The 70,709-nt window shown below is 49.2% G+C and overlaps 5 protein-coding genes across 6 annotated transcripts in view; 3 read left to right on the top strand and 2 right to left on the bottom strand.

Moving 5' to 3' along the window:
• Positions 1-5,148, top strand: part of LOC149335982 (uncharacterized) — an 8,141-nt gene extending 2,993 nt beyond the window's left edge. Inside the window, exons 3-6 of the mRNA XM_089554620.1 lie at positions 463-546; positions 1,584-1,622; positions 1,747-1,797; positions 5,011-5,148. Coding sequence (XP_089410746.1) covers positions 463-546; positions 1,584-1,622; positions 1,747-1,797; positions 5,011-5,049 — 213 coding nt within the window. The 3' untranslated portion in view covers positions 5,050-5,148. The remainder of the gene's footprint in view (positions 1-462; positions 547-1,583; positions 1,623-1,746; positions 1,798-5,010) is intronic.
• Positions 5,149-29,675: 24,527 nt separating this feature from the next.
• On the bottom strand, positions 29,676-32,005 carry LOC149335981 (uncharacterized). The gene has a single exon (XM_089552500.1). It carries the CDS (start codon positions 31,860-31,862, stop codon positions 30,696-30,698), a length of 1,167 nt encoding a protein of 388 aa, XP_089408626.1. The 5' UTR covers positions 31,863-32,005; the 3' UTR covers positions 29,676-30,695.
• Positions 32,006-41,181: 9,176 nt separating this feature from the next.
• On the top strand, positions 41,182-53,880 carry LOC149335980 (uncharacterized). 2 transcript variants are annotated; one of them, XM_089552498.1, is made up of 6 exons: positions 41,182-41,427; positions 43,595-43,737; positions 51,209-51,292; positions 51,916-51,954; positions 52,894-52,944; positions 53,728-53,880. In XM_089552498.1, exons 1-6 carry the CDS (start codon positions 41,364-41,366, stop codon positions 53,764-53,766), a joined length of 420 nt encoding a protein of 139 aa, XP_089408624.1. In that variant the 5' UTR covers positions 41,182-41,363; the 3' UTR covers positions 53,767-53,880. The 2 variants fall into 2 exon arrangements, with proteins under 2 accessions (XP_089408624.1, XP_089408625.1); XM_089552499.1 differs by lacking the exons at positions 41,182-41,427; positions 43,595-43,737 and adding exons at positions 43,766-46,438; positions 46,493-46,685.
• A 1,266-nt stretch (positions 53,881-55,146) lies between these two features.
• On the bottom strand, positions 55,147-59,310 carry LOC149335979 (uncharacterized). Its single transcript, XM_089554052.1, has 2 exons — positions 59,228-59,310; positions 55,147-56,005 (listed from the first exon to the last, which is right to left on the bottom strand). The coding sequence occupies exons 1-2, from the start codon at positions 59,308-59,310 to the stop codon at positions 55,147-55,149; spliced, it is 942 nt and encodes a 313-aa protein (XP_089410178.1).
• LOC149335978 (uncharacterized) lies at positions 59,154-60,556 on the top strand. The gene has a single exon (XM_089554618.1). It carries the CDS (start codon positions 59,315-59,317, stop codon positions 60,395-60,397), a length of 1,083 nt encoding a protein of 360 aa, XP_089410744.1. The 5' UTR covers positions 59,154-59,314; the 3' UTR covers positions 60,398-60,556.
• The last annotated feature ends 10,153 nt before the right edge of the window (positions 60,557-70,709 follow it).

Genomic DNA, 70,709 nt, shown 5'->3' with positions numbered 1-70,709 from the left:
ATGTCAATGAGTAATTACTCCCTTATTAGAAATCTAATACACATTGGGGGATTCCCCTAAATATTTGACTAAAACGGCTGATTGTTATTTCACATGAAATCACTGCGTAAATTTGAGCAGCCTGATTTCTATTTTTTCCACAGCATGACCCCAAGGCTAGCCAGGAAGGTGACGGGCCCACATGATGAACATATATATTTTTGTTTTTGCTTTAAAGAAAAAACATTTTGCATGTATTTGATAGAAATAATCAGCAATTGTGAAGTCTAATTAACCGATCTATTATGAAGTAAAAAATGCACACATCAGTGCTGAGAGGCCACCGCAATAGATTTCACTTTCGATCTTGCTGCATTTATTACTCTGTTTTTAAGCTTTGGCTTGTTTTGCTCAAATTCACGTGCACCCTTGAACAAAGAAGACGAGAAAACCTCTGATCTCACTTCCTGACTGCTGTCGCAGATGATTCTGCCCATCATATCGGAGGCGACGCCATGCGCATCGGGGAAATCCGGAATTCCCGATCCCGTTGAGAGAGACTTGGCCGTAAGGGTGAAGTATATGCGTTGTGTGCGGCGACTGATTTGCTCTTTCTGTGCTTAATTTATTTGAATTTCTACTTGCGCTTTTACTCTCTTCAGCGTGATTTTTTGAATAGTAGCCCGTGTGGCTCAGTCGTTACGGCGCTCGGCTGCTGACCCGAAAGACGCGGGTTCGATCCCGGTCGCGACGGTCGCATTTCGATGCAGTCCAAATTCTAGAGGCCCGTGTACTGTGCGATATCAGAGACGTTAAAGAACCATAGGTGGCCAAAATTATCCGGGACCCTTCACTACGGCGTCCCTCATAGCCTGAGTCGCTTTGGTCGTTACGCCCAATAAACAACATCAAATTTGGTCCCCTCAGCTAAAACTAAAACTGCAGCGCATTTAGAATTACTAGGATTCTTTACAACTTTCGGCTAAAATTACAACTTGGCTCCATATCGCATTGGACTCTTATTAATTCGAGCTTCGAATTTATTCCTAATTAAGGTGCCGTTCCATTAAAAACAGCAGTGTTTAATACTCTTAGTTTATTCAAATCCTGGATAATTCCAACAAAGTTTATGTTGCTTCAAGTTGGAACGTTGAGAGTCAACTGCAGTTCCAAATAAAAATGTCTTTCAGAGCGGTTATCACTGCATGTGTAACGCGACACTGGGAGACAGCTCGTTGTGCTGTCTTCGAATGTATTATCGTATATTGCTTACGCATCATTAATAGTCTCCTTCACCGCTATAGTGCGCATGGCGTCACTACACCGTCACTGGTGACCTCAATGTGTCGGAACAATCTTCCTCGCGTGTTGCCACCACACGCTGTAGTGCTGTCATACGTGACGTCCCTGCATGCTGAACAATCATCGTTGCGTGGTGTTACACCAACAACGCCAATGCCGATGCCGCAGAACCGGAAGACGTGCCATTAACAGCGTAATATGAAATTATACGTCTCCTAGCCGCCGGTTTACAGTGTAGTTCTGCTCCTAAAGGTCCATTTGCGGTGTTTTCTCGCCTTCAGCCGTATTCTTATTTATTTCAGGAGAAGCAGTGCTTTAAAGAGGTAGCCATGCGGAAGCAGGTACGATACGTGTTCCCGATGAACCTTGTACTCCTCTCCCTATACCGGCACCTTTTGGGTTTTCCAAAATAAAGAAAAGGTAGCCGTGATGCAATTCATTCTTGTCTGGCTATTCTCTCCCTAGGCCACCGTTGGGCTTACAGATGATGAATCCACCGCCTTTGAGGTGATCGCGGTGAGTGCCGCACTGATCGTATTATGCCATCATCGTCATTTGTCATCTTCACTCTATCCGCGCTTCTATCTCTCTCTCTCTCGTCCAGTGCGTAGTAGCAAGGCAGATACCCTTCCCCACGCTGAAGATTTCTCTCTTCTCTTGCTACATCATCGCACCTATCTATATTATCTGCTATGGAAAAATTGTTTCAGATACATACTATTGAATACTATGCAGCAAAATTACTATGCATTCGTTTGGGTTGTAGAATATGAATAATATGCGCTCCATAAATACCTAAAAAATTTCAGGCACGCACATGCTATTCAAAAAGCTTTGCAATAACCCTTTCACCTGGTTACCCCATTTTGAGCGTTTTTTTTTCTCCTAAAACATTTATTCTTTCTCCTCGGAGAACATGGTAGAGACGACATCAGTGTTTAGAAATAATTGCTCTTGTGGCATCACCGGCAGGGTGCAAATGTGTATGGAAAGCGCCGAGGCTGCCGCTAGGCGGCATACGTGTCTGTACAGGTCCGCTTACGCACTTGCAATTTCACTCTGAAAATGTTTTCTGGACAGAGTTTGTACAACACAATGACGGTTATAGGACCACTCATTCAGTTTTAGTCTTTCTTTTTATTTCGTATGGGTTCTACATAGAGTATCGGAAAAAGCCACATCGAAACACAGCAAATGAAAATGCCCTTCGCCCTTCCATGAATAAAGCCTCTAGACTGGCATCAAAGAAACACACTTAGCGACGCAGAAATTTTTTACAGCGAAGACAGTGGCCTACGCCGGTATTCTTTCCAGAATCTCAAAGTGGTTCACCGGCCCTAGTATCAATAGACAGCGACAATGACGTACCATAGGAAGCCACCACTTCCGAAGAGGATAGCCGAAGCGCGAAGAATTTGTTCGCACTAAGCGATAGTTCTCTTTGCAGACTTTAGGCCCGTGCAGTGCATTGCTTCATCATATGCATCCTCTGCTTGCCTAATGTGTAGCCTTAGGCATAGCTATCGAAGCTTAAGCTGCGGCATCTTTAGTGATATCGTCGAGTCAAGAAGGCTGAAACAGATCGATAAAAAAACTGCTGAATACGATCCGTTCGCAGATATTTCGCTTTAGGTCACTTGAGAAAATTACGTCACAAACTTCTTCGGCTGGAGGTCGGCAACTAGTCCATGAGGCTTGCTCTGATATTTAATGAAAATCGAATGCAGGTAGTCTACAGTAACTGAAGCCAAAGAAAGCGTAGCGATTTGTTCTGTTTTTCACTCCGTTCGAAGTATAGCCCTGTTCCGCCCCAAAATTCGTGGTGTGTTTGTGTGGAGCTTCCTTCCTCCGGTGAAAACCCCTCCAGTAGGTGCATCTCACAGTGCTCTGTTAAAAATGGTCTATAGACAGTCTACAGACTTCTTATAGACTCCATTGCCTTCGTATAGATATTTCTTTTTGTCTATTCATAGTCTCTAGACTGTTTATAGATAAAAGTCTACTATAAGTGTATGATCATAAATCTGTAGATTGTCTATAGAGTGTTCTCTAATATTTATCTATACAGAGTCTATAGATATTGTAGACAAAAGTCTATGGACAGTCTATAGACTGTCTGAATTTTTTTTAAAGGATACCCATCAGTAAACACGCATATCTCGCTGGGAGGCTGCGACAATTTAAATACCTATATCCATGATCCACCTGCCCCCTCCAGAGGCTCCACCCACCCGCTTCCACCCTAAGAAAAAACTTATCAACCGAAATAGCACTGTTAATAAGAAGGAATTATATCACATAAAACTGAACGCAAAGTACTGATCATTGGTGTATTCGTAGATTATTCAAAAGCCTTCGACACGATACACCAAATAGCTCTTGTTAGGAAACTATCAATATTTAGTGTCCCTGGAGTACCACCTAACCTGCTTTCCAGCTATATTACTCACCATACTTAACCGGTTCTCCTAGGAGATTACCACTTGCAGTGTAAATCAACTAGTCACAGGGTCCCACAGGGGAGCGAATTGGGTCCCCTACTATTTAACATGTACATAAACGATTTTGGCACAAATATATAAGATAGCTGCGATGAGAGCCATAACGAAAGCATATGTTACATCATACTTTAGCTCCCACTTTTCAGCATGCCGTATGGTGGAAGCCAAAAAAACGATGTCGATTCCGCATAATGAATTCCTGTATATTTCAGGTACAACAAAGCAATATGTTGCTTAGAGGCACCGTTTATTTACATGGATATCAAGAAAATTACACAACAGGATGCCCTGAACACTGGCATGTTCAAGCATTGCGCACAGATCATAGATTTCAAACACTTACGCTTTATCGCATACTTAAAAGAAGTTTCGCGCATGGAGAAAGAAAATGGTTTTGTAACAAAATATAACTACGTCTTTTTTTTCTTTCAAAGCATAAAAGAACTCTTTTTCTGATGCACCTGTAGTATTGCTCGCGACAGTATCAGTTTACCAAAGCTAGGAGTGTACATAATAAATTCCTCGTGCTTTTGTATTTGCACTATTGTTACCACGGTGTGCTGCTTCTGACTGCTGTTTCTGTCCCACCATAACCGTCTGCTATCTAATTAGTGTAATCTGTTTTCTGCATTGCAAAGTCAAGTATAGAAGGGATATGGGAGTTTGGTAAGCTTCTCCTGAGCGGCTTTTACTCCCATGTACTATCGGGGACAAAAGTGGTATACGTACTCCACGCGGCGGGAGCCGGAGCAACGGAAAACTGCGGCATTTTGGCGAGCTACAGCACGAAACATTGAAACGAACCAAGCGACATGCCTGCTGATAATAAAGGTCATGCATTGGCTGTCTCGATCTCGAATGGCGCCAGTTACCAGTAGATAGCGTTGCAACGCAGTTTTCCGATGCTCCGGCTCCGGCTCCGGCTGCGTAGAATATATACCACTGTTGTCCTCGATAGTACCTCAAACATGCATGTAAGCTTGCTTATTTGAAATGAATACTATTCAATTCAACCAATGAATTTAAAAAACGTTCCTCTATGCTGTCCTTGCTTTTGGCGACCGTCTGCTTCCTGCATACACCCTTAACACGAATACACCTATATGGGAGTAAAAATAAAGTAAGCGGTCCTCTAGTGCACAGCCCTTCTAGGAGCAGGGTATGCTGCAAAAGTTCCACTCGTTCTGCTGCGTCCCATTAACTAATATGTCTGTAACTCTTGTTTCAGCCGTGTATTTTTTCTCAGTTGCCAGTAGTCAAGGCTTGAGCTGAAGAAAGGAGAGAAGCGGCATACGACAACAGCTTCAACGGCAATCGGGGCTTGGAGAGCTTTTAAAGAAAATGAGCCGTATCCATTGCCCTGTAATAAACTTCAAAATGCCGTCTCTGCTCACACCTGTGTATTTGGCACTACGATACTCTTGCGTAATTTTACATCCAATCTCTGTTTCATGATCCCGTTTCATGATCACGGCCTTCCGAACAACGTTGCCATCATCACTTGCCCAAGTCTTTTCACTGATAACGTAGAAACTTTCCTGTCATTGTGAATTTGTGCTTTTATACTGGTGTGGCACCACAGGGACAGGGACAGAGACAGAGTGACAACAGCACAAGTGCTCACTAACAACTGACAAAATTTATTGAAAGCACAAAAAATATATAGACGAAACCTATGGTTACATGCACCAGTATGAATTCGTACCAACTCGCCCAATTTTCAACCCTTTTGTGCTTTTACTCTTGCCACCCCTTATGTAACACCCCTTTTAAGGGGCCTTTAAGGTAATAAAATGAAATGAAAATGAAATGAATAGAGTAAACAGGCCAGCTCAGATTCTCAACGACGACAATCTTCACCACCAACAAACAAACAGACCAATTAGCACTGGAACAAATAATATAGAACCACCAAGTTGATGAACAAGTTTGCAAACGCTATTAAAAAAACAGCAGCAAATTGTGGCCAATAACGGAAGCGCTATTAAAAAAAACAGCAGAAAATTCTGGCCAATAACGCTAATGTTTTGCCTCGTTTAGTGGCGCTTAGAAAGATGTGGCTGTGTAGTTCTTGCGACATCGTGTGTCCCTTGAGGAAAAACTGTTACCGCTTGGGGGTCAGCGCTGCGCCGTAAAATACACCCTCCACGCGCATGAGCCGTCACCTGGCTGAAGACAAGTGCCGCTCTGTCGACAGAGGCAGTGTCGCAGCCGTAGCCCTCTGTGCGATTTCACGAGACCGACACAAGAACGTTTCTGTGCTCTTGCAGTACCTCCACATGCTCCATCTTAAGTAGGTGCCTCTAGTACTCCACCAGGAGCACTGCAGCAAGCCCACATTAATAATCATCTCAGCACGGACAACACACATCAGAGGGATCGGAATGCGTCTCTATACTTCCCCCCCTCTCCCCCACTTCCTGCCCTGTGTCCTTAGGTGTGAAAAAAATGGAGCTCTTAAAGACCTCGAACAACATAACAGCTTTTGAAACCTTATTACACTTTCACGACTCTAAAATGTGGCCTCCAAAACTCCATCGTAACCGCTCACGACACAGCCACATCTTTGGGGTCGAGATCTATCACGTGACCGCAAGGATTAAATGTGGAGAACGCACCTCTCTGGGTCATGTGACCCACGCACAGTCAAAGACAGAATAGTATAGATCACGCTTCAACGCTCCCACTATATAAGAATAACATTTAAGACTGGCAGGCAGACTGGATAGGCAATGCCACGGGCAATGTTTTGAGCCTGTCACTGTTCTAATGTATCCATTTCGCCTGCACGCTCTAATGTGCAAGTGATAAGTCACCCGGAAGTCCTCCACCCCACTGTGATAGCTACCTCGCACGCGTCCTCGCTTTCCCACCCCTATCTGTTCTCTTTTTTTCTTCACAAAAGCAAGGAGCGGAGGAAGGAGGGTCACAGAAGGCGATCTGTTTCCAGGTTTTGCTTAATTGTCTTCCCAAGAAAGTGGACAGGATACTTAAAATACGAGCACCATTCAGCACCCTCTAACTGCAGGGATAATTACTGGCAAAATGAAAGCACCGTGATGGTGCTTTCCCCACCGTTGCGAGGCGCCGTGCCACATGCGTGATACTCCGCTGCGTATTTCCCTGCCCTGTCAAGTGCAGCGTACTGTATATATGCGTGGTTAGCACAGATATACGTACTTATCATTTATTGGTGCCACCCTCGAGAGGACGCGGTCAACTCGCCCGATAGGATTAACCGTGGGAAGTACCGCAGAGAGCTCCCGCGTTGCAAACGCTAAGAGCCGTGCAAGTGTCACCAACCACCCCGACCAAGCCTGCACGTATCCAACCTGGGCTCGTTAATAGAGCAGGGTGCTTGTGGCACCCACCGGTGGGAATCGGATACGCTTGCCACTAGGCTACAGGCGTGGCACTAGCTGCAGGGTTTCCGGGAACCTTTATGTTTACGACATTCGCTGTACTCGACAGAACAAGGCTGCCTACAGGATCACTGAACCACCTCCTCGAATCGGCGATGGGTTGTAACCAGACTATCTCCCACCCGCTGATATCTCATAGCCGCTGTGTATATTAATTGACGTCAGCACATTTCAGCGCCACATGACCAATTGTGATCGGTCACATACTTGGCATACTGCCATACTTAACCGTGGCATACTTAACAGTCACCGGTGACGACGAATAATAGGTGTAACGTTAAGAGATCGGAAGCGGGCGGAGTGGGTGAGGGAACAAACGCGGGTTATAGACATCCTAGTCGAAATCAAGAGGAAGAAATGGGCTTGGCAGGGCATGTAATGCGAAGGCAAGATAACCGCTGGTCCTTAAGGGCAACGGAGTGGATTCCAAGAGAAGGCAAGCGTAGCAGGAGGTGGCAGAAAGTTACGTGGGCGGATGACATTAAGAAGTTTGCGGGGATATGGTGGCCGCAAATGGCAAAGGACAGGGTTAATTGGAGAGACATGGGAGAGGCCTTTGCCCTGCAGTGGACGTAGTCAGTCTGATGGTGATGATGATGATGATGGTACAGAGCCCGCGAACACATTCACTCGAGACATTCCAAATACTTACCGCGAATATGGTAAAAAGATCCGCCTGTGCTTTAATTCGGCAGTAAGTGGAGTGGTCCTACGGGCCCCTGAAATCAAACAAACTCAATCTTGTGGCCTCCAAGAGAAGTCTGGAAAGGTGATCGTAAGTTAAAAATAATAAAAACTTATTTCGCTTAACTCCAGGGTGCGGCAAGTATTCAGCGCTCGCTGGGTCGCTAATGATTAACGAAATGATCTCACCGCGTACAAGTGCCGCTGCCAGTGAACTACTTTTTTCACTGCCAAAATACTGCTAGTGAGAAAAGAGAAATACATGCAACAACCATTAGTAGCTCAGGATAAGTATACTCTGCACCAAGGACAGGGTTAGGAACTCCGCTTCGAATTCCGTCACTCAAGGTGGCCTGAGCCAAAGTGTGGTTCCCGAGTCGGGGGCTTTGTGCATGAATATATATTTGTCCATCGGTTTGCAGCAACTTGGGGCATGCCGACGGGATCAGAACGCCACCAAGGGCTACGCGAAATCCGGGAAAAATTAGCTAACGCAGCCAGCGCTGTAAAACACTTCCACAGCTAGTGTAGTGAGGAGTGGTGCGTTAACACCGTGGAGAATCCCTGCAGTGTCGATCTTACAAACCAGGAACACAGCTCTCAACTTTCTTCTTTAGAAAATAACGAAGGTACCGGTAACTTATTAATCAGCGGTGTGTCACAGTCATGTATACAGTTTTACAGAAAGATTTATGCAGGGTGTAAATGGACAGTTAGCAATGATTTTCGTCTTATTTTTCTGATAGCATTTAGATTGTTATCGCAGAAAAAAATTGCATCTCCTCTGCCTCAAAACTCCCGGATTGGTCGAAAGAGGTCACGTGCCCGTGTGACGTCACCACCACGTCCCTACAGTGGCAGCGGGCGCCTGCCCGCCACATCATGAGGAAACAGCCAAATGTTGCCAAATTCAATGCAGTTACGGCCCGCCCACCGTGGCGCTGCACACGAGCCAAGCGAGAGCTCAGGAAAAGGAACCAGGGTGTCACATGCTGCAACGTAGCCGTGTTTTAAGGCCCGTTCACACTTGCCCGAAAATCCGGCGAGCGAAGCGGAATTGGCCGCTTTCGACGCCGAGCGAGGCGGAAAGCGGCGCGGCGAAGGCAATCGGGCTGGACCGATTTCCGCCACGCGGCGACAAACATGGCGGCGCCCTTCGAAGCCTGACTCGTCGCTTTGGATTGAATTCTGGTTGTTGCTGCCTTTTTCAGTGCGTTCACTGGCCAGAAATTCGGCACAGGTCTTTCGCTTCGTCTCACCTCGCCTCTAAGAAAACGTATAAGAGATAAATTTGCTTCATTTTTTTTTATTCAGAGTGACGATTCTGCCGCTTCTAGGCTTAACAGCAGAGTCGGTTTGTTGACAGTAATGGTTCCCGTCCTGACAACCAGATGGCGCCACTATAAGCTGAGTATATTTTTGCGTCTGTGCTAGCATACGCTGAACTAAAAGTGAGAATGCGCCTGCGTTTAACGTACGTAAGCCTGCATACGATTATGGTACGTAGACAGCGTAAATTTATGCTCTTTTCTCACTACATCTGTGCATGCCGCTATCAGCGAAGCAGTGTGGAAAAGCAAGAAACAGCAGCTCGGCGGATCCGCCTCGTCCGCGCGTGAACAAGTGAGAACAGGCCCTTGCTTTTGCGGCGAGCGAATCCGCTTCGCTTTAAGCCTTTGAGCAGCCACCTGCCTGTGGCAGTGCAGGGAATGCATTTAGAGTGTCGTGACGCAAGCACCACGTGACCATCAGCATACCAATAACGGTGTAGGGCCAATTTCGAAAATGTATACAAGCCTAAAATTTCGAAGTTCGCCCACCCTGAAAATTCCAAATGTCCCCAAAAAGTTTGCATGTAGGCCCACCCCGAAAAACGTATGAAGGGAAATTAGCAGGTATTACAGGATGGAACAATGCGTATTAGTGGGTCGGAATTAGATAATCAGATATCGCAATCAAATGGGAGGTAATCGAACATGCTAGAAGGTTATGACTCACTCAAACCATAAGTGAATAGAACCGGTTCCAACCGAAGTTTTGGCTGGAGAATCACAAGAAGAGCATTAAGCGCTCATTATGGATACCAAAGCCGGTAAACCTAAAGGCTATCTATCGCATTTTCTTAGCACCCCGGGTGGTCGAAATTTCCGGAGCCCTTCACTACGGCATCCCTCATAGCCTGAGCCACTTTGCGACATCAAAGCCCCATAAACCCAAACCTTCTCGAAGAATGTGGTTGAAAATGCCCCCATGAGTTTTTTTTTTTTTTTTAAGCAATAACATTAAAAGCACCGCTCTCCGGTAAATGCGGCGTCGGCGTTGTGACCGAGAAATCACGGGCATGGCTCAGGCAGGCGGTCCCCAGAGAGCAATCTAAAAGCTAGGCGGGCCACCTGGGTCACGTGACCTTGCAGCGTCATCGCAACCTGCCCATCGGAAAGTGAGCAAACTGTCCACCTTGGCAAGTGGAAGTTAAATCAATGCTTGGTCACTCGGGAAGAGCAACTTGGGCCGCAAGAGACCCACCGCTAGGAGCACATGCTATCGCAGGGCAGTGGCGCATCGCTTAGTTTAGTTTATGGGGTTTAATGTCCCAAAGCGACTAAGGCTATGAGAGACGCCGTAGTGAAGGGCTCCGGAAATTTTGACCACCTGGGGTTCTTTAACGTGCACTGACATCGCACAGCACACGGGCCTCTAGAATTTCTCCTCCAAAGGAATTCTAGCCGCCGCGGCCGGGATCGAACCCGCGTCTTTTGGGTCAGCAGCCGAGCACCAAAGCCACTGAGCCACTGCGGCGGCGCATCGCTTAACCACTGCACCACTGCGCCAGCAAGGGTATGAGGGCTACCAGGGGTATGTGAATGTACAGAAAATCATCTTCAACGTATATGAGAATTACCTCATTACGATATCGCGTGATAACCTTATGGCGTGCCCCCTCCAATTTTTACTGCCCACGCATGCACCCAACTCCGTAAACGAAAGCAAAAAATATATGCCAAGTACTTTTATTTTCGAGGGCAACTCGATCCAGTCGAGCGTTTTCAATACACCTGCCAATTCCCCGCGGATGTGAATTACAGCAAGACTTTTTACGTCTTAGCCAATCTTTATGGGTTCTTCCTTGAATTCTAGAAGTGTGTGATGAGAGGCTAATTGGTAAGACATTCTGAAGACATAAAACTACGCAGGAGACACGACACAGAAAAGATGCAGACAGGACGAGCGTAGACTAACAACTGATTTATTGGACGAAAAAACGACCTTCCTTCAAGAGCAACGCAAGCGCAACCAAACTTAACTCCCAAAGCAAAAGCACACAATCTTATCAACACAAAAAGTCAAGTTCCTTCTGATACATGTGAATTGATGCCTCGCTAACACATTTTTCCGCACCGTATCTAGCAATATGCCAGGCTTCAAAAATCTCGCGTGCCATCCGGTCCTTCGCGCAGCCTATAATCTTCGTTTGCTTGAAAAGCGGCGCACAAAATACTTTTTTCTTCTTGTCATTGATCTTACAAGACTGGCAGTGCCTTGCTAAATGCTGCCCACCGTGCTGGCTCAAAGAGTTATTGTGCTCCTGAAGGCGTTTATTAATGCAGCGCCCCGTCTGCCCTACATAAACGGAACCACAGCTGAATGAGATCTCGTAGATAACTCCCATCTTACAGGCTACAAACTCAGATCTGTGGTTGACTGCGCACCCTACTTTCTTTTGCAGGTTATTGTTAGTTAATCGGCATAAACGAGACAGTTTACATGGGGCGGTAAAGAACACGTTGACACCAAATTTCCCTCTCATCTTACAGGCTAAGTTTGTAGCCTGTAAGATGGGAGTTATCTACGAGATCCCATTCAGCTGTGGTTCCCTTTATGTAGGGCAGACGGGGCGCTGCATTAATAAACGCCTTCAGGAGCACAATAACTCTTTGAGCCAGCACGGTGGGCAGCATTTAGCAAGGCACTGCCAGTCTTGTAAGATCAATGACAAGAAGAAAAAAGTATTGTGTACGCCGCTTTTCAAGCAAACGAAGATTATAGGCTGCGCGAAGGACCGGAAGGCACGCGAGATTTTTGAAGTCTGGCAAATTGCTAGATACGGTGCGGAAAAATGTGTTAGCGAGGCATCAATTCACCTGTATGAGAAGGAACTTGACTTTTTGGGTTGATAAGATTGTGTACTTTTGCTTTTGGCGTTAAGTTTGGTTGCGCATGCCTTGCTCTGGAAGGAAGGTCGTTTTTTCGTCCAATAAATCAGTTGTTAGTCTACGCTCGTCCTGTCTGCATCTTTTCTGTGTCCTGTCTCCTGCGTAGTTTTATGTCTTCAGAAAGTTCTTCCTTGAGTAGACCGCGACGGACTGAATTCCCAAGCAGCACATGCAATCGGCCCAGTATTGCAAATGGATGGTTTCACTCTGGGCGTTTGCAGGAGCGGCATTGCCGTAATGCTTCTAATACTGAGCTATTAATTGTACTGCTTGGGAATGAGCGAGACCGCTGAACAAAGATGCGCTGCGCGCCTCTCTAGAATCCCAGGTTCAGAAAAAGGTAACTGTTATGGACGAACCTACGCTCCTCGAACTTGTTCCACTTCATTTTCTCCGTCTTAAATCTCCTGTTAGCATCAACAGGGACAGGTCTACTCACAGTATAGTGATCGCCCCCGCTCAGTAGCCTCCTCACATCTATTTCCTCCTGCTTGGGGTGTGTGAGGATTAGCTTCACTCGTTCGGAGAAGGGCCACTCCATACAGCTGCCCCAGGTAGCCCAGCTATGATCGGGCACCAGATTCCGACCTAAGTGGAATAGCACGCAGACTTCCCCATGGGCTGGTGATGAGGCAGAAAAGGCGACGTCACGTGGTCAGGTGAGGAAGCGCAGTCCCTTGCTCCCATATTTAGGTGGCTGGCTAGGCCGTCAAATACTGTCACATCTTTATCGATGCCTGTAAATGCACTTTGTAAATACTTTCCATGATGTTTGATGATATCAAAAACGTTAATAGAAAAAAAATGCAACGCTATCATCGAGTGATCTGCCGATATATTGATTGTTACAGCGAAATCTTGTACTATGCGAGAAAACTCCGCAACCGGTCCTTGGACTGGTCCTCCATTTTTGGGAGTAATAAAAGAGATCACCACCACCCCCGCTCAGAAATTTTTTTGCCTAGAATTGTTGGGCATGGGACCACAGGACGCTCCAGAGGGCGCTGTGGCTGTTTCAATAAAAGAAAAACTTACAATTCTATCCTGTCGTTCTTTTGAAAAGAAAGGCACGTGATCAAGTAGAAACCGAGAAATGGATGTAATCGCTTAAGAGATAATTACTGGCAAAATGAAAGCACCATGGTGGTGCTTTCCCCACCGTAGCGAGGCGCCGTGCCACATGCGTGATACTCTGCTGCATATTTCCCTGTCCTCCCAAGTGCAGCGTACTGTATATATGCGTGATTAGCACAGATATAAGTACTTATCTTTTATTGGTGCCGCACTCGAGAAGACGCGTTTAACTCGCCCGATAGGGTTAACATGTGGGAAGTACTGCAGAGAGCTCCCGGGTTGCAAACGCCAAGAGCCGTGCAAGTGTCACCAACTACCCCCACCAAGCCTGCACGTATCCAACCTGGGCTCGATAGAGCAGGGTGCTTGTGACACCCACCGGTGGGAATCGGATACGCTTGCCACTAGGCTGCAGGCGTGGCACTAGCTGCAGGGTATCCGGGAGCCTTTATGTTTACGACATTCGCTGTACTCGACAGAACAAGGCGCTGGTCACATGTTCACGGCACGCCCTCCTTGAAACGGCAACTAGACTAACCTCCCCCAGAATAGATCATGTCAACATGGAAGACGAAGAAGTGTTTCTGTATCTGAACGCTGCATTCACGACTGCAGTTTATTGATATTTGTGCCATAACCAGGGGGCCGCCGCTCTCTTTTAGTCACGACGATGGAAGTGGAGGCTGCTGGGCCTTCTCTAGAACCCGGTGAGTCGGCAGCGGTCGTCCAGAGAAAGCGCCTCTGGCACATGAGTGACTCAAGCAGCTAGGATACTGTGGTGTACTCTGCGACAAGTGATGACTCCTCGACCTATGACGGGTTCGTACCGGTCGTTAACAGAAAGGCCAAGCGCAGGCTGCGCAGACGTGCGGAGTCGTCCTCATCAAGCCCGTAAACGGCCATCAGGGTTTGAAGTGCCCCAAGCCGTCTTGCTTGAACCACAGGAACCATCCGACATCCTGAACGTCCTGAACAGGCAAGCCGCGTCTATGTACCTGGAAAGCCTCGTACTGGGAGGGGCCAAAGACGTGAGCATAAACTTCTATAAAAACGTGAGTAGCAGTGTTGTCAAGGGGTAGAGCGCACGCTGGAAAGACTCACCCCCATCCCCAAACTCGACCATATCAGCGTACGCTCAGTTAGCCCTTAAGACAGCGGCACTACGGCTGGCGCAATTTATAAGGTCGACATCGTCATCTTTGACACCGATTGTCCCATGTTAATCAAGCCGCCCACAACAGCATTTCAATAATGCATGTCCGGCGCCTTAGCAGGTCTAAATGAATCAAGACGACCTTTGAGGGTGACTGTATACGATCATACGTGAAGGCTTGACATTTTCGACACTCAGTTCGACCTTTCGTCCCGAAGCCGCTACACTACAGGAAGTGCACGAAGATCGGTCACGTGAGCAGTGTCCACAACAAGGCCATCGTATGCCCGAGGTGCTCCCAGCCACAAAGCGGCGACTTTTGCCGAGCGACTGCCTTGAAGTGCGCAAACTGCCGTGGCCCTCAAACTTTTCATTAAAAGACTGCACCCGTCTTGAGACTGAACGGGCGTTACACAAGCAAATGGTGCGAGGCCATTCTACGCAGAGAGAGCCCGCTGCAAAGTTTCGATGGCGTCGTTCGCGTCGCTGAAGGTCTTCAGGGAAGACAACTACATTCGATGGGAAGGCCGCAAGCGCCACTACTGCATGGCCATCTCCTCCAGCAGCCACGCTAAATCAGGGGAACCCAGCGTCTGGGGAAGCCGGGCGTCTGGTATTACTTGGCCACCACTACGGAGCGTTGTACGCCCAATGGGTCAGGGATGTTGCCGAAACCGCAGTGTCCAACGCCTACGACGGCTCCAGACAAAACCACGATCTGGGTTATGGCCAAGATCTAAAGGTGATTGAAATACTAACGTCCTTCATTAATGTACTACGGGCTTTGCTTTCCAGCCTGCACCCGCCAGTAGCACACAACGCACTACAAGTACTAGACGCGCTACATCCAGCTCTTATGGCTTAGCCTGCAGTCCTTTGGGCTTCAGCTGAGTTCAGCAGCCAAGAACCTCCACATGAACGATTGGGACAGCCGACAGCCATCTGTGTTGTGCTCTGGACCGCCTGGATCATCACCCATTAACAGAAGCTAAGATCCTCGGACCGTGGCTACAGCAGGCCTGCAATGGAATGCGTTGCCACCGGTGGGTCTTGTGAGACCGAGGTCGCTCTATGCGAGCAACCTCTCGCGATGAATCGTCAATTGAACGGCCACCTGCCACAGTGGTTAGTTTGCACACAATCGGGTGGTCAGGTTGCGATGACGCCACAAGGTCACGTGACCTTGGTGGCCAACCTAGATTGCTTCTCCGGCTGGTGGCCACCTGGACTGCCCTACGCCACCCTATTTTTCGCTTACAACGCCGACAACGCCTACGCCGGATTTTCTGGATAACGCAGCCTTTAACGCTAGCGGTTTATAATGATGACGCCACACATGACTGCCTCAGAACTTCCACTCATGAAGCTCAAACAGTAGCAGCAGCAGCAGCTTAAGAATGGCTGGGCCCATTCCGTGCTGAACAGAAGTGTAATGTGCTTCAGTGTGTTGGTCAGTGCCACCAGCAAGAATTCGGTTGAGTAAGTTGGGTTATTTGCAGGGTATAGTGTAGGGTAGAGTGGCTGTGCTCCCTAATGAGCCCCAGATTGCCGAAATTTCCGGAGACCTTCACTATGGCGTCCCTCATAGCCTGAGCCGCTTTGGGACTTTTAACAATGAACCATTTTTGTACACGCTTATATTTTTGGCTACATTGTTTGCGAGCACCTTTTCTACATTTGTATGAGGCTACACTGACGGCAGCTTGGTGCACATCCTGTTCGTTGTTGCCTAAGGGCTTACAAATAACTTGCTCTGCCCGTAGCCTACCCTTCACAGGGCCCTGAATGTGGCCTTGTCTACAACGGGAGGAACAGCCGCCGGCTCAGTTGCTGCGACAACCGCCATGCGCGTAGCATTAATGCGCTCAGCCTACCATGTCGCTCCTTATCGCGTCCGGCTGAGCGTAGAGGGCCAAGGGTTTGGGTTAACGTTATCCTCTCTACGGGCAGCTGGTGAGGTTACTAAGCAGAGAGGCTGCTTGGGTGCAGGGCACTTCACTCTGTTATCCCGCTGGTCGGAGACAACCATGTCGTTTGCAAAATGATGGCATTAACAAGCAAACGCGATATGAAGTCACTGACTCCAAATTCGCTGAAATAGCGCACTCATGAATCATGGCTTGAAGTCATGACATCATCAACTTCCCAGCGAGAATAGGAGAGCTCTGAAAACCTCAGGTTGCACACCACCTGACGCTTTCAGCACTGATGTCATAGCATTGCCGGCGGTCACAGCGCACTGAGGAATCGTGAGTGCCGGACTTGACAAGAAGAGAGCAGCGCTTCGAGCAATTTGATCACATGATGTATCCAATTCTTCACACGCACCATATCTCAGAATCAGGTAGGCTGTTTATAATAAAATATTGGGTTTAGAAGGCTGTTACTCCGCTCCGACCTTTCCGATGAAGTTCTCATTAGTGGAGGAAAATTAATGTTATAGGCTGTCACTACTAGGTGCATTCGCGGCTCCTTTTTCTACTCGCCTCATAAAACATGGTCGCAGTACTTGTTCATACTGTGATTCAAAATTTCGCAACTAAATGACTGCTTAACTGTCTGTTATTAAACCCCAAAGAAACGATTTTTTCCTTCTCTTTCGTTAATCATGATCATCGATTACGTATTATGCGAGTTTCTTCCAATATTCTCCTCATTCTAAGCGCAGCAATACGCCCACAATCTACATATTGTATGATGTACTTAAGGGGATTTCACGGCTTCATGAGCACCTTTTATTGGTGTTTTTTTAATTAACCTCAATCGATCCTCGGAGCTTGGAGGGAACCATTCGTGGCCTAGTGGTTTGAGCGCCCGTCTCGGCTGCGGGAGGTGGGTGGTTCGAAACCAACCCACCGCCGGGCACCCACCGGTCAAAAGGGTACAAGCGTCCCCCGGCCTGGCGCTCGGCTTCCTTTAGGGGTGTACGTTTGGGAGAAGTGAAAAAAAAGGGCCACAAATTGGGCTTATGCCGCACGAGGCGGACTTATGGTTGCTTGGCGGGGGAACTTATCACTCATCCGCCAAGGCAACTGTTTGGTCTAAGACCCTTTTCCCACGCATTTCACCCTAGAAGAGCCGAGCACCAGGCCAGGGGAAATCTTGTACCCATTAAAGAAACCGGTGGGTACCCGGCGGCACTGGGGATCGAACCCAGCACCTCCCGAATGCGAGGCGGATGCTCTACCACAAGGCCACGCTTCGGTTGGGTGAGATGGAGATGAAGTTTTGTGCTGCATAAGTTCTCTGTCTCTTCAGCCGGGCTCGGTTGGCGTGAGCCTGTAAAGCAAGCCAAAGGCTGGCTGAGGTTGGGTTCCTAAGCGCATGGGTGAACTCTCACCCGAGGCGGCCCTATTAAAATAGGGCTAATCTGTGCTCCCTAAAGGGTGTACGGCGCCTCGGGGCTGGCGGTGCTCGGTGTGTGGTGAGCCGCAGCCCCACCCAAAACGTTAGCAGCCTCGTGTCAGGGCTGGATTGACTGGGGTGTTGTGTTTATCACAGCACCACCGCTTGCTGTCGGCTGTCAACCGGAGGGTTGGCTACCTGGCCGCAGTTGAAAAGCTGTGACTGGGGCTGTGGTGTACTAGGGTTGCTCTCAGGCCGGCTAACACTGGGAGGGATAGCGTCCTCCTGTTACCTAGCGGGGTGTGATGGCACTGGCGATGAAGGTCCTGAGGCGAAACGCTGGGAGTGGTTGCGTACTCCTGTAATCCAGTGAAATAGGAGGCGATGCTAATGCATCCCAGGACCTTGATCCTGGGAAGGGTCTGTGGTGATCCTATCCCAGTACTAAAGCGAGAGAGTTCATACGCTGCGGCAGTCTAGGGATAGGCTGCTGTGGCTAAGTCTCCAGCAGATTCGCTGCAGGGAAATCCCCGCTGACTAAAGTCATCAGGGGTAGGGGCATCCCTGTGTAACCCGTGTCCGAAGACCACTCGGGAGCGCTGCTGGGGTCTGCCCTCGTTCCCCCTCCGGGAAACCAGGGCCATCTCTGGGAAACGCTGAGGCCTTCGGGCGTCTCAGTAGGCTAAGAGAGCGAGGGCAAAGCGAAAGCAGAACTGGCGCTTGCGTCCCTTGAGAGTCTGTGAGTAGTACCGTCGTGAGACCGGACGGGTGTGGGATGAAGCCCACACTCGCACTGCGGGTACGTAGGCGGTAGGTCCTGCTTGCAGGGTCGGCGTCAAATCCAAGACGCTTAATAAAAGTTGGTAGAATCGGGCTCCCGCTTGCAGTGCGGCGCGAAGGGATTACCCGAAGTCGAGGGCGCTTCGGCGTCTGGCAGGGGTGCACATCACAGAGGTGCACCACGGGGAGTAGCGACCCCGCCTGTCCGAAGCTCGTGGGTTGGACCCACACACGACCATCGGGGTGGCAGTAGTACGCCAGTCCGCCAAGCTCGATGGGAGGGCTTTCGAGCCCGAGGAAGACCAAACCTAAATTGGTACAAGAGCAGTCTCTGGTGAGGGGGCGCACCAAGCACTTTGTGCAAGAGACTTGCACTTGGGAAGTGGCCTGTCCCTGGCCTAGTCTGTGTATGGCCGGGGGAGGCTGTTTTGGCAGGCCGAAAACTTCTTTGAAACCGAAGAGTGGCCTTGTGGTAGAGCATCCGCCTCGCATTCGGGAGGTGCTGGGTTCGATCCCCAGTGCCGCCGGGTACCCACCGGTTTCTTTAATGGGTACAAGATTTCCCCTGGCCTGGTGCTCGGCTCTTCTAGGGTGAAATGCTTGGGAAAAGGGTCTTAGACCGAACAGTTGCCTTGACGGATGAGTGATAAGTTCCCCCGCCAAGCAACCATAAGTCCGCCTCGTGCGGCATAAGCCCAATTTGTGGCCCTTTTTCTTCACTTCTCCCAAACGTACACCCCTAAAGGAAGCCGAGCGCCAGGCCGGGGGACGCTTGTACCCTTTTGACCGGTGGGTGCCCGGCGGTGGGTTGGTTTCGAACCACCCACCTCCCGCAGCCGAGACGGGCGCTCAAACCACTAGGCCACCGTGGCCTAGTGGTTTTTTTTGGGGGGGGCTTATGCCGCACGAGGCGGACTTATGGTTGCTTGGCGGGGGAACTTATCACTCATCCGTCAAGGCAACTGTTTGGTCTAAGACCCTTTTCCCAAGCATCTCACCCTAGAAGAGCCGAGCACCAGGCCAGGGGAAATCTTGTACCCATTAAAGAAACCGGTGGGTACCCGGCGGCACTGGGGATCGAACCCAGCACCTCCCGAATGCGAGGCGGATACCATTCCTCCTGCATGTTTAAAGAACGCTGTGTGTGTTTTGCATCTCGTGTCCCGTCTACGTTCAGCGCTGTTAGCATCAGCACGGAAAATGTGCATTTAGCTTTCTGCTGGAAAGCAAGGCCTATTTCCATGATAAAACACCATATTCCTCCCGCGGCACTCTAACAGAAGGATTGCCTAATTTCAGTTATGAGAAAGAGCTTGAAATCAACTAAACGAGAAAGAGGTAAAAAATGTTAAGAATTAAAGATTAGAATCTTTGCATCGCCTGTATACCGTAACCATAGTCGGCTACGAAGACAACTTGTAGATAAAAGGTCTGTTCCCTCGCGTTTGCCAGGCTCCGCAAGTAGCGCATAAGCTGAGCAATCAGCTCACATGTCAGCACAGTTAATTTCTCCGTGGGCATTTCAATTGTAGAAAGGAAATATAAAGCCTAAACATTTTCAATTTGGACGCGGCCGTCTCTCACAATAGACTTTTTGTCCAGTGCACCTCCTCGCGAATTAAACCAAGATGTATATCTAAGCCAGTTCGATATAAATTTGCTCTCGAGAATTCCTTGGCTTCCCTAACTTTACAAACGAAGTGCTTTTGATACAGAGGTAATTTCAGTGGACGAAGCCCTGTTATTTGCATGAACTTCCAGCTGACTCTCTTCTCATGAAAGCCTTCTTTTACCAAATGCAGCAACGTCTGCTTACCATATCATCGTCATTAGCACTATCTAGTCGTATTAACGGCATTTCGTGGGTCACTCGGGTGTGGGGATTATAGTGCCCTTTGAAAAAAATCTATGCGGAATGTCTGCTACATTCGAATCGGAGCGAAAGCACGGATTTGTGCTACGTAGAAGACGACGGTGAGCTGGCAGTGCCGCGGGACGGAGGAAATGGAAGTTGATGAAGACGTGCTCCCCACTGCACAGAGTGAGAGTGCAGTGCAGTTTAAATTCGTGATTTTTTTTCACAGAGTCCTCTATTTAAATTAAGAGCCGCTTGAGATAAACCTGGACGAGCTTTTTTCTGTTTGCATCTGCATCAAACCCTGGCCAATCCCCCATCGTGTGTGCCATCGTTTCTGAGGCAACAGCAACAACAACACGAGCAAAAAAATAACACGACGCGCGTTGGCTGCGGCGGAGGGAGAAAGACGAAGACGTTGTTCTTCTTCTTCTTCTTCACCATATAAAAATGGCACAGACGTTGTTCGACGTGTCCGCTTCTTCTTCTTCTTCTCCTTCCTTCTTCTTCTTCTTCTTCTTCTTCTTCTTCTTCTTCTTTTCTTCTTCTTCACCACGGTATGTGCCATGTTTACTGTGGAGAAGAAGAAGCGGACGCGTTCCTCGATGCTCTCCGCACAAAAGGTTCAATCGGCCTCTGGCCGAGGTACTGCTCAGGCTTTTGCCGGCAGTAATGAATACCGTATCGTTCTGCCCCGAATCCCAACCGGTAAGTTGGTGACCGACTCCGTTTTCCCGCATGCGGACCTTGCCGGGCGCCCGTACAGGGCACAAGATTTCAGAGAATCCCGGCGAAACATCATGGACCTAAAATAAATTAGCTCTGTCGGACAATTCTAGATATGTCTAACGTCTGGATGGTTACTTGCAAATCGGCGCAATCAAAATAAAATCTCGTGCCATTCGACGACTTCACGGTGAAGAGCCGCCGCTGTGTTGTTGTTGACCCGGAACCGACGGAGGTGAAGCTGAAGCTTTTGTGGCTTCCCGAGCGCTTGGAAGATTGCTTCATCCGTGAGGCACTCCAGGCGTACGAGAAGGTGACATCTACCTCGGCGGAAAATTCGAAATTTTCAGACATGGAGTACATGAGAGCTCTAAGTCGCGATGTAGTCCTGTCTCTTGCTGAAGGAATCGGGGTTAGTGGCATTCCACATCACATGACTGTGTGCGGCATACAGAGCCTTGTTCTGATTCCAGGCAGACCATCTCTCTGTCTTCGTTGCAACCGCGTTGGACACATTCGTCGGCACTGTCGTACGCCACTATGTGACGACTGCCGGCGTTAAGGCCACACAGCGGAGGAGTACGTCGTGACGTATGCCGACAAGCTGCGGCATCGCGTGCGGCCCCCTTACGACGCTCTACAGGAGCACATCATGGATGCTACGGAAGTTATTGACGCGACTGAGGGCTTGCCAGTCGCCTCTGCGGCTGAGCCTTCGAGTGTCAGTGAGCCGGACGTTGTTCCCCAAAGGACGTTGTTACCCGGTTAGTGTAAAGAACCAGCTGATGACCATACAGCGCCGCCTTGGTGTGAGGCGCCGAGTTCTGCTGCTGGTGGGGAACCAGTCGCCGTCCTTGAAGCCCCTACGGATACCACAGTGGACACTTTGCCTCCTCCTGTCATTGCTGGCCAGCAGCTTCCGTATCAGGGCCTTCTTCCAGCGGATAATGAACCTGGTTCCGCAGACGAGCCGCTTCAGAAGCGCCGTGCGTCCTGCGCTTCCGAAACGAGTGGCGATGAGGACCCAGTGAGCAGCACGCATCGCCGTCGGCATCGAGCGTCGAGGCACAAGGGGAAGGCCGACGTTCGCGGTCCAGGAGGCCTGGCGATGGTTCTAGGGCGCCACCGCAGTCTACCGACAGGCACATGGAACTGTAGGCATCATTTTTTGCAGTCATCATGGCCGCTTCCGTACAGTTCGTATTCGCAACACTGAATGTACGTGGCCTTAGGGCCGTTTCACATGCTGCGACTGGAACGAAAATAGTCGGCCAAGTCGGTGACGCCGCAGTGCGATTTTCGCACAGTGCTTTCACATGCAACGCGTACCCAGCGAATTCGGTCGGAGGGACACGCAAGGTTGCTCGATGTTCGCATAGGCAACCCACGATTAAACGCGACCGAAACGCTGCACGGAATGTGTTGTTGATGTTATGACCAGCGTGTTTTTAGATGCAAGCCAATATTTCGTATGTTTTGATTTGAATAAACAGTTTTGCTTACGCCGCGGGAACAGCTCCCACGTGACCCTACGCCGAGACGACGTGTGACGCGTCGTCACGTGGGAGGTGTCGCCGCGGCCGGTCTCGACGCGCGCGCTCTCTCACTCGCGCGGCTCGCGCCGTCTCGGCGCTGCCCATTGGTCAGTCACAGAACGAACACACCGACGCTGCGATTGAATTCCAACCGGACGTAACATGGTCGCAGGCCGTCTGCGGCTAGACCGAGGACCCTCCCCCAGTCGCAGACCGACAGAATTCGCAGCGTCGCAGGCGAGAATCGCATGCATGTGAAACGGCCCTTAGGTCTCGCCAGAGACAGGTGCAACTCCCGCGACGCTTCTGTAGCAGGCACCTTGACCTTATCGGCATCCAGGAGACGAAAACAGAAAGTGAGGAGGATACCGAGGTGGCCCTGCAAACCTTTTTATCAGAATATAATGTCCTCGCGACGCATGCTGTGGGCTTGTCGGCGGGTTGCTGATATCCTTCTGTACATAACCAAGTAGAATAAATACCATGAAAAAAAGCGTGTTGGCTGCGGCGATAGCCTAGTGGTCTCCCTCCCAAGTACTGACCGAGACAATAAAGAAAAAAAAAGCGATAGCCTAGTGCTAGCTGGTGAACCGTTTTTTGTTTTTTCGCGACGTCACAGACCCGTTCTTGCGCACCGTGTGCCAAGTGAAGCTGCGGCGATTGCTGCCGGAGTTTGTGGTATCCACATGTAGAAGAGCTCTCTGGTGGAACTTTTGGTTACTACAAAGAGATTGTAGCAAGCGTTCGGTTTCTTTCGGCACGTTTTTCCACCGATTATTTGTGGAAAAGTAAAAGGAAAAATTTGTACAATCATCTTTGTGATATTGTTTTCCCAGAGCCCATGTACAGGGCCTTGTACAGTGGAGGCCCGGGAGGGGATGTTTTAAAAAGGGTGAAGAAAATGCAGGTGCCACCAGGAGTAAAGACTTTCTTTTTTAAGTTACACACCGGGACGTTACCAATTAAAAAGTTTCTAGAGGGAAAGGATTTATTTTTACCGTGGGGATCGAACTGCTTAATTTGAAAACAGCCTGAAACAATAGACCATGTTTTTTTGCATTGCTGGGAAGGGGTTTACTTTTGGGACGTGTTACAAAGGACCATAAAGAAAGAGCTACCACTTGACGCGCACGGAATTCGCTATTTAAGCACTGATAATGAGGATGGGGCACCTTTTGATCTCATAATGCTCTTGGGCCTCCACTGTATATGGCGCTCCAGAATGGCAGGCTACCATTGTGACAAAGACGCACGACCGGCCCGAATTTATTTTCGGGAAAGCATGGACTGGTTTCTTGCAATCCAAAAAGCAGCTGCGGAGCCTCCCGAGTGGCTCTCAAGACTAGAGCCGTTGTGTATGTTGCGGGAATTTTAAGCTGACGAAGCCAGTCTCGTGCTGGCTGACCATGACAGTGTCGTATGAATATAGCGTTATGTGTATTTTTGTTGTGCAATTTCATGAGCCAAAGCCAGGCAATAAAGAAAAAAAAAAGCGATAGCCTAGTGCTCTCGCTGAGCGGCCCTTAAAGGAGATCTGTTCGCGCAGACACGGGTTCGACTCCCAGACATGGATATTGATTCAATTTCTTTTTTTCTCTTTTTCATGGTATGACCTCTAATTCAGCTCAACGTGAAATTTACACGGTCCGCGATTGAAGTGCGAGGTCCCGTAGTGAAGCTTTCGCTCCAAAGGAGTACTCGACCCAGTCGTCCCAGATACCCGTTCTAAGAGCCAGGGTGAGGGACACGAGGAGGAGGAAGAGGAGGAGGAAAAACGTTTATCAAACATAGTATTCTCGTCTTCCTGCGTGGAGCCGTCAGTCCAAGGCTCCATGTGCCGCCGGGATCCTGCAGACTCGCTAAAGCGGCTGTCGCTGGTCTTTGATTTGTGCTGGTCAGAGCGGTGTTAAGAACAACATGAACTGATGGGCACGTTAGACGAACATGCATTTTCGTGCAACAGCGCAACGGCACGAGCCCCAAGAAGAGAAGGGTAGAGACACAGCGCTTTCTTACGAACGGCTCTCACTGCATAGCCTTATTGGCATCCGCTATGTTCTCGGCACGTTTGATGAGCTGGCGCTGGTTTGTCGGCTCCGTGCTTGACAGAACATCTTCCTAAGAGGAAGAGGTGGGCAGGGTTATAGGTGGGACACCGCCGGGTGGTATTGCTCAGGTCCAAACGGGGTGGGGCAGTGTAACTCAATGTTATTGGCAGTTCAGGCATTTGTCTGGACCGTCTTCTTGCACGCTTCTGGCACTTCAGGTGCAGGTTGAACGGCTGGCCGGCCCAGACATGGATGCCGTCAGATTACTTGTGATCTTTCTTGTCGCCCTTTAGAGAGTTGCTTGCACCCTTCGTATTCACAAATACACAAAGCTCGACTAATGCGGCAACCTAGGCAGAACCGCTATATGGCCCCAGTGACTTCGTCACTTTCATCACAGCTGGAAGAAAAGAGACGCATTGTTCCTAACAGCCTTCTCCTCGACATCACGATCATCCCTGCGTGATTTAGGTAGCACGAAACCAGAGTGATGCTTTTGGTTTCCCAGTTGCTCCTCGTCATCTACCTGAAGTATGTGCATTACTTACTCTACGTGGAGTAGGTGCAGTACACTCAACATGGACACGTCACCATAAGTGGCACACACTGCATAGTACTGTGTATACATCAACGAACCCTATACCTCGCTTTGATTGCGAAAACACCTCACAGTACGATTACTATTTGGGAATTAGCCAATGGCACTAAAGAGGAAAGTATAACACCACGTAATGGTGACAGCAGTCATGCAGCCAAGAAAGTGTTGAAAGGGCTTCCTTGGCACGTAATCCTACCTCGCCACGTAATTCCATTCCCCTCTCGTAGCCCACATCTGTCACATGATGGAGAGCCGTAATATGAAATGGTACCTTCTCGTAGCAAAAGGGCCCACAAGAGGCCAAGTGTTCGTTGTAACGTTTCCGTCTCTAGCAATAGCACTAGCAATAGGATTTCTGGAAGCCATTATATTTAAGGCGTTCGCCGTACTCGCCAGACCAAGGCTGTTCACAGGATCATCGGACCGCCTCCTCGCATCGGCGATGAGTTGTAACCAGACTATCTCCTACCCGCAGCAATCTCATGGTCTCTGTTTATATTAATGGACGTCAGCACATAGCAACATTATGACCAATTGTGATTGGTCACATGAATCACGTGATATATTTAACAGTCATCGGTACAGAGCCTGCGAACACATTAACTCGAGTCATTCCAGTATCGTCGTTAACTATAAAACTCGGCACTGTAGAGACGGAACTCTAGTTTGTACCAGTTGGTTCATGATTCACAAAAAAAAAATGGCGCGAAGTGCGGGGACAAAATTCAAACATACACGACAGGACAAGCTCCATTTTTAGGTTCGGTGCGATAGCGTCTAAAAAGCAAAGGGCCCAAGAAGAACTCTAGTTATGACCAATTGTGATTGGCCGCATGAATCACGTGATATATTTAACAGTCATCGAATAAAAAAAAAGAACTCTAGTTAAGGCCAGTTGATTAAGGATTCATGAAGAAAATGGCGCGAAGTACGGGGACAAAATTGAAACATACACGATAGGACCCGCGCCATTTTTAGGTTCGGTGCGATAGCTTCTAAAATGTAAAGGGCCCAAGAAGAACTCTAGTTTGGGCCAGTTGGTTCACAAAGAAAACTGCTCGTATGCACACAGCTATTTAAACGTGAACAGAGAATGATACAGGCCAAACTTTTATTTTCGAGGACATCGTGTCATAATTCAGTGTTTCTAATCTAACTGCGTATTCCCACTGGTTGTGAATACAGCGAGGCCGCTTATGTCTGACTCTATTCGGTAGTAGTTCTCCCCTGAGCGGAAGGCACCACCTTGAACGAGCGAAGCCGCTTAAAAGGGATGGGATAAGAACTCCAGGATGAACCTTTGCTGTTCGAGGTTGCTCCAGTTCATTGTATCTGTCTTAAAACTTCTGTGAGTAACGTTGGGAACAGGTCATCTTGCCGTATCATGGGCAGAATACCGTGTAGTGACCGTATAGGCAGTGCTGCCGGTGAACTGCCGGTGAACTGCCGGCAATGTACACCGACAATGCGACCCATGAACCCCTGCGTTTCGCAAGCTTGATCTTATTACTGTCGCACTCGATCGAACAATCCTTTAGCTCCTAAATGTGTGTCACTACAGCTGCTCTTCAACCGGCGGCCGCGCAGAGAATTAGACGCTGTTACAAGTGTAACTGCTTGAATCTCATCGGGAATGTGTCATCTTCCGTGAACAGCCAGCCTGTCCTGGAGCAAGCATAGTTTTCGTCACTGGTAGCAATTTCTAGAAATCACACACAGCCCGAAATCAGGGCAAGAGATAAGAGCGGCTGGTTACCACACCACTAAAGACGCAGTTTGGAGTGCTGTTTAGCGGCTCGATAAAGGCGACGAGTCTGGGCTCCTGGAGGTCACAATCTGGTGAGGCTGTTTTATGTGTCAGCCACCCCAATGTTCAAAAGGTGTGGACTGCTTTCATCACTGGAGGAAGGGCGGCGAAGGATATACGTGTGACCTGAAAGGCAGCGAAGAAGCACTGGCCAAGGCAAACTAATAAAGGCGAAGAGTAGAAAAATTGTGGAACGCACTGAGCAAAATAAAGACGGACATTAGAATGTCAGGTGGTTATCAGCTGCCGCACTCATTAACTTCCGACCGACGCACCATTCCGTCAAAGGCGGAATGAGAGATAGTGTAAACATGCGGTTTCCACGTACCTTTATGTGCGAACTCTAGGCAGCTAGGTTAAAGTGGACAGCTTTCTTCGCCAGTGCGGATACAGCGACCGCTTATCGTTCTTTATCCGCTATCACTCTGTTTTATTCCGGACATGTCATAAGCAGACACATGAGCCATTATGTAGGGCATCATGCTCTAGGACAAGCTGTGTGTTCCGTCATACGACGTGCTAGAAAATAAACTAGAGACGAAAATTGTAATTAACACCGAGAACATTGTTTCCTGCATTCTTGCCGCCATTCCCTTCATTTCCTTTTGTATGCATGGGTACTGACCGTGTGCTTGTAAGGGCCCTTTATTTTCACATGCAGGCAAAGCAGAACATTTGGTGTAAAAATTAATATGCAGAAAACTAAAGTAATGTTCAATATTCCTTTATTAAAACAGCAGCTTACGACAGGCAGCGCCGCATTGGGGATGGCAGTGGAATACATCTATTTAGAGCAGATAGTGACTGCGGAACCAGACCGCGAAAGTTAAATAAGCAAGAAAATAAGAATGCGGTGAAGTGTATTTAGCAGGTCCACACAGATCGTCATTGATAGTCTACCACTAAAATTCAAGAGAAAAGTATATTATAGCTGTAATTTACAGGTACTCATCAATGGGGCATAAACTTGGAGGCCAACGAACACGTTCCAACTTAAACCCAGGATAACTCCCTGAGCTATGGAAAGTAAAATGTTAGGCGCAACGTTAACAGAGAGGAATCGGCGCCGTACAATGGCATGGCAGCTACGGTTGTGCAGGGAAGGTAAGCTTGCTGGCCGTATTACCTGCTCTCAGGTCCTCGCTGCGCTTTGCTTTGCGATGTCGAAGAGGGCTTGTCTGGCACTGACAGTGTACAGAAATACACTCAGCTCGTCGCTCTGAAGAGTGGGTACACGGTTACAATATGGTGCTATTGATCGCCTGCACTGAATGGAAGCATGCACACTATTGTAGGGGAAATTAGGACACCACTGAGTAGTGCGGCCTGCTGGTTTACGTGGGACGATTGCGGTGGAAAAACGCACCAGATACCTTCCACCTGAAGGCCCCACGTTTCCATCGACACGGCTAACTATCTAAACCTGCATGCGTTTCGAATGCGCTTTTTTCTTCTTTCGCGAAGTGCGTAGTGCAGATCCTTGTTGACTCATAGGCACCAACATGAACTTTTCCTGCCAATAAAAAAAAATTCAGCCAACTCGCTAGGATTCAGTGAAAAGTACACTTCTTGCTTTGTGCTGAAGAGCCTTTCTCTCGACTGACAATGGCCAGGATTCATTTTTTTTTTTAACTTCTGGGTAGATTTAGCAACATAATTCGGCCAAACGGGCAAACTAACTATTCCCTTCCATACCGGAACTACAAAACTCGCTGACGTCAAGGTATCAGCGGGCAAGATGGTAAGAAGGCAGCGAGTAAGAAGGTATCACCGGGTAAGATTCAACTTTGAATGCAAGCAACTATGAATAATGTTAAACGACAAAGGATTCCGACATGACTCTCCGTACTGCTACAATCCACTTCTCTGTCCTGTTCGTATAGTCCACCCGAAAACCATTTCGATGCCAGGCCCCCTTCGCGTATGTAGCTTAATCAACGGTTAAGACCGGCTTAATCAAAGGGACAACACGGCCGCAGCAGGCACAGGACCGGGGTTAATTTGAGGGCAGGCCTTTGTCCTGCAGTGGGCGTAGTTATGCTGATCATTTTCAAACAGCCGATTACCATTTGGCAATCACATCTGCAGCGAACGGGTATCCCGAGCGAGCCTTGTGGATCAAGACTTAACGCGTTCTTGTTCAAACTACTATATCCTCCTCTCCAACGCACGTGCACTCGCCAGCTTTGTAAGCATACACTGGCGCAGCCAGGCAGCACAGACCCAAGCGCTTATCCCCCACCGAAGCTCCCGTCGAAAGATAGACAAGCCGTGACGTTATCGGCGCGCTGCCACAGTCTGCGCTGCTAGTGCAGACGGCGCGAAATTGAAGATAAAGCTAAGAGCGGCTAAAGCTTCAAAATTGCTTTCGAACTATTGAATAGGAAAGGGAAAAAAACGGGACCAAAATTGCGCCCCTCAGGATGTTTCCGTCGCCTGCCGATCGCTGCCATAACCGCCAAGCAAGACATTTCGACTGACAAGAATGGTCTCAGCCGCTAAGCCGACTCGAGGGATAGTGAAGCTGGCATGTGATAAGCTCAAAAAAATATACAACTTAGCAATACTGCAGACTGGGCGAGTTGGTTAACATACATCTTGAAAAATTTAGCGCGACACACAAGGACAGAAAGAAGTAGACGACACGAGCGCTGACTAACAACTGGAAGTTTATTCGAAAACACGTAGAATTATAAAGGAAGAAAGTGCGATAAAATCGTTGGTCAAAAACCAAAAGAAGAAAACTAAACACAACAGTCACCGCCAGCTCCTGCTATCAAGGCGCAAAGCACTTGTCCAGATAAGCTACCTCTTTTTCCCGTATAGTAACGGACGGTTTGGCCACGCACGTGTTATGAGCCTTGGCGATACTATATGCCTCGTAAATTTCCCTACACAACACGTTGTCATTCTTGTACACAATCGTAGTGTTGTCAAGGTTCGGCGAGCACTTGCTGGTCCCGAGATCCTTGCACTCACGGCAGTGCAAAACAAGGTTCGAAGACACCGGTTTCCTGCAGTCCAGTGAATTCTTGTGCTCCTGCAGCCGCACATTGATGCACCTGCCCGTTTGGCCGTAATACACCTTCCCGCAGGCCAATGGCACCTTGTACACAACCCCCTTTTCGCAGGCGGTGAAATCGCTGGCATGACTGGCAGTACACTCCCGCGGGTATTTTCGAGGCAGTGTCTTGTCTAGCCTGTTCCGAACTGCCGCGCACACTCTCCCGACCTTGTTATCAGCTGAAAAGACCAGCTGCACATCATGCTTAGCTGCGATCTTCCGTAGTCGATGGTTTTTGACCAACGATTTTATCGCACTTTCTTCCTTTATAATTCTACGTGTTTTCGAATAAACTTCCAGTTGTTAGTCAGCGCTCGTGTCGTCTACTTCTTTCTGTCCTTGTGTGTCGCGCTAAATTTTTCAAGATATACAACTTAATTTGCCTCGTGCGCATTCATCCGATTAAGCGAATGGGAGCAATGAATAGACAGGCAATACAATTTAATTTGCTATGACTTCTCTAAAATGGTGCCTCGAGTCCAGTTGCAGGGAATTGTACCGGCTGTGAACTGCAATAAACTCTTTTGTGTATCGGGCGATCCGGTGCGAGTTCAGCCCCTAAGTTAGTCGCGACAGGGCAACGGCGAAGCACAGATACCTTAGACTCATCACTCGAGTTCCACGTTGACGTAGATGTTGTTGTTATGGATGAATCCCTGCAGTTCGAGGTCCCTCCAGTTGACTGACTCCGTCTGAAAGCCCCTGTTACCAACTCCAGGGACAGGTCTCCTCACCATATCCGGAGAGTTAGCGCTCACCAACATCTTGATGTCCTTCTCCTGGTCTTTGGGGTGTGTGAGGATTATCGTGACCTTCTTAGAAAAGGGCCACTCCTGCAAAGCATCCCAGATGCACTCGTGAAGGATCAATGTGAAGGATACGAGCACCTCGCCATCATCCTGCTTCCGGCACTGGAACTGTAACTCGAAGGCGTAGCCAGCCGAGATGTGGGTGCCGTGTGATTGCACGTGCTCCTTCTTGTCCCCCGTCAGGGAGTTGTACGCGCCGTATGCATCGACGAAAAGGTAGAACTCGATAAAAGCACCAAGCTTCGAAGCAGCACGGTACGGCCCTGGTGTGTACGTCACTTTCTTTGGAGCTGGAAGAACCGTGGCGTCTTGCTTCTCACTGGCCTTCTTTTCTGTGTCGGCCAACTGCCACGCAATGCTGGTCATGCACTCCACTATTGAGTTCGCTTCATTTATGAGAGCGTCGTGGTCGACGTTATTGCTCGAGGCCCACTCTCGTATCTTTTCCAGGTCTTTCTTCACTGCTTCCAGTTTATCGGCGGCACTTCCGACCGCACTTGAGCTCACCGTTGTACCTTGAACAGCCTCACCGGAACATTGGCGGCAGTGTTCGAAGAGGTCAATGCGAAGCATGTGCCGCTGGCACTTGACACACTTGACCTCATCGCTGTCACACTCCGTCAAATGATCCTTCAGCTCCGAAAGTTTGCCCGTGAACTCACATTTTTCGCCTCCGGCTACGCAGAGAACTCGGTGCTGCTCCAAATATGACAGCTTGAATGTCATCGAAAGGACGTCCTCCTCCGCGAACGTTCTCCCATCCAAAGGGCAGATGTCACTTTCGTCAGAGATGAAAGATTTGCAGGAATCGCATACAACGTGACAACATGGCAACAGAAAAGAGTGGCTGGCCACCATACCGCACACGCCGCAGACTCGATTCTTGGGCAGCGGCTCGACGAAGACTACACGTCTACGCTCCAGGAAGTCGCCGAATCCCGTGAGGACGTATTCCGTGCCGGGCATCCTGACGATGAAACGGTGCCAAGTGCTCTAAGAGCTGCAGGTCGCAATGCCGACCAAGAATATATGCACACACGTGTGAGGCAGCTGCTGACGGCTTGACAACAAAAGAAACAGCTGTATAGTATTGGAACGGTCCGCACGAAACGAGAGAGATGAGCCAACTGTGACACTGTTATCAGCTGCGGCGTTGATAATCTACAACACGCCGTACCAACAGGCGAAGGCGCAATGAAAGATAGTGTGTACTTACGTTTGCCGCACCGCCATTATGAGCGAATGCTGAGCTGCTATCTCGAAGCTGTTATCTTTTTACGCCTAGGCTGCTGACGCCGGTCCAAAACTGACTCGTAATTCTTGTGGGTTACGCAGCGTATCGCTGAGCAGTAGACTAAGTGACGTCACTAGGCTCTAGGAGAAGCTATCAGCGCCGACATACGACCCGCTATAAAGCAAAGGGCAAACGAGCTTTGGAAAACAGAAGGTGCCCGTTGCCTCCTCTCAGTTGTCGCTATAGCTCCCTTTACTTCGCTTTGCATGCCCGATGAACCGATAATACACTCGAAAGTACCGTTTATTAGCACAGAACAGATTAGATAATGGAGCGTCGATGAGCGATCACAAGTACGCTTTCACTCACCGTTGCTTATATGCTGCTCTTTATTGCGAATTATATCGGTTTCATTTCCTCCGAAACAATGGATACAGTGATAATTTGTTGCCTGCGAGGAAATCTACGGCGAGAAATAGCCAGCGCGCTAATCTAGCGCTCTTTGCTTACCTGTTTCAGTAAAGCCGTAACTTACCGAGCCAGCCTGCTGGCAAGCTTATATGATATAATTGCAAAGGAAATGTTCTGTTGTGTTCATTAGACATGATGTTTGGCGTATGATGGGCTTAGTTGTTCACGTACTACAAAAAAAAAAAACATTATATTCAGCAAGAAAGCATTCAGGGTACAAAATTAACTATCAGAGATGCCTTAAGGAATATTACTAGCTAGTAGTAGTCAAAACGCCTCTGTTTCTAAAAAAGCAGCTTAGCGTATAGCAACCCTCGTCCCGGGGCATCATAGGCGGCTGCCAAAGCCTCAATGCGCTCAATACCTCGGTCAGGCCACCTCCCAGTACGCAGGGGTGTCATTAACCATTGTTGAGACGTCAAGAACGAAGTGACATTGCCAGACCATGAGTTGAAGTGCGGGGCGACCACCACAATACGCTCAAGGTTGGTCTGTGATCTCTGGAGTTAACGTCTCCTAGTTGCACGTGGGATATGAGGGACGCCGAAGTGCATAGCTCCAGATCAATTTCTACCACCCGGGGTTATTTAAGGTGCAACGATATCGCACGGCGCAAGGCTATTTCTGAATCTCACCCCCCCAGGACTACTATGGCCACTGCTGTCAGGATTCGACCTCTGAACTTGAACTCCGAAGCAAAAGCCGCTAAGCAACAGCAAAGGGTGCAGGGTGAGCCAAAGGAAGATAGGAGATGTGCGTAGAAAAGTAGAGTGCGAAAAGTTTCCGAAAGAAAAGTGTACATAAAAACTAAAGCGCCAAGAAAAGTGACGAAGTTTGAGAAGTAACTGTTGTGAAGTGAGCTTGCGCCGAGCACTATAGGGGGCGAGGTATCCCTTTTCAAACGTGGTAAATTAACGGTGCTGCTTGTTAGTCACCGTGCTGAACAGCATCTAGCTCAAAAATAATTCTTCCCCGCATTGCAGTAGAAAAACTAAGAGGGACATTTAATCATTAAGTGAGTCAATAGTGCGACTGTTGCTGTAATGCCAATGCGCACCACACGATATGTAAAGACAAGGGCAACATAGCTCGTCTTGCCTTCTTCCTTCGTCCTTGCCTCGTGCGTAGCGTTGCAGTTCAGGTGTAGTGTACCAACAGGCCCAACTATTCGTCTTTATGCTCGACAGGTAGAGTTAAAGGTATAGTTATTGCTCCTTGTTCGAGAGCCGTTCTTGAGCACCCGAGTTCGTGAGCAATGGGCTCTGACAGAATACGTATCTCATATAAAAGTAGACAACAGTGAAAATTTTTAATCAAACACATAATTTATTAGTTTAAAACTACAATACACAATACTCTGAATAGTGACACAGCAAGAGGTTGCAGGACTAACCCACGACGCAAGTTTAAGCTTTACGCGAGCAGAGAACGAGCCTAAATAGCCTGCTGTGCACAAATGGCATAAGAGTGCTATATATTGCGCTGAACTTTCCCGGTGAAATTAGGGCTCCCTATTAGAAACGATGGAGGACATAATTTTTGTCAATGCAGTGAAAGCTATGAAACCCAAATTAAACAAAATTAAGCGCTCACAGAATGAGAAAGCAAGGGAAAGCACGGGAGAATGCAAAAATACGAATAGGGAGCTCGCAGACACAGGAAACGTAAAAGCAAGCTCTTACACCAGGAGATTAGTCAGGTATATTTCAAGAAAACAACTGACCTCAGTAATTAATGCTTTATGCGTAAGACACAAATAAAAATAGCATTAGAGCATACGAGATTTTGCTGAGGGCAATAAGAGGGACTTTGAAATAAGACAGCAGTATCACGTCGTCGATACATCTGCAAAACTCAATGTGCACAAAATTCTTTTCAGCCGCAGTTTTTGGCACTCAGTAATACGTAAGCAGCACAAACGTTCCACGCAGTATTCACTTCGTATTTGCTAGAGACCGGGTATAGGTTTTGCTATCATGAAAGCAGTGCCCGACATTTAAAGGCACAAGAAGCAGATGTGTCCTTCAAATCACTGCCAAGTGCACGCTGATCATAGCATTTCTCCACACCGAACACAAGTAATTGTCTTGCCTTATTTCAGTTCCTTTTTTCTCACTTTATTGTTCACTTCAAGTCAGTAATCGCGCCACTGAGGATCATATTATAGGCGAAGTCCCATCGAAGGTCCATTGCAGGCATGAGAATGTAAGTACCCATTCTCCTTACAGCGAATAAGTCCTTACATTATCTCAGCTAAAACAGTTTCGCACCACAAAACCGAAAGCGCACTATACGGTAACAATCAGAGCCAACAAGCTCTGTAGGCAACTCACCTTTCTACGCTTTGAAGTCCTGCCACGTAATGATTTTGTTGGCGTCTGCCAGGGAGATCTTCCTTGCCAGGACCTCATGCAATTCGGAACAAGGCAATCAAAAGACTTCACTTCATAAATACCTCTTTACTGGGTGGGCCTCTGCCTACAAAGAACAGGACAACTCGGTGGCAGCGATAACACCAACTGCATTGCGCGTTCATCGAAAATCAAAATGTTTGTCGCTATCGGCTCAATTTACAGGCGACGACGAACTTTTCAGATGAGATGCATGACACATCCAAAACAATCTCGAACGTCTTAGATTGGATTGCAAAACATTTATTTCGTCACAAAAGGCAAAATGGAGATAATCCGTGCTGGGTGGTTATCAGTCCACGGCTAACAGCGACCTGAGTAGCCCATTCAATGGCCCGGGTTTGAACGCCCTGGTCTGAGCTGACCGACATGGTCTCCCATTGCTCGAGAGTAGGAACTTGTATTAGAGATTCCGGCGGCGACTCCTCTTAAAGTTCTACAATTATATGATCCCAAGTGGCTATTTCGTCACATAGTCTACACATTCCGGGTCGTAATCACCGGGATATAATTTCGATAGTCAATAAAGGATCATGAAGGATCGCGTCTGGAGTCGCCTCCGGGTTGTATCTTGCTCCTTATCTAAGATTATAGAAGTACTTTCCCGCGGCTATAATGATACCACGAATATCTGGCGGCTTCTCGCGTGGAAAAGTGACAACGCCACGTGCCGGCGGCGGTGAAAGAAGAACATGACAAAACAAACACAACGATATTTCGCGTTAGTGTTGCAGCACCGACACAAAGGAACTGCGCGACGAACGACACTAATATGTTTATTTCGCCGAGGGTGCGGCGGTCGTGTATGAAAGAGCTGCTATTTCTGGGCACAGAAGGCACGCCTTACGCCTCCTATAGACAACATAAACGACCTGACCGAAGCGGTAATGCAGACCTGACGTTGAATAGAGCGACAGCCAGGCACGATTCACATATCGCATAAGCTTCGCCATAAACACTTCTATTCCGACTGACATCTTCGGGTTAGCAAAAGCGAAATGCGTAATTATGTCTCGTGGAGCTCAGAAGACAAAAAAAGAGAGGAAACTAATGATGACCGCGCGCTGTGGAAAACCATGCTTCTTTTGACGAACCACTACGGGAAGTAGCCGTCCCGTCTTACTAAAGATAAACTCTCGTATTCCGTCCACAATAAAAGCAGTTTCAATTGCCTTCTCTCTGTTTGCCGCTTTCCGTAATCCACTGTACTACGAACAAACGAAAGGCTTGTGCAAGCTGGAGTAGCCAATCTCTTGAACAAAAGATTTAGACGATCACAGTCTTTATTCTTCTGTCAAGCTGACGGCGGTTTTAGTATCATTTTTACTGTCGGTAGGTTTTAACGCGATAGCGTTAAAGGCCTCGTTGTGCAGGAAATCCGGCGTTGGCGTTGTCGGCGTCGGCGTTGTGAGCGAAAAATCACTGGCATGACTCTGGCCGGTGGGGCCCAGAGAGCAACCTAGGTGGCAGGTGGGCCAACTAGGTCACGTGACTTTGTTGCATCATCTCAACCTGCCCACCGTGACAGACGAATGTTAAATTAATGATTGGTCGGTGGGGAGGAGCAAACTGGGCCGCACAAGGCCCACCGCTGGAAGCACCTGCCATTGCAAGGTAGTGACGCTTCGCTCAACCGCTGTACCACAGCGCGAGGAGTGGTATGATGACTCCCAGGGATCTATGAATGCAAAATAGAGAATGACCTTCCTAATATATAGGAATTGATTACGCTATCGCGTCATGGCCTTAAGACGGAGCTTAAAGGTGCACTGAAGAGGATTCTGAACATGTCTTTTTGCCGCGGGAACTCGATCTACACGTTCCTAGCATTCTTAGAAACTGCAACTTATTGCCCTGTATGGCCGATTTCCCTAATTAAATCGAATTAACGTCCGGCTCCCGCCCTTTTTTTTTTAATTCTCCCTCGTACGATAGGCGGAGTCGACCAACGCGTGAAGTTCCTTTCAGCCAGCTCCGTGGAGGCTTTGCTTTCGCTTTATTTTGTTTTTTAGGTTTCCATGAATAAATAGTTTCATTCGCAGATAATATAGGCGCAAAATAAGCCCGCAGAAATAAAAATACGCGCGGACTATTTGCTACTACGGACTACTACGTATTACTCCGCCGATGGCACAGCGGCAAGCCGCCACGGGACTGGGTGAAAGGCACTCCGCGCGTTGGTCGACTCCGCCCACCGTACAGGGAGAAATCAAATAAAAGGGCGGGAGCCGGACGTTAAATCGATTTAATTTGGGAAATCGGCCACACAGGGCAATAAGTCGCAGTTTCTAAGAATGCTAGAAACGTGTAGATCGAGTTCCCGCGGCAAAAAGACAAGTTCAGGCTCCTCTTCAGTGCACCTTTAAGTGTTCCCTCCCATTTTTAATTAACATGAAACCCTTAGCTGCACTGCAGGTAAAAAAATATTGCGCATTCTCTAGCTTATGGTTTGCTGCGGTATGGAATTACCGTCTTTGCACATGTCCTGCTCTTTGGAAGGATCAAACAAATAGGGTACTAAAAAGTATTTTAAAGAGCATTGCTTCAAATTCTTCTATTGTCCTTGGTGAGAATTGATTTAGGTCCTTAGGTTTGCTGTCGTTTGAATCACTCTATAAGAAACAGTGGCCTCTATACATTTTTGGCATTCAGAATTTAAAACAGTCGGTACGCGGTTCCCAAAGTGCTACGGAACGCACAACGTTATGCACCTGGCCAAGCGAGGTGTGGCTACGAACTGAAAATTTTCGACAGCCTTCCCGATTACATTTTCTAAGCAGACTCTACAAGTAAACTGAATAAGTTGCTACAGTCACTTTGATAGTTTTTTTTTTCATCTCTACGATGTGTTATGTTGCCCCGATGCTGCGATGTTAGCCATTGTATATTTTCCGCACAATTATGAATGCCGTATTTTTCTGTTCTATATACCTAAAAGATGACCGATACGTGTATTTTGTGTGACTATTTTTTACCTAGTGTACGTTTGTGCGCTTCGTGTCTGTCGTGATCTTGTGCATATGATACTTCCTGTACATTCAAAACTGTATTGCTCTCCTGCATTCAAGTTTCCGGAGCCCTCCACTACGGCGTCTCTCATAGCCTTAGTCGCTTTGGGACGTTAAACCCCATAAACCAACCAACCATTCAAGTTTTTGTCTTCCCACTTTTTCTTCATTTCTTTTTACCAGATTGATGTCTAACATTTTTATATACCTTTCTCTATTTTTGCTTTCTTACAAGCCATCTATAAATTATTTTTTTCTGCTGGATGTCTGTCTTTTCGCCAATTTTGCCAGCCATATTCCCTCAAGCCATTTTCGGCTTTTACAGGCCTGCAACTGAAAAGTAGCACGGAAACTGGTAATAAACTTATTATTATAATTCAGTTCGGCTGTCTGTTATTACCGGCTTTCTATCGTCCTCCGGCGAACAGGCAAATCGCTTTCTAGTAGAGCTAGAGAAGTCTTTAAACTTTTTAAATCTGTGAGTGAGTTATATGTCTTTAGGGCGGCTTGAACATGAATATTTCATGTCCAACGAACGGCACTGTTACAAGCTGCTTAGTTGTGCTGTCATCCAACGGCATAGAAAATACAAAAAGCGTTTCAACCAGGGAAGATAGGTTGCAGAGTAGGATCCTGCATTGATCACATAACAGGCCATGCTCCGAGCTTTTCTTAGTCCTCATGCATCAATACACAACGCTTGGCTGAAATTTTCTGTTCCTTGTTGTTTATCGTCTAATGTTCTATCTTCAGTTACCGCGGAAAGCAAGCAGTAACGGAGAAAGAAGGAGGCATTCCTAGGTGCTCAAAATTTTCAGTACACTTTCATGTGAAATCCTTATTTGCTTAAAAGTTGATAGAGTAATTTTTATTGTTTGTTATTCTCTTTACTTTGTTATCCTCGTGCCGCAGTGACAGTAATTATGTACTATCCATGCAATTATTAGTAATTCAGTATTGTGCTTTATTTTTGTTTAGCTCTTTTGGATTCTTTAGCGCTTATTTAATGTGAATATTGTAATTATCTAGCATGCACCTTTTGTGATTCTTGTGTCTTTCCTAAATATTTATTCATTGAAACATACCCTCAGAGGCCATCTTTCGAGGGTACTAAATAAGGAAATGGGGGGGGGGGGGGGGAGCAGTAAAAAATATAGCAGTAAGCAGTAGTCAGAACAAAACACTGAAAAAAAGCAAACAAAAACAAAAACGAATAACAAAAATAAACGCACAATATTCTACTTATTTTTGCGGCAAAGTTTCAAATTACAACGCGAGCATTATGACAAGAAGATACAATGGTAAATACAGGTAAATCGCTAAAGCTAAAGAAAAGCATTGTAGCAGAATATTAGGGTGCATAATGAATCATCACAACAGGCGCATCTTCAGATCAGAAAAAAAATAAAAGAAAAAGAGGGTGGCACCATTAGGACTGTGAGTTAAGTTTCATGTCATTGGAACCGGGGATTAGTTCTTGAAATTTAGTATTCTTAAGCTTATGATAACTCCTGTGTATTCCATGAGTGTACCCTTCTTCCCCACTGCTTTTTTTAGTTTCACTCTATTTAGCCTAATGTTTTACGATAAGTGCAGCCGCTTGCTCTTCGTACCTTGTGACCAAAATAATGTGCAAGGCTTCCTTTTCTCAAATTTCTTCTTTCTTAGTGATTTCTTAAAATAGAGTCATTGAAGAATGTTTTTCTACGGTGGATTTCTCGGCGCCGTTTCGCAGATTTTGCCGGGCCTAGCACCGGAAGCCATTTCTGCTTTGGCAGGCCAGTAATTGAAAATGTAATATGGTATCTGACAATAACAATTATTGTTGTTATATAGTATTATTGCTATTAGCGGCAGCAGCCGTGCAAGAGCACTGAGTTTATGATATTTGACATAGAAGTTGCTCCTGCTAGGCGGTAATTGCTCGTACACTTTTTTCTTCCGCAATTATCACACGCAGACCGCAGCTTTTATTGAGAGCAGGGCAAACGTCCGCCTTTTGTTCTAAGGCGCACAATATGAAATGTACATATTCAAAGCTTAAATTGACATCACTCAAAACAGCCGCTCGAGGTGGTCCCAAAACCATAGACTGTCACAAAATTTTCGGCTAGGCAGGTGATGGAGGCTAGACGGGCCCTTCATATATGCGACAGTAGTGATAAAAACATACAATCTTGAAATATATGCTTCTGAAGCATTCCATATGACGATCGTCATATTCCCGTATGTTTTTTGTTCGACGCAAATGAACATATAGACCACACCGACTCCATACCATATACGGACACATGTTCAACATACTCGGAGAAAAAATTTGAAAATTGGGAAATTGTAAGACAGTGTTGTAAAAATATTGAAGGCAATGGTCCATTTTTCTCATATGTAGAAAAGTCTTTCTTTCAAAGTGTTTCCATCGATTGCATCGAACAGTTAGGGCTGCCGTAGAAAACCCATGGGGGAACGCTTTTGGCGATAGCAAAAATGTTAATAAAAAGAATGCAAGACTGCTTCGGGTGATATTTGGATATATTGATTGCTATTGTGAAATGTTACATTATGCGAAAAAAGCTGCGTTCATAAAGGGTTCCCGGTTAAAAATGCTTTTGTCCAGACTGTGCAGTATGATGCACACATCAGCATTCTTTATGATGTCAGGCATATCATATGAGAATCGTATAGAAACTGTACACAATGGATACTGAAGACTTCCGGAGAACATGCGTATTTCTACATGTTTCTAATATCACACGAATTCCGGGTTCCCATAATTCCATGCGTGTCGCTCATTTGAAACGTCACTGAGGTATGCCGTGTTTTACAACGAGCCCTCATGAGAGCGCTTAAAAATCTGAGATCACATGATATAGTTTTCAGGCAGAAACTTTCTGTTAATATAGAGCGAAGTCATTAAGACAGACTTCACGAGTGTAGACGCTATTTACCAGCTCTTCACACCGCACGTGCGTTTCTTGAAGTGAATGATGAGAACGTCCGCCTTCGACGGCACTCAAACGAGAAAAAAAGTAGGCGGCGCCCATTTTCCTGCGCGAGAACACTGTCCTTGGGGGAATTCTAATGGACTCGTCTTTCGCCACGATTTCTGAAAACTTCCTCGCATGTAGCGTCACGATACAAACAAGTTTAGAAGGTTGCCGAGCTGTATGTCGAGGGCGGCGCAGTCATCAAGCTGGGGGCCAGGCGATCTGCTTGGGAGCGGCTATATAAACCTCGGTCGGATGCCCACTCCTCGCCATATCGGTGTCAGTTGTTCAATTTTTTGCTGAACGCGCGTAGAACTCGGATATCTTTTAAGTTGCACTCTGACTTCAACACCGGCAAAATGCAACGAATTTTCGGCCTGTGCCTGTGTCTTGGTCTTCTGTACCTCGCCACAGCCGATGAACGTGAGTCAATTTACAGCGAAGATTTCGAATGAAGCTGTCCCAGTCGTTATAACAACGAGCGTAAGGCTGAAAAGCCGATGTAAGAAAGCATAACGAAAAGAATGTGAGCATTCTCAAATTTTTTTTGTAGCGTCTACTTTCGGCTTCTATACAGGCTTTGTTGGCTGGAAGTCCGTAAGGACCTAAGTGTTTATGAAGGTCCTAAGAGCAGTGCCAAATTTTTGCTGCGAAAGCAACACTACGCGAGCCGCGGAGTCATTTCGCGGAGCTGACGCAAGGCCTTACTGCGCATGCGCGAGGACGGCGCACAGCTGGCGCGCCGCCGCCGTTGCTGCGCGGGTGACTCAGAGGTGCCGCCGCCGCGCTCGCCAGTTGAGCATGCGCAGTAGCGGCGCATAGCTAGCGTGCCGGGGCCGAGGCCGCTGCCGCGCGCTCTCCATCGCCTCTCTCTCTCTCCTCGTTGCTTTCGCAATCCTCCAGGTTTAGCCAGAGCTAAACCACTGCAAATTTTTCCAAGTGGGTTTTATTTTCTTAGCACGGATCAGCCTAATCCACTGAACTTTACTGACAGCGTTCAATAGAGGGGAATTTCTTTTGTGCGAAGAAGCAAACTGTAGAAGTTATGTTCAGAAGATGGACAGGTTACATTTTGAAAAGGATGAGCAAGAATGCAAACACGCTGTTGGCTCCCTGCTTCAGCATTTCAGGCTACGTTCCCTTACACAGCCTACATTTGGCTGCAAGACGAAACAGATGTAATTGTATTTTGTCTCTCAACAGTTTCCCTCTTGAGTGCAGCTCCCCATAAAAGCTAAACATTACAACCTATTCGCGAGGTAGTAAAGAAAACTTCTATTTTCTTGCTTCACGGCGGATGCCGTCTAAGAAGCCGTATTTCTTTATGAACACTTAAGTGACAATACCAGCTTTTCTCAATTTTATTTACAACTGATCGTCAAGCTAGCGTTCACAGGATGAATACCACTTTATAAAGACTTGTGAACGAAATGCTGTTCGTTTAGTGACAAATGGTTCGACTGAGCATTACGGTGATAGAGATCTGCATCGTAAATGTGTGCCACATGGCCAGTAGCATAAAGTTTCAATACACCTCAATAAGTATCAGATGGCTGTTTCTAACAATGGTTTAAAAAACACGCTGTGACTGGAGCTGGAGCCGGGCTAGTAATAAAAGTTACTCAATGTCGTCTGTCACGTACAATTTCGTGGAAAGAAAATCATATTCATGGAACGAAATATTGTGGAATATTACTTGAAAAAGAAATCGCAGAGCTTTTGTTGCTTCCAAGAAAATTCGCGTTTACGACCTAAAACTGGTATCTTAATTCACTAGAAGCCCTCAGAGCTCTCTCAACTGCATGCAGCCACAACCCCGTCTAGTGACAAAACATTATCTTTGTCGCATCCCTTCTGTAAAAAAACAATTCAAAAGCCAGCTGCTACGACGTGTTATCGACGAAGCACCGCGCACGTCGTAGTTTACTTCTGCAAGAAGAATGAGTGCTCCTGTAACCGCGTGTGTGAGCTCGCTTTGTCCATAAAGCTTAAGCTTCCTCTTCAATCTCTCTTTACTGTTTACGACGTTTTCCAATAGGTGATCTGGGGAAAGTTATATTGCTCCGCGAAGCCAAAAGCAAGTTTCAGGGGGTGATTTGCATTCAGGTCCTGAGTTCAGGTTGGACCTTGCCGCACATCGTGCTCCCGCGCATTCTGGGCGACGCTCCGAGCAGTCCATTCGAATACGCCGTTAATAACTACAATAATTAGGCGTGAGAAGACAGCAGTTCTAGCACACACCTCACCACTCCGCTTTAAGTGCATCATTACCTTCCTGAAAAAAAAAATTGAATGGGCAAGCAAGCTATATTCAATGTGGATCTCACACATGTGTGCCTTATAGCGGGTGTTCCTTTAGATGAAGGAAAGAGAGGCACAGTAGATCCACCGCCCTCACGGCGTCTCGAAAGAAAGGGGGAATACAGGAGAATGTCTCTTGCTCCCCTCTGAGCTGTAAGAAGCTGAGACAAAGAATGAGCTCGGTTGAACACACTGCAGCGACACTTTCTTTCTGTCGAACAAAGCTTACCTGCGATAGTTGCAACATTCTGGTTATACAGTGGAGAACATTAACCCCACCCATTCGCAGTGGAGGAGGTGAAGGCGCTCATCGAGAAAGCCGTTCGCGAAAATGCCGGCAACGATGAGCTGGCGGAGAAGATACTCTCGAAGGGCAAGATCCTTCTAGACTGCGCCGCCAAGAATCCGGAAGGAGTAACACTGCTAAGGAAGGTAATCTGCGGCTTGATATATCTATCTACCCTGGCACTTATAGCGGCCATTCCCAGGGCATTGTTTGTTTGTCTGTCTGTTTCTCTGAAGCCGGTTTTGTGGCATGCTGCTCACCTGCCCACCGTGTCAGGCGGCATCCGATTTAGTCGTGAGAGGGTGCTCGGGAAGAGCTACCTGGGTAGCAACACAAGCCATGCAGCCCAAGTCCCTCCAATGGCAACACCTGCCATAGCACCTGCCTTATGCCACTGCGCCACCTACCACCGGGTGGCTTACTTCTCACGAACCTGGGGCGCTAATTAGGTGGCACCGCCCCTATGCGCACCGAGCTAAGCGGAATGAGCAGCAGTGGTTAGGAGGAGAACGTAATTCGAATGGTGCTTGCACAGAAGATAAACAGAAGAAGAGGTTGGGGTGATAATTAGGTGGTAGCCTGGTACCACATGGTAGCTCGTAGCTCCAACCGACAACTGACGTCATGCTAGCGCACATATCCGCATATGGCCTAATTACCCAAAACGACTGTTTTTTTTTTCTAACATAAATGCACGGAATGTATGAATACAGACAATAAGCGACTAGAGGAGCGGGCATTCTCGAGGTCGATTTGTATGAGAAAAAAATGAAGATTGCTTCTGAAGCAAAGGAAATGGCGCAGTAACTAACTTCGCAGTGGACACCTTAACCGCGCCATGAGGAAAGGCAGCAAGGAGGAAGTGAAAGAAAGAAAAAAAAGAGAGAAACAAGGACCGGATTTGAGAGCTCCGGTAAATTTTCGACCACTTCGTGTTCTTTAACGTGCACTGCCATCACGCAATACAAGACTGTCCGGTTTCGCCTTCATCGGACTGCGGCCGCTGCGGCGGGGTTGAACCCCCGTATTTGACCTCAGCAGCCGGTAACTCTAACCACTGAGCATCGTGGCGGTTACGTGTTCACTTCACTGAAGCGGGCCTCAGAACGGAGAGAAGTGGGCTCTTCAGGTGGTAGGGATAAGCGGTGAAGATACCATCGACCTCATTTGTCACCACAGGGAGTTCCTGTACGCAGTTTTAAGTGTTCCCTAGGTGTCTCCTTGTCTCTTCCTGTGTTTGTTTGAATGTTTGTTTTTGTATATTCTTTCCGATTTCTCAGTTTTAAAAGTTTTTTTTTTTTGCATCTTATGAGGCCGTCTGTCCCTGTTTGTGGCTGTTTGACTGCATGTCCGTTTGAATGCTAAAGCATTAGAAGCCCCATCGGGTAAAATATTGTCACGACCAGAGGAGCCGTGAAGGTAGACGTCGGGGAGAACCCAAGACCGGGAGCCTTCTTTTTAATTATCGAGCCAGCTTCCACGACACAGAACAGAACAGCGCGCCACGAGAGCCCACCGCCGCTTCGTCGTCGTCTTCGACTCAGCGCGGAGGCCGCGCGGCGCGTTAGGCGCGTGGCATTATTCCCCCCCGCGAAAACAAACATCGTCTCGATGTGGAATGGGATATGTACAGTGAGGGGAGGACTGGGGGTGAGGTGAACTATACAGTGCGCGCTAGATGACATGCAGGGGAGTCAAGTTCACACGTGGGGTAAGGGGAAAAGGTACGAAGCAGCGTGAACACAGCGCTCAGTCACGCGAAAAGTACGGCTTTAAGCGCACTACATGCACGATTTCAGGCCGTTGACGCTGAGGGCCGACGACCACAGTTCCATGGGGGACAACTTCGTAGTTGACGCTGTTCAGGCGGCGCAGGACCTTGTACGGGCCAAAATACCTGTTTAAAAGCTTTTCGCACAATCCCTTGCGGCGCACTGGTGTCCACACCCACACGTGGTCGCCCGGCTCGTAGTGCACGTCCCTGTGCCGAAGGTTATAGTGTCGGGCATCGGCGCATTGCTGGTCCTTGATGTGCAAGCGGGCCAGCTGACGGGCCTGCTCTGCTTCCTCCACGAAGTGGCCAGCTTCAGGGGGAAGCTCTGCGTCGCCGTACGGCAGCATGGCGTCTAGCATCATGCGGACCTCTCTGCCATACACGAGACGGAACGGGGTGAACTGGGTGGTTTCCTGCGTCGCGGTATTATATGCGAAGGTGACGTACGGCAAGACCTCATCCCAGGTTTTGTGTTCAACGTCGACGTACATCGAGATCATGTCCGCCAATGTTTTGTTGAGCCGTTCCGTTAGACCATTTGTTTGGGGATGATACGCTGTTGTTGGTCGATGAGCAGTATGGCTAAGCGCTAAGATGTCACGTAGGACTCGGGCTGTAAACGCCTTGCCTCGGTCAGTAATGATGGCCGATGGGGCGCCGTGTCTAAGCACGATGTCGTGCATAAAGAAGTGGGCAACTTCGGCGGCAGTACCTCGCGCAAGGGCCTTCGTTTCAGCGTAGCGGGTCAAGTAGTCTGTGGCGACTACGATCCACTTGTGGCCGGAAGACGAGAGAGGAAATGGCCCCAGAAGGTCCATGCCGACTTTGTCGAATGGTATTTGTGGCGGCTCGATGCACTGAAGCAGCCCAGGAGGCTTGAGCGCGGGTTTTTTTCGCCGCTGGCATTGCCGGCATGTCCGGACATAATGCTTGACACTGGAAGTTAGGTTGGGCCAGTAATAGTTCTGCCGGATTCGGGATAAGGTGCGGGTAACTCCAAGGTGGCCGGAAGTCGGTTCATCATGGCAGGCAAGGAGGACTTCATCCCGCAGATCAGACGGTATGACGAGCAGGTAAGTTGTCGGACTTGAAGTAGAGTTCTTTTTATAAAGCACCCCTCTCCGCAGGCAGAACGACGATAGTCCACGAGCTAGGTTTCGTGCTATTTCAGGGCACCCACCTTCGAGATGTTCGATGAACAGACGGAGCTCGGCGTCGGCACGCTGTCTGGAAACGAGCTCAGATGTGCTGACCGCTCCAAGGAAGCTATCATCGTCGGTGGTGTCTTGCGGAGGAGGTTCGACGGGAGCACGTGACAAGGTATCAGCGTCGGTGTGTTTCCGGCCTGACTTGTAGGTGACGGTGAAATCGAATTCCTGCAGGAGTAATGCCCAACGTGCTAGTCGGCCGCAAGGGTCGTTTAAATTTTTCAGCCAGCACAGCGAGTGGTGGTCGGTGACGATACGAAACGGTCTGCCATAGAGGTATGGGCGGAACTTGGCGGCGGCCCAGACTACCGCTAAACATTCTTTTTCCGTGGTAGAGTAGTTCAACTCAGCACGCGACAGTGCGCGGCTGGCGTAGGCAATTACTTTGTCGACACCGTTTTGCCGCTGAACTAGAACGGCGCCAAGACCGACGTTGCTCGCATCCGTGTGCACCTCCGTGTCGGCATCTTCGTCGAAATGTGCCAGGATGGGCGGTGATTGGAGTAGGCGTCGTAACTCGTCGAAGGCAGTCTGTTGTTCGTTGCCCCAGGAAAATGACGTGTCATCACGGGTGAGGAGCGTCAGAGGGCTGGCGAGCTGGGCGAAGTTTCTAATGAAGCGGCGATAATAGGAGCACAGGCCCAGAAAACGTCGGACAGCTTTTTTGTGGGAGGGGACCGGAAAGGCAGCAACGGCAGCAAGCTTCTCTGGGTCAGCGCGGATTCCGTCAGCACGAATGACGTGCCCGAGGAACTTCAATTCGGTGAACCCAAAGTGGCATTTTTCTGGTTTGAGGGAGAGGTTGGCGGATCGAACGGCTTTGAGGACAGTCCTGAGGCGGTGCAGATGTTCCGTGAACGTTGCGGAAAAAATGATGACATCGTCAAGATAAACAAGACAGGTCTGCCACTTCAAACCGGTGAGAACGGTGTCCATCATTCTTTGGAACGTGGCAGGAGCACAGCAGAGCCCGAATGGGAGGACGCGAAATTCATACAGCCCGTCCGGTGTAATGAAGGCGGTTTTCTCACGGTCCCTCTCATCAACTTCTATCTGCCAATAACCACTTCTGAGGTCGACCGAAGAGAAGTACTTGGCTTGACGAAGTCGGTCGAGTGAGTCGTCGATACGCGGGAGCGGGTACACGTCTTTCTTGGTCACACTGTTCAGCTTCCTGTAGTCGACGCAGAACCGTAGTGTCCCGTCTTTCTTTTTCACGAGGACGACAGGAGACGACCACGGACTGCTTGACGGTTGGATGACGCCGTCTGTGAGCACCTCTTCGACCTGTGTTTGAATAGCATCTCGCTCACGAGGGGACACACGATAGGGCTGCTGATGGATGGGTCGGGCTCCTTCATGCGTGATAATGCGGTGTTTAACTATCGACGTTTGGCGCACTTTGGACGACGACGTGAAACACGCACCAAACTCCCGCAAGAGGTCCTGGAGTTGCCTCTTTTCAGTGGGTGGAAGGCCAGGATTTATGTCTACGCTGGTGACCGCTTCGGCGTCAGCTCCAGGTGTGTCCTCCGCACAAGCAAAGCATTCGGCCACTTCCTGAACATGGTCGACGTAAGCGATGGCTGTGCCACGGAACAGATGTCGATGTTCATTGCAGAAGTTGGTGACAAGGACCTCTGTACAACCGTCATGAAAGGATCCAAGGCCCCGTGCCACCGCAACCCCCTTAGTGAGTACGAGGGAGACATTAGGCTCGACAACCCGGAGTCCCCTATGTGGCTCGTCGCAGGTAACTCTCGCGAGAATGCTGGCACGTGGTGGCACCGTAACGTTATCGTCGGCGACTCGCAGGGCGGACCGAGAACCCTGGTGCGCAGGTTCTTCTGTGGCCATTGCGGTAGAAAACGTCACCAAGCGGTTCGGGAGGTCTATGATCGCACCGTGCTCGCGAAGAAAGTCGATGCCAAGGATGACATCACGAGAACAGTCGCGGAGAACGAGAAAAGTGGCAACGAATGTGCAGCCTCGAACCGTAACCCGGGCCGCACACATGCCGAGTGGTGCGACAAGATGTCCGCCTGCCGTGCGTATGTCGGGACCGTCCCAGGGTGTCGTCACTTTTTTCAGGGCCGTCGCAAGCCGTCCGCTAAGGATAGAGTAATCTGCGCCCGTATCAACCAACGCGCTGACCTCCTTTGCGTCGACGAGAACAGGGATATCCAAGGAGACCCTGCCTTCAGTACGGCCCGTCGATGGCTGTTGTGGAGGATTCAGTCGGTGCGGCGGCGGAACCTGGTCGGCGACTGGGGTTGCGCTGTCGGAGCGATTCAAGCGGCGCGTTGGGGGAAACTCTTCGGCGATGCGGCGTTCGGCGTCGGGGCGATTGGGTCGGTGCGGCGGCGGAAGCGGGTAGGCGACTGGGGTTGCGGCATCGCGGCGATACGAAAGGCGCGTCGGGGAAAACTGTGCAGCGATGCGGCGTGCGACGTCGGGGCGATTCAGTTGCTGCGGCGGTGGAAGCTTTGCGTCGGAACGGCGTTCGGCGGCCTCACCTCCAAAGGCCGCCGGAGCTAGTTTTCCCGACGAGGGCTCGAGGAACCACGTTGTCCTGAGGCGAAACGGGACCCAGAGGGCGAAGACCGGCGTGGAGAGGGCGATCGCGACTCGCGGCGCGGAGGAGATGGTGAACTACGCTGGCGGGTGACATACTCGGCGATGTCTTGAGGGCGCTCTCCAGGGCGTGGACGGGGGCTGTCGACAGAAAAACCGCGTAGTCCCATTTCGCGATAGGGGCACCGCCGGTAGAGATGGCCGGCCTCACCACAGTGGTAGCAGAGCGGGCGTTGATCCGGAGTGCGCCAGAGGTCAGTCTTCCGCGGTGCCTGGCGCCGATCCGCCCAGTAAGGAGTCGGCTGGGCAGAGTGCACCGCGACCAATGGTGCGGTGTAAGGCGAAGGCCCAGGAGATGGGGCCGCGCGGCGCACGACGTCCGCGTACGTGACTGGCTGGACAGGAGTCGGGTACGACGCGGGATCGTATGGGGTCGGTTGCGGCGCCGGCACAGCTGCAGCGTCTTGTGCCCTGAGTGCCTGTCGGACTTCCTCGCGGATGACGCTGGTGACGGAATCGACGCGAGGGGCAAAGGTGGCTTGAAGGTGCTGCAGCTCCTCGCGGACCACGGAACGGATCAGTTCGCGAAGAGAGTCCGGATTCGTCCTGGGATCATGGTCCAACCGGTCCAACGTTGATAGAGTCGACGTCTTGCGCAGTTGCCGGTCGTATTGATAGGATCTTTGCTGCAGCAATTTCTCCATGTGCACGGCGTCGGCCAGGAACTCCGCGACGGTGTTGGGCGGGTTCCGCACGAGGCCGGAAAAGAGCTGGTCTTTTACGCCGCGCATCAGGTGCCGCAACTTTTTTTCTTCAGGCATGGCCGGATCGGCGCGATGGCAAAGACGCTTCACATCCTCGACGTACATGGCAACACCCTCATTGGGGAGCTGAATTCGAGAGGACAGTGCACGCTCTGCGCTCTCCCGGCGGTCGCTGTTGGCATACGTACTCAGGAGCTGACGTCGAAAGTCCGGCCACGTAGAGAAAGTAGTCTCATGGTTTTCGAACCACGTTCGTGCAGAGTCTTCAAGGCTGAAGTAAACGTTACGCAGCTTTGTAGCGTCGTCCCAGCAGTTAAAGGTCGCGACCCGTTCGTAGTGAGCCAACCAGTCTTCGGCATCTTCAAACAGGTCGCCGTGAAAGGGCTTAGGCGTGCGTGGAGTCTGAAGGGTGAGATAGGTGGGGCTGGCTGCAGGGACAGTCGTAGGCAGGGCGGGCAGTGGCGTCGCCATGAGTGGAGTGGTAGTTGAAGGCGCGCTGACAATAGGAAGGGCCTCGGGGGACAGGCCGCGGATCCTCCGGCTGGCACGATGGACAGGGGTGGTCACAAGAGGCGGACGCGTCGAGTCGTCCTCAGGAGTAGGGAGCATCGGCCGCACCTCCACCAGTGTCACGACCAGAGGAGCCGTGAAGGTAGACGTCGGGGAGAACCCAAGACCGGGAGCCTTCTTTTTAATTATCGAGCCAGCTTCCACGACACAGAACAGAACAGCGCGCCACGAGAGCCCACCGCCGCTTCGTCGTCGTCTTCGACTCAGCGCGGAGGCCGCGCGGCGCGTTAGGCGCGTGGCAATATGTCTCATTGGTCGCATAATTCCGAGCACTGGAAATGACGTCACCAGAGCGGAAGTGGCAACTGTAAGTTTCTGGTCCTGGTTCAGACAGAGATGCAGGGCTCTGAAAACACAGCCAAGAAATAACGGCACAAAAATTAATGTAACGGCGTCAACAGCTTCTAACGCTGTCACATTTCCAGCAAATAATGTAATTAGATGTCTCTGCGAATTTTTGTGTCCCTGTGCCTCTGCCTAGGTTTCTGGTTTTTTATCTGTTTCGTCTTTATAGGGTCCAAAGCAACTAAATTTCATGTGTATGCGGAAACTTACCGTGACGCCCTTCTCCATGAGCTTTTAGCATCTGTAGGTTTACTCTGAAATGTTTACACGTCGCCAATGCTTTAAATACGTTTAAACGAAATTTTATAAGTACGAAAGTAATAAAGATGAAGCGGTTCGCTCCGCATGCATTTGTGAATATATTCATGCATTCCTGTTTCAGATCACACTTCCCGTCGCAAGCGAAGGAACGAAGTGCGCAGCTACGAAGTCTGACATTTCAAACCCCGCTGAAAGAGAGCTCGCTGTAAGTTGTAGCCGTTAGCGTGGTTATTTATTTGTCAATAATATACACCTTCGGTCAGTTGTTTTTGCCCTTATCTACCTTCATTTTTCTTTTCATTTAACACTGTTTGACGATGACGACACATCTGTGGCCCATGCGGTGGATGGTTACTTGAGTAGTTCACAAGAAACCCCATATTGGCCCATCAAACAAAAAAAATACTTTGTGGATAATCACGAAATAAACAAGGGAGGGAACAACCTCATAGTGCTCAGGCAAGCACTCTGAGGCTTTTCCCTCCCTTGTATAGTCTGTGGTTATCAAGAACCGTCTGCTCACCTTCCCTCTACCAATACCTTTTACCGGTTAGATATATACGTAATCTGAGTGGAAGCCCTTCTCGGGTTGTTCAACACAGTTTAATCGCTATTTCTGAGCGTCAAAAGATGAATCCAGCGCGAAGAAATTAGAACACAAAAGAGAAAACATAATGCAGAACCAACGCCTCTCCTGTGTTGTGTGTTCCCTTATGTGTCTTCGTTCTTTCGAGCTGAATTAATCTTGACAACAATGAACGGACTAGCCTAGGCTAAAATCCATATTCTTGTGTGGATAAGGATATTGCTTTCTTTCTTCTTTTTCAGGGAAAACTATGCTTCAGAGATGCATCGATACGCGCGAAGGTATGACCGCAGTACCAGTGGACATCCTTCCTTTATGTAGTCCTACTATCGGCGGCCTTTTTTGCGGATTCTTCTCGTGTTTTAGTTAACTTTACAAAGCAATGGGTTACAAATGGCGACCAGGACCAAACCGAGCAATCCGAGTGATTTAACTGATACGGGTACGTTCGAAATTAACGAGAACAAACTGCGAGCATTCAACTAATGATTACTCAAAAAATGAGCGAGAAGGGAACATTTTCCTCTGTTCTAAATAGTTTACCTTTTGATGAACAGCAGCTGTTTCAGATTTTATTTAACCCCAGTGCAGAATATAGAACACAACTCACTGTCTTGCGCAAACTCACTGTTCCCTTTCATATCGGAGGTACCTGTATCTGTCAGAACCACTTCTTAAAAACAATGCACATACATATTTTCCGTGCAGCATGACTGCAACTCAGCTGAGCGAACCCTTAGCGAACGAGTAAAACTGCGTAAAGAAAAAAGGACAAACGACACACATAAGCACAGACGCTAAGCATCACGATAGACGATGTTCATAACGAAGTATCCAATTAACGCCGTTTTTAACTGGCACTTTTGCCTACGTACGTGACCAAGTCCTGTAGCTGTGCCTAGAATCCGACGCCAAGAAACTCTCGGGAGCAGGAACTTTGTGCAGGACAGGGATCTAATAAAAAGAGAGAAAAAAATGAAGTTAAAAGAAATATTTTTACAGTCTAGCACACACGGGGGACTTGCACTGGGGCAATGGCAGACGACAATGTAGCTTTCACACTAGCTTCCAAGCCAGCGCTGGCGCTCTGGTGGGGGTTTAGGACCCCGTATTCTTTCAATGTTGTCGTGCCCAAAGGTAATGTCTTCCTTAATAAATTTGTGTTCATCCACTCAGTTCATTGCAAAGCATTATATCTTTCTTTTATGTTATCATTTTAGGAAGCGGCAGCACTTACAGAGAAGGAAAATGTTGCCTACGACGAAGTCAAGGTAAGTGTGCCGATTCAACCAAAGCGCCAGGTCACGTGGGTCTCTTAGGTCACAGACGGCAGCGCTTTTTACCGCAGTACTTGGCAGTATATGCAAAGTGTATACACCAAAGCATATATGCCAAACTAAGTCGCCCTATTTGTAACGACGTAATCAAACGATCACTCAAAGTGACTGCTCCTCTCATTGTTGAGTCAATGGACGCGTCGCATCTTTTCGGCAACCCCCGGAGAAACCTTATTTAAAAAAATTATTTTTTTTAATTATCCCCGTGTTATTTCGAAGCCGAGGTTAATACGGGAAACGCAGTTAAAACGGCAAATCTCATGCAGTGACATTAAAAATCTGATTCTTTTTGCAAAGGTTTGTTTTAGGTTTGTGGTGGTTTAACGTCCCGAAGCGACTCAGACTATGAGGGTCTCCGTAGTGAAGGGCTCCGGATATTTAAACCACCTGCGGTTCTTTAACGTGCACTTACATCGCACAGTACACGGCCCTCTAAAATTTTGACTCCATCGAAATTGTACCGCCGCCGCGGCTGGAATCGAACCCGCGTCTTTCGGGTCAGCAGCTGAGCACCGAAACCATTGAGCCAAAGCGGCTGCAAAGAATGTCTCCGCCGTGCGGCTTCTAAGCCGTATTTATGACGACGGCTCATCAGTTCGCTTGCTAGGAATAATTAAGCAAAAATTAATTGACTAACAGTCCCTACATTTCTCGAGTGCTGTTAAGTGCATAGCATAGTCTAACTTCTCCTGCCTGTCTTGTTTTACCTCTTTCCAGACCTGCATTCTGACCAATCTGCATGAAGTAAAGTTTTGAGCCAGAGGAAAAACGCGTGCAGGACGTCGACTACGCCGTCTCGTCTTCGGCCACGTAGTGACCATCAGACGTTTTGGTTTGGTGGGCATGCAATAAACAATTTATTCGATGCTACCTGGTTTCATTTCCTATTCCAGTTTCAGTTTCGCTTATCTCAAAGCTATTTTATTCAAAAATATTGAGGACAATTGTAGTACAGAAGAACGCCTCAAAGTTTAACTGTTTGGGAGACTTCATGTTAATTGTGCACACAGTGTTGGCATTGAAGAAATTAGAGCTGTAGAAAACACATGTATAAATAGCATAAGAATCACTAGATATACAACCACAATGTATCATTAAATACAAGAGATAGTTCAACAATTAGAGCAAATGTGCATGAGCATAAAGATAAGTTTGGCGCTGGTTTCTGCGTTCGAATCATGTTTCGAGGAAATGTGTCATACTTCCTGTGTGAGCAAATGATATCATCGTGATGATTTAATAAACGCAGGCAGTGTACTCCAATTGACACCGTAGTAAAAATTGGGTACGCTGGATCTATAGTACGCGACAACTTTTTCTCGCAATAAAGCGGAAACACGGAAGTATGTTAAAACATACTTCTGTGAATGGAGGCCACGTCACCATACATGCAGAAGACCATAACCTTTATTTCACTTGAATAGAGAGAAGACACTTTTGTCCTGTTAAAACCAAGCAAAAACAATCATAACCTTTGATCAAAAGAGTAATGTCAACATGACAATAACCCGGCAATAGGGCGAAATTTAATAATATTGTTCTAGTTGCAGCGGGACTCCGACTGCTTAGGGACTAACCATTGCAATAAGCTTCGCTGCTGTGCCACAATGTGACACATGGCAAACATGAAGCGAAAACGCCTAACTGGGGGAACGCAGTTGCAACAAAGAAATGGCGTGCCACGTGAATCGAACTTACAGGTCTAGTACACGATCACTTCTCACGTATGCAGTACCCTTCCAATTTCTTCCCACCAAGGAACCAAACAATTTCGATGAACCCAGAACTTGTTTTTAACCATCTGGGATGTTCACTGCGAATGGGCAGCCTAACACGTAGAGTGCTGTGTTCGTTACTCGAACTCGACGTTGACATATAGAGCATTCTCACTAAAAAAAACCTTGCACTTCAAGGTCCGTCCAGTCCTCTGCCTTAGTAGGCGCACCAAAGTTCCCAGATCCACCTGGTTTCTTCACACACTCGGGATCTTCCATAACTACCGGCATCCTGACGTCTTTCACCTCATCCTTGGGGTGCGTAAGTATTATCGTGACCTTTTTAGCGAAAGGCCACTCTACCATACAATCCCAGACACCCTGCTTAAGAAACAGTAAGAAGCTTACGGTCACATGAACGTCATCCTTCTTCTGCAACTTGCACTGGAGAGCGAAAGTGTAGCCAGCTAATGTGTATTTCTTTGTCCTCAGCCTGTACTCTTTCTTGATGCCGGTTAGTGCCGTCATACACGCCGGTGAACTCGCACAAGGTGATGAAGGCGCCAAGCTTGGAAGCAGGGCGGCAAGGTCCCGCGAGACCTGCAACTTTCTTCACACCAGGCTGCGATGAGACGCATTTTTCTCCGCAGGCCTCTTTTCCTGCATGGGCCAACTCACGCTCAAGACTAACCACACGCTCCATCAATGAGTTTACGCCGTTCACGACACCATCCTTGCCAACATTATCGCGTGAGGCCCGCACCCGTATGCTCTCCAAATCTTTCTTCATGTCGCGGAGCGTTACAACAGCACTCGAGATCCTCTTGACGCTCACGCAGTGCCGTAGAGGAGCCTCGGCAGAGCACTGCCGGTAGTGTTCAACGGCAACGGAGCGAACAACTGACTGTAGACATTTGCCACACCTCACTATGTCGCTGCCGCACTCAATCAGGTGGTCGTTCAGGTCGCATAGCCTACCGGCGAAGCTGCACTCCCTACTACCGGCGACGCAAAAGACGCGGTGCTGCTCCAACTGGGACTGCTTAAAGGTTATGTGAACAACGTCGGCATCTGCGAATTCCCTGTCGTCCAACGGACACTTCCCGCCTTCCATCGGGATTTGATCCTTGCACACCCGGCACAAAGCGTGACTGTAGGGCAGCAACAGGGAACGGTTGGGCACCACACCGCAGACGCCGCAGACTCGAATGCTCGGCAGCGGCTCGACGAAGACGACGCGTTGGCGCTCTGGGTAGCCCTCGAATCCAGTTAGTGTATTCCTTGCCAGTCATTGTGGCGCTCTTAAAGGTGGCGACTGATCAGAAGATTGCAGAGAGTACTGCACAAACATGGAAGCAGAGAGTAAGCTAGAAATGTGACGTTCGTTGATCGTCGGATGACGGGCCAGAGTGAAGCAACAGCGCGCCGCAGAGCGCCGACAACATACGCCACGAACTAGCGTGCTATATCATGTGCGCTTCGCAGCGCCAGTCCCGCGCCGCTTTGACAAGGGGTAGGAGAGAGCGTCTGCAAAGCGACTGGCGAGAGCAGCCGCAGGGGGGAGGGGACGGCGAAGATGAAGCCGTGACATTACGCTGTGATAACCGTGACTGCTAGCTAGCCGGGTTAGATATGCGGCTTGGAAACAGAATGTAAGCGGAATGTAATGCTACGCAGGCCCTGCAGCAGTGTCGTTTTGCCCAACTCTCGACTTCACAGTGTAGTTTCTCGTAGTGCTACAACTGCGTATGCAAAATCAGCGCGAGAATGTGCATCCGGTACGGCTAAGCCAGTGGCGTCAGCTTCGCACCGCCATTATGGTGTGTGTTAACGCTAGTGTGCGCGCCTCAGAGGCACGTTCGGAAACAGGCCAGGATTTGTGTAAGCAGGCACCTGCTGCTTCAAACAGCAGTGCGCACTTAGCCGGCGCAGTGACGGTCCGCTCTTATTTCGCCGAAAACTGCGCGCGCAGTACCAAAGAAAGGAGCTGCTGGCTGAAAATGACGATGAAGCCGGTGACGTTACCCTTCCTCGATGGCAGCAATGATTTTGGGTTCGCGTTCGTTGGCGGGTTTAGCCGATATTTAAGTATCTATTGCGACCTCATGAAGTAAGCTTGCGACATCATGGCGACGCGAGGGTGACGTCATCGTCTTCCTCGTCGGTGCCCGGTCCCTGCAGCCATGATCAGCGACAGCTGCGTTTGTTCCTACGCGCGCCATTGCGAGGGATAATCAGATGGACTGCGACCTATCCTGATCAAGCTGTTCCAAAGCAAAAATTTTCAGTTGTGGTTCGTGCGGAGCCGAGTGTTGCTGTGAACTGCGCTCTTCGAGCCATACGTACCACTACATGCGAGCGTGCACACATGGTGGCCTGGATTCGTGCGCGCTGTCGAGCTATGTTAACACGCCATCGTGGCAATGCGAAGGTCACGTCAACAGCTTTCTTGTCATCGCCAGACACCGTGTCGCCACGTTCCGATCGCCAATGCCCGATCCACGCTGGACCGCAGTCGCGATCGCAAACGATCACTGGTGAAGGGGCGGCAGGCCGCGGAACCAAAGCTGAGAAAACACGCGCTCCATAAAAAAATTTCCCGAGATGTGTTATGTCAGTTTGGTTGCAGTGGCTTGCAGTGCCTTCATCGGTGATTGTTCGCGATCGCGGCGGCAGCGGGCCAGCGCGGCGATAAAGCGGAAGGCAGTGTCATCAGTGTGTGGCGCCGCATGCTCTAAAGCAGGCTATCTCAAACCAGGCGTTAGCGTTAGGCCAAGGTAGATGTACTATGGTAGCGTAGGCTGCATAGAAGCCCATACGTTCAAAACATGGCGGCTCATGGAGCGCAGCCAGCGCCGTCTTCGAAATGCGTAGACAACTAAAAAGTGACGTCATAATTAAAACAAAAACGCGACGTTAAAGTCATGTGTTTTAGTGACGTCATATTTGTGACGTCAGCGTCACGTGCTGCATGGCGGGAAAAATAAACTGCTGAACGCCGCGACGCCCTACACGAGAACGAAGAAAGAAGACACGACGAGTGCCGACCACCAACGCTATCTTTAGGTAGTCAGTTATCGTTGTGCCTTTTTCCTTCGTCCTCGCCTCAGGTGTCACGCTGAATGTCAGGAGAGCGATGAAATGTGACGCCACCAGACAGGTTATCGCTCGCACATCGTGCAACCGCACACCTTTTTTTTGCGTACGGGGGCCCCATGGCCACAGACGATGCACTTTTGGGGCAAAAGCGACAGAACCGCACCCAACCGAACGAAACTACACAGAAGCGCTGGCAAAAGGGAAAAGCGGAAACTGTACACGAACGATGCACACCAAGAACTCGAGCAACAAGCAAAGAGGAAGAAGTAGGGCTAGCAGAATCGAGTTTCAAGCAAAAGCAAGCAGAATGGTCAAAAGATATGACAAGGGCATGACATCAGAGCACAGTCAACCTTGGCATCGCCCCGCTGCCATTGCCCCTGTTCTGAGCGAACGCTGCCATAAAATTTTTACAAAGCAAGCGCTATACTTTCTAACAAAATGCACACAACTAAAACATTTAAAAAGGAATCACTGCAATTGTTTTTGAATGCTTTTGAAACACAAAATATGTCCTAATTATTTTCCTCTTCTAGTCGTGTTTGTCCACTCGTTTCATTTTGGCGCTTTAGTTCCACCACTAATTTGATGTCGCTTGCACTTGGTTCTGGGCCGCATTCAAGCTCCGGCTTCGCGACCTATTTCAGTTGACCTTGGTTAGGCCGCCTGTGGCCCTTCGAGAGCTCTGTACAGACGCACTGACGACTGTACAAGTGCTGGGACTCAGATTTAGTATGCGCCGTCCCGACTTGCTGCGCTGTCTCGGCCTGCTGAAACACACCGCTGTCACCTGAACACAAAGGTGGCGCTTCACTTAAATTATTTATACATTTATTAAATACCCTTTAAAACATCTTTTCAGATATTTGCAAAACATTTCGTTACCCATCAAACTCTACAATAAAAGCAGCCAGCTCATGCGCACGTGAAACGTGCTCTGCCTTCGATGTCACCGAGTAAATGTGAGCACGCACCATAACGCCCATGCCGCGGGATTCGTCACCGGCTTGCTCGTCGTCACCAGCTCCGGGTCGCCGCTGCAGCCTTTGCTCCCGCACTGGCCATCTTGAGGCGACAGACAACTGCACTGTATCGGCTGTAGTCAAGCTTATGATGCAATCTCCTTTCAAACCCCCACTGCGCGTGCGCATGACGCTCTGCCTGCTCTGACGGGCGCCGCCGAGCTGCGTCACCGTCGAGAAACCGGTAGCACCGTGGCGACCACGGCTCACCCTTTCTTTATAAATGCACGCTCTCTCCCTCTGTCCCTAGACTACCTGGACGCATTGCCGTTCCTCGCATTCGCAGTTGCTGCAGTTGTCGCTCACGGCTGAGTTGGTGAACTTCGCATTCGACGCCTTCTCGTTCTGCACGCTCCGTGAGAGTATAGATTTACTGGTTGCCGCTTTTCGGACTTGGCGGCTGCATCTACGGTTGTCGCTCCACACTCTGCAGCATTGTGGTCGTTCGCGAACGACAAGGACATCGCGATGGCTGGCACAAAATATACTCTAACTGGATTCGACGGCTACCCCGAGCACCCACGCGTCGTTTTCGTCCAGCCGCTACCCAGCACCCGAGTCTGCGGCGTCTGCGGTGTGGTGCCCAGCCGCACCCTGTTGATGCCCTGCGGTCACGTTTTGTGCCAGGTGTGCAAGGATCTGATTCCGGAGGATGGCGGGACGTGCCCCTTGGACCGCATGGAGTTCGCAGAGGCCGACATTGTCCCTGTAACCTTCAATAAGTCTTACTTGGAGCAGCACCGTGTCTTCTGTGTCGCCGGTGGAGAGCAGTGCAGCTTCGCCGCTCGGTTATGCGACCTGAAGGACCTCCTGATTGACTGTGACAGCGACAAGGTGAGATGTGCCGTATGCCAACAATCAGTTTTTCGCAACGTTGCGGTTGAACACTACAGGCAGTGCTCTGCTGAGACTGTGAGCCCCACGGCAATCTCCAGTGCCGTCGAAGAGCTTGGCGACTTGAAGAAGGATTTGGAAGGCATTCTGGAGCGTGCCTCGAGCGAGACTTTAGTCAAGGATGCTGTGGTGAATGATGTACGCTCTTTAATGAAGCGTGTTGCCAGCCTTCGGAGTCAGTTTGCATTCAGACTGGGTCCCTGCCGCCCAGTTTCCAAACATGGCAACTTCATTGCGGCCTGCGTCTTTTCCGATGTATACGGCGGAAACGAAGCGCTGGCAGGAAAATATAAAAGCAATCACGAGCTATCAAGTGAGATCTGTACAGTCGCTGGCTACACATTCAGGCTGGGGTGCCGATTCTATTACGATGACGATTGTTATGTAACCCTCTCTATCAGGATTTGTGAAGGCGCTTGGGATTTGTTCGTGGAATGGCCGTTCTCTAAGAAGGTGACGCTGATATTGACTCATCCCGAGAGTATGGACAAGGACAAGAGGCTGCCGGTGGTCATGAGGGACTCCTCGGCCACTATGAAACCAGTACCTGGATCTCCGAATAAATCCGGTGATGCGAAGAAATTCTTGTGGAGGGATGTCGAGCGGCAAAAGTTTATCGCCAACGAAGGGATCTACGTGAACGTCGAGTTTGAATAACGCACATTCCTTGACTTTGTTTTTATTTTACTGGTTTCTCCTTCGAGAACCGTGTTGTGCCAGAGGTGTGAAACTTCGAAACACCCTCAGTTCCCAGGCAGTTTCCTCACGAATTCGGGAAACGAACATGCCCCTTAAAAGTCGTCCTCTCTAATACGAAATAACTCGCTGTTATCATTTAATTCTCAAGTGTGCACTACTGCTCCGATGAGCATTTTTTTTTCTTACTTGTCACGCGACAAAATTTGCTTCTGTAGTTGTGTTCAAACAAAATAAACACCTATATTTGTTCCTTTTCACTCTCACCGGCCTTTCTGTTGCTTGGATTATCATTCGTATCGCCATCAACGTTCGACGCGGCAGGTTTCCGCTAATGTGACTCGAAGATTAAATAGGTCCGAGTGGCCACATTACACCTTTTAAACCTTTTCAGGTCATGCGCTGCCCACTCTGTGGTCTTTGAACGGCCTCTGAGCAAAATGCACACGTCATTCACATTTGCACAGCACGCCATTCTCGGCTTGATGCAAGGTGAGTAAAAGGCAACGTCATTATTAACGCGAAAGGGTTGTATGGCTCGTCGGACACGGGGACCGGTGTCTGTGTTTATGAGCAGTAGTGGTCCCAAATATTCTTCCGAAGGTGCGGGAAATCGAACCCAGGACTTCCAGATCACGAGGCGAACAGGCAACCTATAGGTTACAGAACAGCGTTGCGTGTCGGCGAACAAGTATATTCGTCGCCTTACGACCGTATGCTAATGAGTGGGCGTGTTAGTAGAAAAGAGAAGCAAATAAAGAAATATATATTTCAAAAACAATGCTTTTTCCTTTAAGGCACTTAGTGCCCTCTGTAATTTGTCAGTACGGTGTTTACTCCACTGCATTTCCAGTTTTTATTTTCAATTTGGCCTTGAATTCGCATGCACGGTACTCCGAGAGCGGACACCTAGTGTTCGCTCTGCGCAGCCAATGCATATATAGGGTCAAAGGCCCAGCATAAAATGCGTATAACGGCCCCCGCTGTAAAATGATGAGTTTTGTTTCAGACTACTGTGGTATTTTTTACACTTGTGGCTAAATTTCTTGACGTTACCCGCATATAGGCCCCCTGCGCATCTAACTCCAGCGCGACGCGCGCGCCACTGGCGGCGGCGCGGGCGTCCCTGTCAGGAAGACGGGGGCAGTCCGACAGCTCCCGCTGCGTTGCGCGCGCTGTCGCGAAGCAGTTGTGCGCCTCCTTTCCGAGCACAAAGGCACATAACAACAGCAGGACACATTGCAGTGCTGTAGGATGCATTAATACTTATATAAATTCGCCTCGGACAAAGTTTTATAAATTTCCGACGCGACATTGGGAGACGGCCCACACTTCGCCACGGGCAACACGCGCGAGCGGTTTCTGGTCAAACAATGGTCGAACCCGTGCGGAAGACGCTTACTTGACTCATGCATTACCTCCTATACAGGATTTTGACTCATGGCAAATTCAGCAGACTCGGAGGATTGCTGATGGCTCTCTGGGAACCCTTCCCTCTTCTTGCACCCACGATTCCCGGTCATTGACTTGGCTGTCAACAATATGTGGGCTTAAAAACTCGCCCGCAGTCGCACCTTAGGAAGGAGCCCAAATTCTACGCTGCAAAGAATCGTTTACTTTAGTTCCAGGTTTGCGCAGAATTCTTTCTGATTTCCACTGCGCCTTGTCGTCCAGCGTATTTTTCGACAGTAAAGGACCGTTTCCAGGGGCAACGGCAACATGCTTCTGATAAATCTTTGCCTCCACGTCTGAACGACTGGGTGATAATTTAGTACAATAACCATATATCCTAATGTTGAAGAGTCAGGGCACTTAAATGCGTAGAAATTAAACAAACCTTGCAATGGAATTCCTTTTTTTTTTTTTTTGAGCACAAGCTTTCTGCAAGAATTCTGCGTGAAATAGCCGGGATACTCCTTTTTTGCAGAATCCCAGTCAAAAAGTATTGTTTTGCGCAGGAGTTCCAGTGCGCACAGGCGCTTCGCCGCAGCTTGCGTTCTCTTCTGCTTGCAAAAGCTCGTTCATTGGGCATCTCATATCACCAAAATACTGACGCACGTGCTATAGCGATAATATCCTGGCAGTTGCTGAAAAAAGAGAAAATATGAGTGGCAGATTACGCAGTGGGCACATCATTTCAAGGCGTAGTTAGGACAGGGTATTCCAAATCGAACACCGAAGGTGCGGCAAACGAGAATGTTACGAAGTCAGGTTTGCGCCGTTCGCTCAGAAACTGGAGTTTTCTAGTTACCTTGAATGTTATGCCGACTGGCCGTCTTTAACAGTTCAGGGTAAGCCTTTCTAAATGCAGGAACACCCCAGGCTTGCGGGTGGCTCGTTTTGGAGAGCGTTTCACACCGTTCCAAAAAACACGGTAACGGCAGCAGCGTGTTTACATTTGCCTGCCTTGCAACTGCAGCTCGCGGCTACAACCTGTCTACTGGAAGATAGCTACATTAAAAAAAATGAGTGCGAGTGCAGCGCTGAGAGGAATTAGATAGAAATATTTCTTAGCGTTAATTTGATCGTTTTCGGTGGCGCAGTGATGCTTGTCTGCGCAATGCACCGGGCTGCTACTTCGCTCCCGTCGCACGACACCGCCTCTTTCACATTGTGTACATGGCCTGCTTCAAAAAGCATCGTTCCATTCCTGACGTTCGCTCCTCGAAAGAATTTTTCAGCCTCATGAATGAATAGACGGAAATCCTGCCTCTACGAAAAGCAGCAGCCACTAGCAGACGCCATCCCTTCGAAGTCGCGGGGCGAGCCTTCCTGACAGGGACGAGGAACTGGCCGCGCGGGGGAGCTGAACGCAGCCTCGACGGTGGCGGTGCCTGGCGGGTGCAGGGTGCCAATACATGTGGACGAGTGAGCCAACTCCGGCATAACTTTGCCGTAAGCCAATTTTGTTAGTTTTACAGAAAGAAAAAAAAAGCTTACACGACGGTTGCCACTGTTTACCGCAATACTCGGCGACAGCTGCTGAGGCATATTCATTTCGCGCTATATTGCGGGAAATAATTTGACAGCGATATGCATATGCATACCCAACAATTCTTGAGAAAAGCATTTTAGAGTAGGAAACCGTTGATGAACGAAATTTTTTCATATAATGTAAGAATTCACTATAGCAGTCAGTATATCCGCAGATCACCCGACGGCAGTCTTGAAATTTTTTCTATTAACGTTTTCACTATCTACAAAAGCGTTCCCAATTATTTTTCTATGGCAGTCTTCACTTCTCGATGCGATCGATGGAAGCACTTTAAAAGAACGATTTTGCTACACAACACAAGAATGGACCATTCATTACCTTCAATGTTTCCGTAAGAGTACCTTGCAATTTTTCAGTTTTCTAAATTTTCGTCCGAGAGAGTTGGACATGGTAAAGTTATAGAGCTCTCCGTTTCGTTTCTCACAAGTCTGAGGCGGGTAATGCAAGACCGGTGTGTTCCGCGCAACGCGAATTCTGAATAGTGCAAGCTGAGGCCGTACGATAACAGCCATAGCCAGCTAGAGTTCACCGCACGCCCCGACTTTCTCTCCGAAGGAGGGAAAGCGCAGTTTATTGACAGCACAAGTGTTTATTACGCAGTAAGCTTTGTTGCAAAACACTGCACTAACGCTCAGACGTCAACACAGTCCGTACCCCTGCAGGAGTATATTTGTGCGGGGCCCGCTGCTGGATCGAACAAGTTCCGCGCTCCGAACTCTGTTTCGAGCGGGGGTGTGCAGAGACCTTCTCTCCATAAAGAGAAAGGGCGTCGCACACAGGACGCCCCTGGTATCCGGACTCTGCGAGTGTTTTAGTTGAGTGAAAACTGAATATGGAAAGAGTGTTGGCCGGGCCCGGCCCCAGGAAGCCAGGGCCGCCCCTGAGGCGCCAGTCCCCTCCCCGACCCCCTGCACCACCATAGCACCGGTCACGTGTGCAGCATGCAGTCTTGACCTTGTCGCCCTCGTTTTCTCTTCGCAGCGCGAAAGAGAACAGCGCCGATTGAAGGAGGGACCGTATACAAAAGGCACTTCTGGCTTCGTAGGCTGCTTGTCGGGCGGGACGCGTCTCTCTTCGTTGGCAACCGCTCACATAACGGCGCTCCGTGCCGTGCGCCGGAGGATGCCGCTTCTAACCGCTGCGTTAAGCCGGACCTCACTAAGGGTGCAGAACACAGTACAAACACACGCGTACGACACAAAGCACAAAACAGCTGGAGTGGAGGCGTCCGGCTGTTCATCGTCCAATGTAGCACGCGCAGAGCGTTCGGTCATTGAAAGTAACTACCTGGTGGACAACAGGCGGAACGTCAAGACCGTCTGTTCGAGGAATGCACAGAGGCTCACCATTCTTCGCTCACGGGTGCGCGCTGCCCTGCGGCCACAATAACGTAGTAAGAGCATCTGGAAGAATGCCCAGCGCCCTGTAAGCCGCAAGCATGTCGCGACGGGCATCAGCGAACACGGTGCAGCGAAGGAGGAAGTGCTCTAGAGTTTCTGCCGCACCGTATCTAAAACACTCAGCACTCGTCGCGAACCCCTGACGCACGCGTCGTTCCCTGGGCCACACGCATCCAATACGCAAGCTAAGATCATTGCGCGCTGCGCCAGCGTGAGTGGGCGACAGCCGGTGATGTGGAAAATGCGCTCACCTCCTGCGATGCGGGGATCGGGGTGCTGCCTTCGGAGATGATCCTGGATGACCGTACGCACGTCCTCCAGCGCAAGAGGAAGGTTGCTGGGAGGCAGCTGATTTGTGGCAGTCGCGAGTTCGTCAGCTTCCTCGTTGCCGCCGACGCCGCAGTGCGCGCGCACGGCGCATCCGAGCTGCGCTAGCTGCTCGATGCGCGAACGTACTAATGGGGTGCCACGGCCGTTGGTCTCCAGCCGGCTGAGGGCGGCGCAGGAGTCACACAGCACAGCACACTTGGGCGGCGGAGGGACGAGGGTGAGCAGCAGGTCCAGCCCAAGCTGGATCCCCATCAGCTCCGCCGTGGTGGAAGAGCCTACTTAGCGACCGAGGCCGCGCTTCTTGTCCGATTTTGTCTCAGCCAGTGCAACATAATTAATCGAATGACTACCTCCGCCTAAGATCCGCACAGCAACGGTCTCGCCTAGCGATTTAACCGCGCCCGCAGGGACGTACTCCGTACGTCACCTTTCTAATTGGGATCTCGTCCTTCCTTATGTGTCTTAAGCGTTCAACACCGCTACACAGTGCACTACTCGCTTCTCTCCTTTGGAAGCATGCGAACCGACCAATCGAGGAGGTAAACGGGAGAACTGAATCTCGTGAGAGCGGCATCTTCGACCAGGCTCCTCCTCACTATCACTGTGTTGCACCCGATGTCTCTAAGTACTCGAACCCTTTGGTTACCAATCACACGGGTGACCACAGGAAGCATCTCACTTATAGTTACAGCCTTATCAGTCAGACCGGCGGAAAGAACAGGAACCTTAGCCCCATTTTTTAATTCAATGTATCCATCCTGGATACATACCGATGCTTATTCTTCGGCGGCGTCTTTTGGCTTCGTCGTAACCCTCTGCCAACACTTGCAGCTATGACCTGTTCGCCTGCACTTGAAACTTTTCGGAGGTTGTCTATTCCACTCCATTCTGCCAACGCCGGAGCTTTCGGGTCGGCGGCCGAGGCGTCAGCAAATGAAACATTTCTGCATTTCCTTATCGTTCGGCTTCACAGCCGACTTGCTGCCGTCTTTCATTTCTACCATTTGTTCAGAGCTGGCTCTAACTGACGGCTCCCTCTTTGGCGCTGGCCGTTTTGTAAAATTCGCCCATGCCTGAGCGTCCACGTACTGCTCCGCTCTTCCTACCATTTCTTCAAGGGTAGGGTCCTTTTTCTCTTTAAGAAATATTTCCAGCGGTGCCACGCAGCTTGAAAGGAACTGGTGCTTAACCGTCAGCTCAAACAAAGCCGTGCTAGAAACCTCTACTTACCGCTCGAGGAAATACCTGAGTCGAGTCACAAACTGGGAGTAAGTTTCTCCTTTCATGGGCGATGCCCCCTTAAACTTCTCTTTGAATCCTTCCTCTGTCAATCCAAATCGCACCATCAGAGCTTGCTTTAACTTGTCGTAGCTCGTACAATCAGGCGCGGACATTCGACTAGAAACGCTCAGTGCCTCGCCGCTGAAACACAGGCTCAAATAAGTGGACCATTGGTCCCGTGGCGTACTTTGCCTCTCTGTCACGCGCTCAGAAGGACTGAAATAGGCATTGAGGTCATCGCGCTGTTCATTGAAAACAGGCATAACTTTGTGCGGGTTCACTTTGTTTCCTTGCACCGCACCCCTCTCTTCCGACCGGGACCCGGAGTTTGTTTCAGAGGCACTTGCGGATTCCCGCCTCAACAACAACGCCTCCTTTTCCTTTTCAAGCAAAGCCATTCTTATTTTGGATTTTTCTTTTTGCCCCGCCTCTTCAACTCCTCATCTCTCATACGATCTTCGCGTTCGCCTTCTTCCTTGCTCTAAGTGCGTTCTGCATTTATCTCTTCGCCGCCTAGCCCACTCCTGTTCAAACCACGGGAACAGTTCTTTTCCTTCGAAGCCGAAGCTTCTTCCCTGCTCGACCAGTTTGTCAAACTCGGCCTCTGCCATCGTGCTCAGGAAACAGCGGACACCTAACGACCAGCACGACCCTCTCCTGAGTCCCTTCGGAGCCTCAGCCCCGACACGCGGCTGACCAGTCCTGTCGTCGCGGACGACAATTATTGTCAGTCAACCAGTATCGGTTCTAAAAGGGGAACGGAGCCCCCCACCCCATAAAAAAACCTTTGCACATTTTCCCGAACGTCTGTTTTGGGGCTTTCATAGGACGAGACGTAAATTTTGACGTAGAACTGGAAAACTTTTTCGTCTTCGATGCGTCAAGTAGTCCCCTGCTTTGTACGTTCACTCTGTTAGTGGTTGTCTTATTTCACGCAATTCCACGTCCTACACGTTGGTAGTTATACGAGCACAATTTGTAGTGATTGTCGACGTATCGTGTTCCTGCCGTGCCCCCACTGTTGGCTTGCCATGCCGCCGACGCGACGACCACGGCGACAGCGGTGCCGTTCACCTGCGGATGTGGGGGCCAGCAACCTCGTCGGGGGAAACGGAGCCACCCATTCATGTCTTTATCCCACCATGGGACACAGCAACGCCAGCGAGGGGATCATACCTTTCTGGCTTGACTATATATTGCAGAAATGTTTTCTAAAAGCTTGCCGATTTGTATGAAAAAACTTAATGGGCCAAAACAATCTAGCAGGGGCAATAGTATGAAATGTGTTTCGTGATTTGCAGCACATGCCAATGCCACAAAAATGGGCCATAGGTGCTGGGTGATGAAGGCTAAGAAACACAAGAGGGGCCAGGCTATGACGAGGCAGGAAGCTATCTGCACAGCATGCACTGAATATGCCTACACAACCTGATCCTCTCACATAGTTTTGCTTAATGCAAATTTCACAGAAATTAATCATAGCGTACTGTGGGGTGAACCGGTGGCAAGTTGGCATGTCGAAACTATGCTAAGGGACGACGACAGAGCAAGAATTGCTACCCTGTGTATCGTCCCCATTATCATTCTTCGTAGCGTAGCTTTACCAGCTCCACAGGGCTCATTTTGCAGTCTGCAAGTAATCATGTCTGTAGCAAGCAGTCACAAACAAATGAAGATTGGTTTGGTTTGGTTTTGTGGGGTTTAACGTCCCAAAGCGACTAAGGCTATGAGAGACGCCGTAGTGAAGGGCTCCGGAAATTTCGAACACCTGGGGTTCTTTAACGTGCACTGACATCGCACAGTACACGGGCCTCTAGAATTTTTCCTCCAAAGAAATTCTAGCCGCCGCGGCCGGGATCGAACCCGCGTCTTTTGGGCGAGCAGCCGAGCACCATAGCCACTGAGCCACCGCGGCGGCAAACAAATGAAGGTAGCAGATAGACATAAGCAAGTGCATCGACGAGATCTTCCCAAAGCTTCGAGAATGTCTTTTTAAACAAACTGCTGCGGCTGACCCAGGAAGCGCTGCTGAATAACCACTTACACCAATAAAGCCGATTTCGCGAGCAGCTCTGCAACAATAGCATTGCGAACACATCCAGTTTCGTACCACTGATCTCCAGATCGAAAACGACCGTCAGCAAAATCAACAACAAACACTGTCGTTGCCCAAGAGGTACTTCAACACCACTGCATTTTTCTTATTGCAGTGGAAACCAAAATCCCACTTAAACTGAATACTGCTAAGCATTTGTCAATATTGACTTAACACTGCTAAGCAAAAACAAAAAAAAGCAATGACAAATGTTTTCTCAATATTTTTTTTTCTTGTTTTTCATCAAGACTCGTTATGCCCAACTTGCTCTGTGGACAGTTTTGATTGCATAATACTTTTTTTTCTGCGCTATATCAGTTGAAATGCACCTGATAAACAGACTAGTGAGTTCGCACATATTGGAGATTTGTACACCGTCAACCATCCATGATTTAAAAGCAGCAGTGATTCTTGTTTGTAATCGCGTAATACCATCTTGTTACAACCTGAACCGAAATGGCTACAGGAAGTGTTCAGTCACCCATTCATCACGCCGATATATTTATTGCAGGCAAATGTGCGCTCAGCCGGCAGGAAATAAAAAGAAATGACGCTCCCGAAGATACATTTGCACTGCACCATGTTTTCACACAGGTTACACAGTTCCTCCGGCGAGTCGTAACCCGAGCACCCATCATCACAAAATTTATTGAATGGAGCACCAAGGCGCAGAAGGATGGCGACATCGGTGTTGTCGCTGCAGAAAACAGTCCGACGGCCGTGCAGCCAAGCTCGCGTTACGTCGCACACACGGCAATTCTCAAGCACAGTGCCAACACGAATCGCGATCAAAATGGTAATGAATGCGTAGCAAAAACAACGTCATGTGCACGCTTCCGTCGCGATCACTGCAACCATCGCAACGAATGCGACTAGCTGCACAACGCCACGTTCATTTCAGCATTCGGAAAGCACGGCGTGCGTAGTGAGCTCTCGCAGGTGCACATTTCACTGCCTTGACGAAAAACCACCCGCTCCGATCGCTATCACTTTCACTGCGCGGACACTGGTCACTGTGCTAGGCCGCTAATGCACGCACAGAAGTTCACCGTGAGCAGCTGTTACTCGCCGCTGTGTGTGATGATCCTTGCAGGAATTAGGAACGCTTGCAACCACCGCAAACAGCTCCATATAAACACTTCGTGACACCGCCAACGCGTAGGTCCTGCGTCGGTTTGAAGAGGCGCTCCGTCAACTCCATCAGCGTCGATGATTACAGAATTCAACTCGGGGAACCTGCCGCTCGCCGCTGCTGCACGCGGAGAAGTTCGCAGTCGCTCTGAACACTCGTAATATCAACACGTGGCCTATTTAATATGCTTCGCGGCATAGCTGCCACCACTACAGCCACGACCTATGCCTCGATCCCCAGCTCAGTCCACGGACGGCCATCTTGCCCCGGCAGAAGCGGAGGCAGACGTCACGTAAAAAGCAGCCAATCGCTGCAATCCGGTCGCCAGGCGGATCCGCTCATCCGCCCGAAAGTTGAAGTTAACCAACTGTCCACCCGCCCGCCGGACGGCGCGGATGCCTATTGTCTGGTCGGGCGGTCCGCCAGTCCGCCTACCTGGCGGATCTGCCCGAAAGCGATCGTACAACGGCCGTTAGGGCCGTTTCACATGCTGCGACTAGAACGACAATAGTCGCCCTAGTCGGCGACGCCGCAGTGCGATTTTCGAGCAGTGCTTTCACACGCAACGCGTACCCAGCGAATTCGGTCGGAGGGACAAGCAACGTTGCTCGATGTTCGCATAGGCAACCCACGATTAAACGCGACAGAAACGCTGCAGGGAATGCGTTGGTGATGTTATGACCAGCGTGTTTTAGATGCAAGGCAACATTTCGTATGTTTTGATTGGAATAAACAGTTTTGCTTACGCTGCGGGAACAGCTCCCACGTGACCCCACGCTGAGTCGACGCGTGACGTGACGTCACGCGCCGTCTCGGCGCTGCCCAATGGTCAGTCGCAGAGCTAACACACCGACGCTGCTGCGACTGAATTCCAACCGGACGAAACTTGGCCGCAGGCCGTCTGCGGCAAGACCGACGGCCCTCCCCAGTCGCAGACCTACAGAATTCGAAGCGTCGCAGGCGAGAACCATTTGTACGCAACTCAGTACACACCGGTGTTGCATTACCCGCCTCAGCCTTGCGAAACTAACGGAAAGCTC

The sequence above is a fragment of the Amblyomma mixtum genome, chromosome 7, assembly GCF_055824585.1.
Source record: "Amblyomma mixtum isolate Tamu chromosome 7, ASM5582458v1, whole genome shotgun sequence".
Lineage (NCBI taxonomy): Eukaryota > Metazoa > Arthropoda > Arachnida > Ixodida > Ixodidae > Amblyomma > Amblyomma mixtum.
The sequence above is the reverse complement of the archived record's forward strand: the minus strand, read 5'-3'. Positions and strand labels throughout refer to the sequence as shown.

Coding starts and splice junctions, on each gene's coding strand:
- LOC149335980 (XM_089552498.1), top strand. CDS start 41,364: ATGCAACGAATTTTCGGCCTGTGCCTGTGTCTTGGTCTTCTGTACCTC. Junction 41,428..43,594: donor CCTCGCCACAGCCGATGAAC/GTGAGTCAATTT, acceptor ACCCATTCGCAG/TGGAGGAGGTGAAGGCGCTC. Junction 52,945..53,727: donor TTGCCTACGACGAAGTCAAG/GTAAGTGTGCCG, acceptor ACCTCTTTCCAG/ACCTGCATTCTGACCAATCT.
- LOC149335979 (XM_089554052.1), bottom strand. CDS start 59,310: ATGTCCTTGTCGTTCGCGAACGACCACAATGCTGCAGAGTGTGGAGCG. Junction 56,006..59,227: donor GCCGCCAAGTCCGAAAAGCG/GCAACCAGTAAA, acceptor ATGACTGGCAAG/GAATACACTAACTGGATTCG.
- LOC149335981 (XM_089552500.1), bottom strand. CDS start 31,862: ATGCCCGGCACGGAATACGTCCTCACGGGATTCGGCGACTTCCTGGAG.
- LOC149335978 (XM_089554618.1), top strand. CDS start 59,315: ATGGCTGGCACAAAATATACTCTAACTGGATTCGACGGCTACCCCGAG.